The 72,089-nt window shown below is 45.1% G+C and overlaps 3 protein-coding genes across 5 annotated transcripts in view; 1 reads left to right on the top strand and 2 right to left on the bottom strand.

Annotated features, from left to right (window-relative positions):
* LOC125526485 (uncharacterized) overlaps positions 1 to 1,234 on the top strand; it is a 2,675-nt gene extending 1,441 nt beyond the window's left edge. For both annotated transcript variants that reach the window (XM_087539868.1, XM_048691174.2), the window contains one exon: positions 1 to 1,234. This exon is cut by the window's left edge. In XM_087539868.1, coding sequence (XP_087395994.1) covers positions 1 to 1,109 — 1,109 coding nt within the window. In that variant the 3' untranslated portion in view covers positions 1,110 to 1,234.
* Positions 1,235 to 51,150: 49,916 nt separating this feature from the next.
* On the bottom strand, positions 51,151 to 52,990 carry LOC125537509 (uncharacterized). The gene has a single exon (XM_087544016.1). The coding sequence runs from the start codon at positions 52,704 to 52,706 to the stop codon at positions 51,303 to 51,305; it is 1,404 nt and encodes a 467-aa protein (XP_087400142.1). The 5' UTR covers positions 52,707 to 52,990; the 3' UTR covers positions 51,151 to 51,302.
* A 147-nt stretch (positions 52,991 to 53,137) lies between these two features.
* On the bottom strand, positions 53,138 to 61,418 carry LOC125537508 (uncharacterized). 2 transcript variants are annotated; one of them, XM_048700832.2, is made up of 16 exons: positions 61,252 to 61,418; positions 59,869 to 60,276; positions 59,501 to 59,726; positions 59,173 to 59,421; positions 58,961 to 59,076; positions 58,761 to 58,856; positions 58,588 to 58,675; positions 57,900 to 58,129; positions 57,224 to 57,408; positions 56,873 to 57,072; positions 56,165 to 56,497; positions 55,955 to 56,056; positions 55,147 to 55,444; positions 54,505 to 54,653; positions 53,923 to 54,207; positions 53,138 to 53,758 (listed from the first exon to the last, which is right to left on the bottom strand). In XM_048700832.2, the coding sequence occupies exons 2-16, from the start codon at positions 60,165 to 60,167 to the stop codon at positions 53,567 to 53,569; spliced, it is 3,048 nt and encodes a 1,015-aa protein (XP_048556789.2). In that variant the 5' UTR covers positions 60,168 to 60,276; positions 61,252 to 61,418; the 3' UTR covers positions 53,138 to 53,566. The 2 variants fall into 2 exon arrangements, with proteins under 2 accessions (XP_048556789.2, XP_048556792.2); XM_048700835.2 differs by lacking the exon at positions 61,252 to 61,418 and adding an exon at positions 60,399 to 60,422.
* Between the last annotated feature and the right edge of the window lie 10,671 nt (positions 61,419 to 72,089).

Here is a 72,089-nt window from a genome sequence, read left to right as displayed (position 1 = left end):
AGCTGAACCTGGTGAGCTACTGCCTGGGCAAGCCGGACCCTTCCAGCAGCGGCCTCCGCAGCTGCTTGGGCGGCCCGCGGATGGCCCGGGCGCTCGCCAAGGTCGCGGCGGCGCTGCACGTCCGGGAGATCTTTGACGATTTCTTCTTCATCCGGCGCGAGCGCCTCTGCTGCAGACAGGGTGAGGAGAAGGGGAAGGGACCCCTACTTGATTTTGTGTTTGGTACGCTCAAGGAGAGGGCCACCGAAGCCAAGACCGTCAAAGACACAACGGCGGCGTGCAGCTGCCGTGGCGAGGGAGTCCTTGAGAAGCATCGTCAGAAGATCATGGAGAAGCTCAAGATAGCAACACCAGAAGCCCAAGGTGCGAAAGAGGGGAAGAAGGACCAGGACAAGGGGGAAGAGAAGGTAGCAACGACACCAGAAGCCGCCGCAGTTGCGAAAGAGGAGGAGACCATGAGTAACAAGGACAAGGACAAGGTACTTGCGACCAGCGTGAGCAGCGACAGAGAGTTCGACGAGTCACTGCTGCTGTGGCACATCGCCACGGACCTGTGCTGCTACCCGCTCGAACCTACAGTGCAGACCAAGGATGCGAGCAACATGCAGAAGATCGGCCAGACCTTGTCGGAGTACATGCTTTACCTTCTGATCAAGCAGCCGGAGATGCTGTCCGCGACGGCGGGCATCGGGCTGCTCCGGTACCGTGACACGTGCGCCGAGGCCAAGCGCTTCTTCGAGTCGGCGGCGGCGTGGGACCCGGACCATATGGACGCGCGGAGGATGCTGCTGAGCGTGAACACGACCCAGATGCCGTCGGTGGTGAAGGGCGACAGGTGCAAGTCAGTGCTGTTCGACGCCGTCATCCTGGCCAAGGTGCTGAGGGAGCTGGGAGATGAGCTCATGTGGGAGGTGGTGGCGGGGGTGTGGGGGGAGATGCTCACGTACGCGGCCGGCAAGTGCCGCGGGAGCACGCACGTCCGGCAGCTCAGCCGCGGCGGCGAGCTCATCACCATGGTCTGGTTCCTCATGGCGCACATGGGCCTCGGCGACATGTACCGGATCCACGAGGGAGACGCCAAGGCCAAGCTCATCGTCCGTGGCCAGTAGCAATTATATTACTCTCTTTTTTCCATCGCATTTCTTCTACTCAAACGTACTGTACTGCTTGGGTATTACCATCTCTCATGATTACTGTGTGTACTCTTGTTAATTTGTATTGAAATGTTTCACTAGCTTCCAGCAATTTGCAAGGAGTAAAAGAATTCAGTTTTTCTTGAAGGATGTGTCTAGGTCTCACCTACTGTAGATTTTTTTAGTGGTTCACCTACTGTAGATGTAGTTGATCTAAGTATGGCATCAGGGTCACCTTATCTCAGAACAAGCCCACCTCCTCTCTTGCATCTGTTCGATCATTTATTTGTTCTTTTGAAACAAGTCAATTTTCATTTTCATCTATTAAGCCTTTAGAGAGGAATTAGCAAATATTTTTTTGTGAAATAAAAAATTGTTTGCAACTAAAAAAAGTTCCTGCATTATAAAGGAATTAGCAAATTCAAAAATTGTTCATGAATTCCAAAAAGTTAGCAAATATTAAAAAATGTTCATGAAACTAAAAAATGTCCACTTTGAAAAAAGTTCATATTTAAAAAAATGTGAGTTTGAAAAAAATCATAATTTTTGAAAAAGTTCACAATTTTAAGAAAATGTTCATGATTTTTATTAAAAAATGCGGACATACAACTGGCCAGCAACCCTCCTCCCGCCCCCAAATTGATGTCTCATCGCGTGCATGCACTTGAGTGACAAAATGAACTTGTAACAGGGACAAAAATGAGTGAGGCCTAGTTGCGTGTCGAGGGTAGACTTTCAGCTGGGAAAAATGTGTCGGGCTCTTAGTTGTGTATTGAGTGTGGAGTTGGAAGGGTGGACTTGCAACTAGGATGTATCGAGGGTGGAATGCAACTGTGACAAAAAAGATGCGGCCTTTCTGTCGGTGTCAAAACCGGCGGATCTCGGGTAGGGGATCCCGAACTGTGCGTCTAAGGTCGATGGTAACAGGGGACACAATGTTTTACCCAGGTTCGGGCCCTCTTTATGGAGGTAATACCCTATGTCCTGCTTGATTGATCTTGATGAATATGAGTATTACAAGAGTTGATCTACTACGAGATCGTAATGGCTAAACCCTAGAGGCCTAGCTTGTGTGGTTATGATAATGTATGTCCTCCGGACTAAGTCCTCCGGTTTATATAGACACCGGGATGATCTAGAGTTACACAAGGTCGGTTACAAAGAAAGGAATCTACATATTTAGTCGCCAAGCTTGTCTTCCACGCCAAGGAGAGTCTCATCCGGACACGGGTGTAGTCTTCGGTCTTCGTATCTTCACATCCCATCAGTCCGGCCCATGGCTAACAGGCCGGACGCCCGAGGACCCCTTAGTCCAGGACTCCCTCAGTAGCCCCTGAACCTGGCTTCAATGACAAGGTATCCAGCGCGTAGGCCTGTCTTCGGCATTGCAAGGCGGGTTCCTCCTTCTGAACTCCACAACAGTCTTTGGACATATCGACGTGTCCGGACCTGTAACACACATCACACACAACCGCAGAGAGAATATAATTTTACACGCGTCCAATCTGCTGACAACTTTTCATAACATGACATCACATCTGTCCGGTCATAATTTCGAACCATTTTTTGTCTGTCGCTCCACGTTTCGAGATGCGTTTGCCATTGGCACGTCTTGTCAAAGTAGAGACCGTGTCCCCTTATTACGGGATTCTCATTAATACGGGTGTGGGTAACCCAACCATGCCGTTTACACAGCCCTTGGGAATAGGCGAGTGGGAAGGCATTTGACATTTGTGACCTTTACAAGGGGATAAGGATTCACCCTCACTTGCCCTTGCCTTCTCCTTCCTCTGCTCATCCATTCCTAAGCTCCAGCGCCTAAGCCCTAGCTTCCCCCGCCGGAGAGAGCACTCCAACCATGTCCGGATCCGGAGCTGGTGGCAAGTGGATGGCCTCCTCTGTTAAGAAGAAAGACATCAAGGAGCTCCGAGAGGCCTTGATAGATATTGTGATATCCCAAACATATCCATGTTCCAACATGGAACAAACTTCATCTCCACCTTCAACTAACAACGCTATAAGAGGGGCTAAGCAAAGCGGTAACATAGACAAACAACGGTTTGCTAGGAAAGGTGGGGTTAGAAGCTTGACATGGCAATATGAGAGGCATGACATAGCAAGTGGTAGCTATCGCGGCATAGCAATAGAGCGAACAACTAGCAAGCAAAGATAGAAGTGATTTCGAGGGTATGGTCATCTTGCCTGAGATCCCGCAAGGAAGAAGAACGAGTCCATGAAGAAGACAAACGGACGTAGTCGAATGGATCCTCACAAACGCGACGTTATCGCAACTAACCCGAAGAAGCAACACTGGAAGGAAGCAAACAACATAGTAAAACAACCACCACATAAACATGGCATGATGCACAACCAAGTATGATGCATGTCTGGTTTAATGATTCATGGCATGGCAAAGTGCACAAGCAAAACTACAAGTTAAGTGGAGCTCAATATGCAACGAGTTGCATATTGACGAAACACCATATGGCTTATTTAGTTCTCTCCCATTTATGTACCCAACAATATTAAATGTTGGTTAGCATGGCAAGGGGTGAAGCATATGAAAACTACCTATCTAGGCAAGTTTAAATGAGGCCGGAACAACAAACAACAAGTCCAGAAACTCCTCATGTGCATATTTTAGGTTTGGTACTGTTCTGCCCTACACACAATTTTAGAGTTGTTAAACATGCAAAGAAATGCCACCATGTTAAACTAGGCAATTTTCTACCCCATTTACATATAAAGTTTGTTAGGTTTGGAGCTACGGTTATTTAGTTATGAATTAAAGCATTTTAACATGGCATATGAGCAAAACAATGCAAACAACAAGTTTAAACATCTCAAACAAGCATGAAAGTTGGATATTGTGAAACTAGATGAAATTCTAGTCATTTTACATATATGGTTTATTTAGTTCCGATGCATGGTTTGTGAGTAATTATATACATGAAGTTAGAGGGTCTTTCCATAAAACTGCCAAACACTGGAATATAGCAAAATTCACAGATCTATAATAAAACATAAGTGGGCCGAAATTGCTGGGCGCAGGATAGTATGCAGCGCACAGGGCGGGGGAAAAATGGTGGCTTCTCACATTGGGCCAACGGGCCGAAGGGGAAGCAGAGCGGTGGGCCGGCAGTTCTGGCGAAGAGGAGCTGGGCCTTGGAGACCGAGCGGGGAGCTGGGCCAGGCCAGGGCGTGCGGTGGCCCACGCGGGCGAGAGGGGGCGAGCGTCGGCATCGTCCTTCTCCCGTGCGCCTCACGGGCAGAAGAACAAGGCAGCGGCGCGACAAAACTCCGGCGACGGCGGGGTTCGACGAAGCTGGAGAGGCCGGGAACGGGTCGCAGGGCCCCGGATCCGGTGGATCCCGGCCGGATCTGGCGAAGACGGGGCCAACGGCGAGCTCCCTGGGCGGCGGCAGCGGGCACCTGCGAGAGAGAGGGAGAATTTAGAGCGGGAGGCCGAAGGAGGGAGGACAAGGAAGTAGAGAGGCGGGGCTGGCCTTCCGGAGGTCTCCCGCGATGGGCGGCGCTCATCGCCGGCGAGCGCGGACGGCGGGGCAGCGGGGCGCTGTTGGCAGCGGAGTCCCGATCGGGATCGCTAGGGCAAGCGGGTACGGGCGGCGGCGCGGTCGGGCCTGCTTGGGCCCGGCGGGCCAGATCTGGACCCCGCGGGCCACACGGTGGAGTGGGGAGCTACGGGGCGACGTAGCTGGAGGCCAATGGCTAGAGGGGCGGGTGGCTGGCGGCGCGGCCAGTCAGGGAGCGCCAAGTGGCGGCGGAGGGTGCGGCCGACGCGGAAATGGAGGTGGGCGGTGGCTGGTTGATGATTGGGTCATGGATTTCGAGGGGGGAGGAGAAGGCCAAAAATGGCAAGGGGGGCTGCTATATATAGCAGGAGGAGCTAGGGTTGGGGGGTTTTGTCCGTTTTCGGACCGTTCGATCGCCATCGGACGGTCCTGGAGCGGAGAGGGATAGGTAGATGGACTAGGTGGGCTGTGTAGGAAGGTTTGGCTGAGACGAGAGGGTAGAGATGCAGTCCGGCACGGTTTCCGGAGACCGAAAACGTCCGACGAAAAGACCGGCTACTATTGCCGCTATATTTATCCGTTGGGGTATCAAACGATCTCCGAATGCGATGAAATTTGGCAGGCGGTCTATCTACACTATAATAAGACCGCACGCCAACTTTCAACTCATTCCGAGAACATTTTCTGGCCACATAAAATAATATTTCGGACGTGCCACGGGCGCATGCAAGTGTGTATGGGCTCAGAACGGATAACGGGGAGAACTAGGATAACCCGGACGACTGCAAGTTTTGAAAACATGATGATGCGATGCACATGATGACATGACAAGATGCAACACGCAAGCGAATGACATGGCAAAGACAGCGAATAACTGGAAGACACCTGGCGCAACGGTCTCGGGGCGTCACAACACTCCACCACTACGAGAGGATCTCGTCCCGAGATCTAGGATGGCACCGGAGAGAAAACGGAAGACGAAGAAGAGAAGAGGTAAAACTAAGTTGCTTCTTTGACAAATGAGTGAAACCACGAACCTTGGGAGGTTGAACAAATTGAAAGAAAGAATGCAACGAAGATGAATAAAGTTGAAAACACTCTGTTGGAACAGAGGAACAAGGAACATTACTAGAACCTAGTAGGTAGAAAGACATAAGAAAAGGGTTGCAATGGACAAAAAATACATGCAAGCACTCCGGTAGAAACGAGAAGTACAAGGAACGATAAGGATCAATTACGACCACACTCCAGTTAAAACAAGATAGAGAGGGAAAAAAGAAGGATATAATTTGGGCAGCACTCCGATTGAGAATGGAAGGAATTAACAAGAACTTGACAAGATGAGAAGATACTTGATGAAATCAACAACACACTGCCTCCGGAACTATTGAAAGAATGGAACGAGGGGTAAGAAAGATCTCAGACAGCACTCCGGTTGAGAAGGAAGGAAAAACTTGATAAGACGAGAGAACTTGAAAAGAGGGCACGACACTCTGGTTAAATGGATAAGCACGAAAAGAACATGATCTTTGACAAAACGAGATGATGGGTGAATATAGCAACAATACAATGCCCCCGGAATGAATGTAAGAATGGAATCAAAAGAACGGAGGAGAAAACCACATCTTCTGCCTCAAATGAGCTTGAAAAAACATCTTTAGGGGAAGAGTCGAACGGAGTTGTTGGAAAACCAACAACGAAAAGAGTAAGCCTGTTGTGGGCTTATGGAAAACATCTCGAAATCTTGAGGTGAAATTCTGCCACTAACGAAAACAATTGCTTGCTTGAGATCAACGAAGAGATGAAAACTTGTTACACCAAGAGGATAAAGAGCAAGCTTGGGTCATTGAGAAGCACCACAATAGCAACATTCCTTAGGGAAGGCTTTAGGTGAAATATAACCCAAGATAACTCCAATGAAGAGATTGGTGGTTGCAAAGGATCTCATGAACGAATTGAAAATGATGGGTTTAAATATCTCATTCCTGAACTTGTGGATCATGAAACGCATAGAAATTGTCAAAAATGACATAATACCACCGCAAAAGATAAGGTAGAAAGAATTGCACTTTGGGATGCAAGATGAAGAAATCTAGAACTCCTCTGAAAAGAGTCTCGACGAACACTTCGAGAAGGAATTAAATCCTTAAAGAACCATCATGTAGAGCCTCCATAAAGAACTCTGGTAACAAAATGATGATAAAAAGAAAGAGAAGTTGAAAACACAAGGTGAAGCCTTGTAATGATTCAAGATGGATCTTCGCGACGAGATAATGCAGAAAAAAAACTTGGAACTCCGGAAAAGAAAGATGAACAAATGAAATCAAGAATTTTGATGAACCTCCGAAATAAGGAATTAATCACTTGGATGAAACAAGAGTAAGAATTATGTTATGCGCATCCTTCACCAATTTAGATTGATGGCAAGCAACGGATTTGGCATACTACTTATTGTCGTTGAAAGAATTAAGAGAGATATAGTGCAAGCTTGGGAAACTCTTCAACGAACCACCGGTAGGATTGAAACAACGAATGAATTGATAAGATAATGAAGGAAGATAAATCTTGAACGAACCACCGTAAGAATTCAAAACGAACGAAGAAAAGATAAAGAAACATCGGGAAGAATTAGAAAAATGAATTAAGATACATGAGAGAGTTTAGATGCAAGAGAACAAATAGATCACGAGATGATTAGAGAATACTTCAATAATTCATTGGTAAGATCTGGAGAACGATAGCTGAAAGCTGGAATGAAAAATTATGAGATGATGGGCTCCGGAGAATCAAACTGAAAAGACTCCTGAATTGCTCCGGATGGTTGAAAAGAATTCTCACAATCGGAAATAAATATGAGAGGATGGCATCAAGCTTGAACCATGAATCTTTGGAAGAACGGGTAAGGATTTAAGAGTAACTCTTCTTTGGTCTTCAAAATCCGAGACTGACGACGAGAAACAACACCATGAATTGTTGAGACACTCCGGAATAAAGAAGAATATAAAGGTTGAATCAACAATGAAATGAATTTGAAAGATCTTGGAGAAAGACATATGACTGATGATAATTCATTCATACGTCAAACTTTGAAATGAATTTGAGAATAACTCCGGGAAAATAAGAAGGGTGAGGTAAGATCCTGGGAAAAGACCTGTGGGTTAGGGCCCACTCAAAAGATACACCGTTGAACAATTTAAAAGAGAGATTGCGCCGGTTGAATTATATGGCTTGAATGAGATAACAACCTCGAGATAGTTGAACGGATTGAATGAGATAACATCTTCTGAGATATCTTCGCACTCCGGAACAAATGAATAGAGAGAGGTGAACAATTAAGAGGTGCACGGGCATGAGAAAACATTTCAAATGAGGAAAAGGATAGGAATGACAAAGCTTGAATTGAATCCACCGGAGAAGAAATAGAACGAAGAATAATAAACTCGAAGTTTCGTTAGTATCTTCCTGAGAATCACCGGATAAGAACATTGAAAGGGAAGAAAGAAGAGACTTCACATCAATAAGATGGATACTTGACTAAGAAATCCGAGTCCTTGAAGAAACAAGGGGTGGGTGGGCGGGAAAACAAAGGCAACTTGGGCAGATGGAATGAATACCATCGAGAAAACCTAGAGTTAATCTTGCGAATCTCGAAATGATCGAATCCACTTGAAGAGGAACACGCCGATTGAAAAGGATTGACATGACAATCTCGATGATCATGACGAATTAACATCCACATAGAAATATGAGAACACCGCTTAGGAAAGGTATGGAATCAACACTTGACATTGAAGCAACTCGAATACCACAACTCAAAACAAAACAAAGGATTGGCTTGCAGAATAAACCGGAAAAAACATATGATAGAGATTTCGTCTAAAGTTTTTGTTGTGGGGCCCACACGGGCTCGATCGTACAGCACCATTATGTACAAGGAAGTGCACATGACATACGAAGCGTCCCTGAGTCAGCATAGCCAAGGACTCTTTAAGACACAACGAGACCACTTTAAACCAACCATGGATAGGCGGACCACTAGACGTCGAACCCCAATCTCATATCATGCATCTGTCGGAAAGGTATCCTAGGAGCTACTTGAATTCCCACTTAAAAACTCCCAAAACTTTCTGGTTATGCAATCAGGTGTTGGGGATACAGGGGAAGCATAATATCTCACCCAAAACTAACAAATCCTACATCCAGCTGTATCCATCCTTCAACACATAACCAAGAAACCTTCGGAAATCGTTTACCTCAATCTTCGAAAAGCACCCGTTATACGAATTATGGCAATACTCCCAAACTCCCGCCCCAGGACTGGGTGGCGTCGAGGTTATCTCACCAACAACTACATAAAAGAGATTTTCGATGTCGACGAACTCAGGTATTTCAGAACTGCAATGATAAAATTATGACGACAACACCTCGGAGCTCAACTCCCCGGGACACTGCCACAACCCCTAAATGTCAGGAGGCACCAAGAACAATGTTCTCGTCACAAAACCATCGAAACGATTCCAAGATACCCGCATGATCCTAAAAAAATTTAGTGAAATTTGAGAAGAGAAGAGTCAAAACTCTACGTCAGGAGGCCTCACCAGAGCGATCAAGGGACTGAGGAGTAAAAAGAATCCTACTCTCCGATATATATATATATAATCCTATAAGACTCAAAATATTTTTCTAGACTCAACAACGCCAACGATTCGATCAAGCAGGGGGCTCCTAAGTCGGGGAAGGCTCTGATTACCAACTTGTAACACCCACGATGCAGCTATATCTCCCACGTGTCGGAGCACGACTTAGAGGCATAACTGCATAGTAGGCATGTCGCAAGAGGGGTAATCTTTACACATCCCATGTACTAAATAAGAAAGGGATAAAGAGTTGGCTTACAATCGCCACTTCACACAATACATAAATATAGCATTACATCATCCAGAATACAATCAAGGTTCGACTACGGAACCAAATAAAGAAAGACGACCCCTAATGTAGTAGATCCCCGAACGCCCCGACTGGGCTCCACTACTGATCAACTGAAAACGAAACACCACAATGAACACGATCTTCATCGAGCTCCCACTTGAGCTGGGTTGCGTCACCTGCACTGGTATCATCGGCACCTGCAACTGTTTGGAAGTATCTGTGAGTCACGAGGACTCAGCAATCTCACACCCGCGAGATCAAGACTATTTAAGCTTATGGGTAGGAAAGGGTAGTGAGGTGGAGCTGCAGCAAGCACTAGCATATATGGTGGCTAACTTACGCAAATGAGAGCGAGAAGAGGAGCAAAGCACGGTCGTGAACTAGAAATGATCAAGAAGTGATCCTGAAACTACTTACGTCCAAGCATAACACAAGAACCGTGTTCACTTCCCGGACTCCCCCGAGAAGAGACCATCACGGCTACACACGCGGTTGATGCATTTCAATTAACTTAAGTGTCAAGTTCTCTACAACCGGATATTAACAAATTCCCATCTGCCCATAACCACGGGCACGGCTTTCGAAAGTTCAAAACCCTGCAGGGGTGTCCCAACTTAGCCCATCACAAGCTCTCACGGTCAACGAAGGATATTCCTTCTCCCGGGAAGACCCGATCAGTCTCAGAATCCCAGTTACAAGACATTTCGACAACGGTAAAACAAGACCAGCAAGACCGCCCAATGCGACGACATCCCGATAGGAGCTGCACATATCTCGTTCTCAGGGCAACACCGGATGAGACAAGCTACGAGTAAAACCAGATCTCGAGTTTCCCCAAGGTGGCCCCGCAGGCGGCTCGGTTCGGACCAACACTTAGACAAGCACTGGCCCAGGGGGGCTAAAATAAAGATGACCCTCGGGTTGGCCGACCCGAGGGAAGGGTAGGTGGTGGTGAGGCAAATGGTAAAACCAAGGTTGGGCCTTGCTGGAGGAGTTTTATTCAACGCGAACTGTTAAGGGGGTCCCCATAACACCCAACCGTGCAAGGAACGCAAAATCAAGGAACAAAACACCGGTATGACAAAAACTAGGGCGGCAAGAGTGGAACAAAACACCAGGCATAAGGTCGAGCTTTCCACCCTTTACCAAGTATATAGATGCATTAATTAAATAAGATAGATATTGTGATATCCCAAACATATCCATGTTCCAACATGGAACAAACTTCATCTTCACCTGCAACTAACAACACTATAAGAGGGGTTGAGCAAAGCGGTAACATAGCCAAACAACGGTTTGCTAGGAAAGGTGGGTTAGAGGCTTGACATGGCAATATGGGAGGCATGACATAGCAAGTGGTAGGTATCGCGGCATAGCAATAGAGTGAACAACTAGCAAGCAAAGATAGAAGTGATTTTGATGGTATGGTCATCTTGCCTAAGATCTCGCAAGGAAGAAGAACGAGTCCATGAAGAAGACAAACGGACGTAGTCAAACGGATCCTCACAAACGCGACGTTATCGGAACTAATCCGAAGAAGCAACACCAGAAAGAAGCAAACAACATAGTAAAACAACCACCACATAAACATGGCATGATGCACAACCAAGTATGATGCATGTCTGGTTTAATGATTCATGGCACGGCAAAGTGCACAAGCAAAACTACAAGTTAAGTGGAGCTCAATATGCAACGAGTTGCATATTGACGAAACACCACATGGCTTATTTAGTTCTCTCCCGTTTATGTACCCAACAATATTAAATGTTGGTTAGCATGGCAAGGGGTGAAGCATATGAAAACTACCTATCTAGGCAAGTTTAAATGAGGCTGGAACAACAAACAACAAGTCCAGAAACTCCTCATGTGCATATTTTAGGTTTGATACTGTTCTGCCCTAAACACAAATTTAGAGTTGTTAAACATGCAAAGAAATGCCACCATGTTAAACTAGGCAATTTTCTACCCCATTTACATATAAAGTTTGTTAGGTTTGGAGCTATGGTTATTTAGTTATGAATTAAAGCATTTTAACATGGCATATGAGCAAAACAATGCAAACAACAAGTTTAAACATCTCAAACAAGCATGAAAGTTGGATATTGTGAAACTAGATGAAATTCTAGTCATTTTACATATATAGTTTATTTAATTCCGATGCATGGTTTGTGAGTAATCATATGCATGAAGTTAGAGGGTCTTTCTGTAAAACTGCCAAACACTGGAATATAGCAAAATTCACAGATCTGTAAAAACATAAGTGGGCCGAAATTGCTGGGTGCAGGATAGTATGCAGCGCATAGGGCGGGGGAAAAATGGTGGCTTCTCACATTGGGCCACCGGGCCGAAGGGGAAGCAGAGCGGTGGGCCGGCGGATCTGGCAAAGACGAGCTGGGCCTTGGAGACCGAGCAGGGAGCTGGGCCAGGCCAGGGCGTGCGGTGGCCCACGCGGGCAAGAGGGGCGAGTGTCGGCATCGTCCTTTTCCCGTGTGCCTCACGGGCAGAAGAACAAGGCGGCGGCGCGACAAAATTCCAGCGACGGCGGGGTTCGGTGAAGCTGGAGAGGCCGAGAATGGGTCGCAGGGCCCCGGATCCGGTGGATCCCGGCCGGATCTGGCGAAGACGGGGCCAACGGCGAGTTCCCTGGGCGGCAGCGGCGGGCACCTGCGAGAGAGAGGGAGAATTGAGAGGGAGAGGCCGAAGGAGGGAGGAGAAGGAAGTAGAGAGGCGGGGCTGGCCTTCCAGAGGTCTCCGGCGATGGGCGGTGCTCATCGCCGGCGAGCGCGGACGGCGGGGCAGCGGGGCGTTGTTGGCAGCGGAGTCCCGATCGGGATTGCTAGGGCAAGCGGGTACGGGCGGCGGCGCGGTCGGGCCTGCTTGGGCCTGGCGGGCCAGATCTGGACCCCGGCGGGCCGCGCAGTGGATAGGGGAGCTGCGGGGCGATGTGGCTTGAGGCCAATGGCTAGAGGGGCGGGTGGCTGGCGGCGCGGCCAGTCAGAGAACACCAAGTGGTGGCGGAGGGTGCGGCCAACGCGGAAATGGAGGTGGGCAGCGGCTGGTTGATGATTGGGGCACGAATTTCGAGGAGGGAAGGAGAAGGCCAAAAATGGCAAGGGGGTCTGCTATATATAGCAGGAGGAGCTGGGGTTGGGGGTTTCTGTCCGTTTTCGGACCGTTCGATCGCCATCGGACGGTCCTGGAGCGGAGAGGGATAGGTAGATGGACTAGGTGGGCAGTGTAGGAAGGTTGGGCTAAGAGGAGAGGGTAGAGATGCAGTCAGGCGCTGTTTCCGGAGACCGAAAACGTCCGACGAAAAGACCGGCTACTATTGCCGCTATATTTATCCGTTGGGGCATCAAACGATATCCGAATGTGATGAAATTTGGCAGGCGGCCTATCTACACTATAATAAGACCGCACGCCAACTTTCAACTCATTCCGAGAACATTTTCTGGCCACTTATAAAATAATATTTCGGACGTGCCACGGGCGCATGCAAGTGTGTATGGGCTCAGAACGGATAACGGGGAGAACTAGGATAACCCGAACGACTGCAAGTTTTGAAAACATGATGATGCGATGCACATGATGACATGACAAGATGCAACACGCAAGCGAATGACATGGCAAAGACAGCGAATAACTAGAAGACACCTGGTGCAACGGTCTCGGGGCGTCACAAGAAGGGCCTGACCTGGGGTTCTTTGAGCGAGCTAACTGGGATCCAGACGTGCGTCCAGAACATGATAACCAAGAAAATAAAACTTGTCAACATGATCCAGGTTATGCTCATTCGCCGGATCCTTCCGTGCCAACGCCGGACTTGCTATTTGTGGGAGTTCGATCCGGCCAAGCACCAGACGCTGCTAGTGAAGGAAATATGCCCTAGAGGCAATAATAAAGTTATTATTTATTTCCTTATATCATGATAAATGTTTATTATTCATGCTAGAATTGTATTAACTGGAAACATAATACATGTGTGAATACATAGACAAACATAGTGTCACTAGTATGCCTCTACTTGACTAGCTCGTTGATCAAAGATGGTTATGTTTCCTAGCCATAGACATGAGTTGTCATTTGATTAATGGGATCACATCATTAAGAGAATGATGTGATTGACTTGACCCATTCTGTTAGCTTAGCACTTGATCATTTAGTATGTTGCTATTGCTTTCTTCATGACTTATACATGTTCCTATGACTATGAGATTATGCAACTCTTGTTTACCGGAGGAATACTTTGTGTGCTACCAAATGTCACAAGTAACTGGGTGATTATAAAGGTGCTCTACAGGTGTCTCCCAATGTACTTGTTGAGTTGGCATATTTCGAGATTAGGATTTGTCACTCCGATTGTTGGAGAGGTATCTCTGGGCGCTCTCGGTAATGCACATCACTATAAGCCTTGCAAGCAATGTGACTAATGAGTTAGTTGCGGGATGATGCATTACGGAACAAGTAAAGAGACTTTCCGGTAACGAGATTGAACTAGGTATTGAGATACCGACGATCGAATCTCGGGCAAGTAACATACCGATGACAAAGGGAACAACGTATGTTGTTATGCGGTTTGACCGATAAAGATCTTCGTAGAATATGTAGGATCCAATATGAGCATCCAGGTTTCGCTATTGGTTATTGACCGGAGACCTGTCTCGGCCATTTCTACATAGTTCTCGAACCCTTAGGGTCCGCACACTTAAAGTTTGGTGACGATCGGTATTATGAGTTTTTGCGTTTTGATGTACCGAAGGTAGTTCAGAGTCCCGAGTATGATAACGGACATGACGAGGAGTCTCGAAATGGTCGATACATAAAGATCGATATATTGGATGACTATATTCAGACATCGGAAGTGTTTCGAATGGTTTCGGATAAAAACGGAGTACCGGGGGGTTACCGGAACCCCCCGGGGAGTTAATTGGGCCTCATGGGCCTTAGTGGGAGAAGAGGAGGGGCAGCCAGGGCAGCCGTGCGCCCCCTCCCCCTCTAGTCCGAATTGGACAAGGAGGGGGGGCTTTTTCCTTCTCCTCCTCTCTCCCTTCCTTCCCTCTCCTACTCCAACAAGGAAAAGGAGGAGTCCTACTCTCGGTGGGAGTAGGACTCCCCCCCTTGGCGCGCCCTCCTCCTGGCCAGCTGCCTCCCCCTTGCTCCTTTATATACGGGGGCAGGGGGCACCCTAGAACACACAAGTTGATCTGTTGATCTATTTCAGCCGTGTGTGGTGCCCCCTCCACCATATTCCACCTCGGTTATATCGTAGCGGTGCTTAGGCAAAGCCCTGCGTCGGTAGCAACATCATCACCGTCATCATGCCGGCGTGCTGACAGAACTGTCTCGTGAAGCTCTGCTGGATCGGAGTTCGCGGGACGTCATCGAGCTGAACGTGTGCTGAACTCGGAGGTGTCGTACGTTCGGTACTTGGATCGGTCGGATCATGAAGACATACGACTACTAACGCTTCCGATTTCGATCTACGAGGGTACGTGGACACACTCTCCCCTCTCGTTGATATGCATCACCATGATCCTGAGTGTGCGTAGGATTTTTTTAAATTACTACATTCCCCAACAGTGGCATCCGAGCCAGGTTTTATGCGTAGATGTTATATGCACGAGTAGAACACAAGTGAGGTGTGGGCGTTACAAGTCATACTGCTTACCAGCATGTCACACTTTGGTTCGGCGGTATTGTTGGATGAAGCGGCCCGGACCGACATTACGTGTACGCTTACGCGAGACTGGTTCTACCGACGTGCATTGCACATAGGTGGCTGGCGGGTGTCAGTTTCTCCAACTTTAGTTGAACCGAGTGTGGCTACGCCCGGTCCTTGAGAAGGTTAAAACATCACTAACTTGATGAACTATCATTGTGATTTTGATGCGTAGGTAAGAGCGGTTCTTGCTAAGCCAGTAGCAGCCACGTAAAACTTGCAACAACAAAGTAGAAGACATCTAACTTGTTTTTGCAGGGCATGTTGTGATGTGATATGGTCAAGGCATGATGCTATATTGTATGAGATGATCATGTTTTGTAACCGAGTTATTGGCAACTGGCAGGAGCCATATGGTTGTCGCTTTATTGTATGCAATGCAATCGCCTTGTAATTGCTTTACTTTATCACTAAGCGGTAGCGATAGTCGTAGAAGCAATAGTTGGCGAGACGACAACGATGCTACGATGGAGATCAAGGTGTCGCGCCGGTGACAATGGTGATCATGACAGTGCTTTAGAGGTGGAGATCACAAGCACAAGATGATGATGGCCATATCATATCACTTATATTGATTGCATGGGATGTTTATATTTTATGCATCTTATTTTGCTTTGATTGACGGTAGCATTATAAGATGATCTCTCACTAAATTTCAAGATAAAAGTGTTCTCCCTAAGTATGCACCATTGCCAAAGTTCGTCGTGCCGAGACACCACGTGATGATCGGGTGTGATAAGCTCTACGTTCATCAAAAACGGGTGCAAGCCAATTTTGCACACGCAGAATACTCGGGTTAAACTTGACGAGCCTAGCATATGTAGATATGGCCTCGAAACACTGAGACCGAAAGGTCGAGCATGAATCATATAGTAGATATGATCAACATAGTGATGTTCACCATTGAAAACTACTCCATCTCACGTGATGATCAGACATGGTTTAGTTGATTTGGATCACGTGATCACTTAGATGATTAGAGGGATGTCTATCTAAGTAGGAGTTCTTAAGTAATATGATTAATTGAACTTAAATTTATCATGAACTTAGTACCTGATAGTATTTTGCTTGTCTATGTTGATTCTAGATAGATGGCCCGTGTTGTTGTTCCATTGAATTTTAATGCGTTCCTTGAGAAAGCAAAGTTGAAAGATGATGGTAGCAATTACACGGACTGGGTCTATAACTTGAGGATTATCCTCATTGTTACACAGAAAAATTACGTCCTGAAAGCACCGCTGGGTGCCAGGCCTGCTGCAGATGCTGCTGATGACGTTAAGAATGTATGGCAGAGTAAAGCTGATGACTACTCGATAGTTCAGTGTACCATGCTTTACGGCTTAGAACCGGGACTTCAACGACGTTTTGAACGTCATGGAGCATATGAGATGTTCCAGGAGTTGAAGTTAATATTTCAAGCAAATGCCCGGATTGAGAGATATGAAGTCTCCAATAAGTTCTATAGCTGCAAGATGGAGGAGAATAGTTCTGTCAGTGAACATATACTCAAAATGTCTGGGTATCATAATCACTTGACTCAACTGGGAGTTAATCTTCCTGTTGATAGTGTCATTGACAGAGTTCTTCAATCACTGCCACCAAGCTACAAGAGCTTCGTGATGAACTATAATATGCAAGGTATGAATAAGACAATTCCCGAGATCTTCGCATTGCTAAAGGCAGCGGAGGTAGAAATCAAGAAGGAGCATCAAGTGTTGATGGTCAACAAGACCACCAGTTTCAAGAAAAAGGGTAAATGGAAGAAGAAGGGGAACTTCAAGAAGGACAGCAAACAAGTTGTTGCTCAGGAGAAGAAACCCAAGTCTGGACATAAGCCTAAGACTGAGTGCTTCTACTGCAAACAGTCTGGTCACTGGAAGCGGAACTGCCCCAAGTATTTGGCGGGTAAGAAGGATGGCAAGGTGAACAAAGGTATGTGTGATATACATGTTATTGATGTGTACCTCACCAGAGCTCGCAGTAGCACCTGGGTATTTGATACTGGTTCTGTTGCTAATATTTGCAACTCGAAACAGGGACTACGAATTAAGCGAAGACTGGCTAAGGACGAGGTAACGATGCGCGTGGGAAATGGTTCCAAAGTCGATGTGATCGTCGTCGGCACGCTACCTATACATCTACCTTCGGGATTAGTTTTAGACCTAAATAATTGTTATTTGGTGCCAGCGTTAAGCGTGAACATTATATCTAGATCTTGTTTGATGCGAGACGGTTATTCATTTAAATCTGAGAATAATGGTTGTTCTATTTATATGAGTAATATCTTTTATGGTCATGCACCCTTGAAGAGTGGTCTATTTTTGTTGAATCTCGATAGTAGTGATACACATATTCATAATGTTGAAGCCAAAAGATGCAGAGTTGATAATGATAGTGCAACTTATTTGTGGCACTGCCGTTTGGGTCATATTGGTGTAAAGCGCATGAAGAAACTCCATACTGATGGACTTTTGGAATCACTTGATTATGAATCACTTGGTACTTGCGAACCATGCCTTATGGGCAAGATGACTAAGACGCCATTCTCCGGAACAATGGAGCGAGCAATAGATTTGTTGAAGATCATACATACTGATGTATGTGGTCCGATGAATGTTGAGGCTCGCGGCGGGTATCGTTATTTTCTCACCTTCACAGATGATTTGAGCAGATATGGGTATATCTACTTAATGAAACATAAGTCTGAAACATTTGAAAAGTTCAAAGAATTTCAGAGTGAAGTGGAAAATCATCTTAACAAGAAAGTAAAGTTTCTACGATCTGATCGTGGAGGAGAATATTTGAGTTAAGAGTTTGGTCTACATTTGAAACAATGCGGAATAGTTTTGCAACTCACGCCACCCGGAACACCACAACATAATGGTGTGTCCGAACGTCGTAATCGTACTTTACTAGATATGGTGCAATCTATGATGTCTCTTACTGATTTACCGCTATCATTTTGGGGTTATGCTTTAGAGACGGCCGCATTCACGTTAAATAGGGCACCATCAAAATCCGTTGAGACGACGCCTTATGAACTATGGTTTGGCAAGAAACTAAAGTTGTCGTTTCTTCAAGTTTGGGGCTGCGATGCTTATGTGAAAAAGCTTCAACCTGATAAGCTCGAACCCAAATGGGAGAAACGTGTCTTCATAGGATACCCAAAGGAAACTGTTGGGTACACCTTCTATCACAGATCTGAAGGCAAGACATTCGTTGCTAAGAATGGATCCTTTCTAGAGAAGGAGTTTCTCTCAAAAGAAGTGAGTGGGAGGAAAGTAGAACTTGATGAGGTAACTGTACCTACTCCCTTATTGGAAAGTAGTTCATCATAGAAACTGGTTCCTGTGACACCTACACTAGTTAGTGAGGAAGCTAATGATAATGATCATGAAACTTCATATCAAGTTACTACCGAACCTCGTAGGTCAACCGGAGTAAGATCCACACTAGAGTGGTACGGTAATCCTGTTCTGGAGGTCATGTTGCTAGACCATGACAAACCTACGAACTATGAGGAAGCGATGATGAGCCCAGATTCCACAAAATGGCTTGAGGCCATGAAATCTGAGATGGGATCCATGTATGAGAACAAAGTGTGGACTTTGGTTTACTTACCCGATGATCGGCAAGCCATCGAGAATAAATGGATCTTCAAGAAGAAGACAGACGCTGATGGTAATGTTACTGTCTACAAAGCTCGACTTGTTGCGAAAGGTTTTCGACAAGTTCAAGGAGTTGACTATGATGAGACCTTCTCACCTGTAGCGATGCTTAAGTCCGTCCGAATCATGTTAGCTATTGTCGCATTTTATGATTATGAAATTTGGCAAATGGATGTAAAGACCGCATTCCTGAATGGATTTCTGGAAGAAGAGTTTTATATGATGCAACCTGAAGGTTTTATCGATCCAAAAGGTACTAACAAAGTATGCAAGCTCCAGCGATCCATTTATGGACTGGTGCAAGCTTCTCGGAGTTGGAATAAACGCTTTGATAGTATGATCAAAGCATATGGTTTTATACAAACTTTTGGAGAAGCATGTATTTACAAGAAAGTGAGTGGGAGCTCTGTAGCATTTCTAATATTATATGTGGATGACATATTGTTGATTGGAAATGATATAGAATTTCTGTATAGCACAAAAGGATACTTGAATAAAAGTTTTCAATGAAGGACCTCGGTGAAGCTGCTTACATATTGGGCATCAAGATCTATAGGGATAGACCAAGACGCTTAATTGGACTTTCACAAAGCACATACCTTGAAAAAGTTTTGAAGAAGTTCAAAATGGATCAGGCAAAGAAAGGGTTCTTACTTGTATTACAAGGTGTGAAGTTGAGTAAGACTCAATGCCCGACCACTGCAGAAGATAGAGAGAAAATGAAAGATGTTCCCTATGCTTCAGCCATAGGCTCTATCATGTATGCAATGCTGTGTACCAGACCTGATGTGTGCCTTGCTATTAGTTTAGTAGGGAGGTACCAAAGTAATCCAGGAGTGGATCACTGGACAGCGGTCAAGAACATCCTGAAGTACCTGAAAAGGACTAAGGATATGTTTCTCGTTTATGGAGGTGACAAAGAGCTCATCGTAAATGGTTACGTTGATGCAAGCTTTGACACTGATCCGGACGATTCTAAATCACAAACCGGATACGTGTTTGTATTAAACGGTGGAGCTGTCAGTTGGAGCAGTTCTAAACAGAGCGTCGCAGCGGGATCTACATGTGAAGCGGAGTACATTGATACTTCGGAAGCAGCAAATGAAGGAGTCTGGATGAAGGAGTTCATATCTGATCTATGTGTCATACCTAGTGCATCAGGTCCAATGAAAATCTATTGTGACAATACTGGTGCAATTGCCTTGGCAAAGGAATCCAGATTTCACAAGAGAACCAAGCACATCAAGAGACGCTTCAACTCCATCCGGGATCAAGTCCAGGTGGGAGACATAGAGATTTGCAAGATACATACGGATCTAAATGTTGCAGACCCATTGACTAAGCCTCTTCCACGAGCAAAACATGATCAGCACCAAGGCTCCATGGGTGTTAGAATCATTACTGTGTAATCTAGATTATTGACTCTAGTGCAAGTGGGAGACTGAAGGAAATATGCCCTAGAGGCAATAATAAAGTTATTATTTATTTCCTTATATCATGATAAATGTTTATTATTCATGCCAGAATTGTATTAACCGGAAACATAATACATGTGTGAATACATAGACAAACAGAGTGTCACTAGTATGCCTCTACTTGACTAGCTTGTTGATCAAAGATGGTTATGTTTCCTAGACATAGACATGAGTTGTCATTTGATTAATGGGATCACATCATTAGGAGAATGATGTGATTGACTTGACCCATTCCGTTAGCTTAGCACTTGATCGTTTAGTATGTTGCTATTACTTTCTTCATGACTTATACATGTTCCTATGACTATGAGATTATGCAACTCCCGTTTACCGGAGGAACACTTTGTGTGCTACCAAACGTCACAACGTAACTGGGTGATTATAAAGGTGCTCTACACGTGTCTCCGAAGGTACTTGTTGAGTTAGCGTATTTCAAGATTGGGATTAGTCACTCCGATTGTCGGAGAGGTATCTCTGGGCCCTCTCGGTAATGCACATCACTATAAGCCATGCAAGCAATGTGACTAATGAGTTAGTTGCAGGATGAAGCATTACGAAACGAGTAAATAGACTTGCCGGTAACGAGATTGAACTAGGTATTGAGATACCGACGATCGAATCTCGGGCAAGTAACATACCGATGACAAAGGGAACAACGTATGTTGTTATGCGGTTTGACCGATAAAGATCTTCATAGAATATGTAGGAGCCAATATGAGCATCCAGGTTCCGCTATTGGTTATTGACCGGAGACGTGTCTCGGCCATGTCTACATAGTTCTCGAACCTGTAGGGTCCGCGCGCTTAAAGTTTGGAGACGATCGGTATTATGAGTTTTTGTGTTTTGATGTACCGAAGGTAGTTCAGAGTCCAGGATATGATCATGGACATGATGAGGAGTCTCGAAATGGTCGAGACGTCAAGATCGATATATTGGACGACTATATTCGGACACAGGAAGTGTTCCGAGTGGTTTCAGATAAAAACCGAAGTACCGGGGTGTTACCGGACCCCCCCCCCCCCCCCCGGGGAGTTAATTGGGCCTCATGGGCTGTAGTGGGAGAAGAGGAGGGGCGGCCAGGGCAGCCACGCGCCCCCTCCCCCTCTAGTCCGAATTGGACAAGGAGGGGGGGCTTTTTCCTTCTCCTCCTCTCTCCCTTCCTTCCCTCTCCTACTCCAACAAGGAAAAGGAGGAGTCCTACTCCCGGTGGGAGTAGGACTCCCCCCCTTGGCATGCCCTCCTCCTGGCCGGCCGCCTTCCCCCTTGCTCCTTTATGTATGGGGGCAGGGGCACCCTAGAACACACAAGTTGATCTGTTGATCTATTCCAGCCGTGTGCGGTGCCCCCCTCCACCATATTCCACCTTGGTTATATCGTAGCGGTGCTTAAGCGAAGCCCTGCGTCGGTAGCAACATCATCACCGTCATCACGCCGTCATGCTGACGGAACTCTCCCGTGAAGCTCTGCTGGATCGGAGTTCGTGGGACATCATCGAGCTAAACGTGTGCTGAACTCGGAGGTGCCGTACGTTCGGTACTTGGATTGGTCGGATCATGAAGACATACGACTACATCAACCGCGTTGTGCTAACACTTCCGCTTTCGGTCTACGAGGGTACGTGGACACACTCTCCCCTCTCGTTGATATGCATCACCATGATCCTAAGTGTGCGTAGGAAATTTTTTGAAATTACTACGTTCCCCAACAACTAGAGCTCTTCGGCACGACGCACGAAGACATATGGAGAGTGCTCTTCAAGGCCGGTGAGACACCACCGCCTACGACTGAGGATCGCGGGCTCAGCTTAAAACGCCAGGCTAATTTGGTAAGTTCTTTCATGTTTTCAAGGTATAGCCTTTACTGACATATTCTGAGAAGGAGTCTAAGCCTTCCTATCAATTTTTTTAGGCCTGGATCGACATAGCGAGGCAGATTAACTGTCCGGCTCCGTTGCCCGAAGACCAAGAGACCCCGCTTCTGATGAAGATGCCGTTTTCGGCGCCTTATGACGTGCCGGAGAAGAAGGCCAAGAAAACGGCCAAGGGGGGCCGGAGTGGCCTTTGCCGAAAAGGTGCTTCGGACGTGACGTCCGAAGACGGGACTCGCTCTTCGGCCGCCGAAGATGACGACGAGGAGGAGGAAGAAAGCGAATCCCCCCCTAGAGGGGGAAGGAAGAGAAGGGGGGCCTCCCCAAATTTGGAGGCGAAGGTGCACAAGAGGGGGAAGGGTTCCCTTGCGGATGACTCCGCGTGGGATGTCGATAGCAGTCCGGAGCGGATGCCCCGGACCAAGCCTCGAGCCACCTCGTAAGTACAAAAAACCTTATGGACATCCAAATGCCTGGCCTTTCCATTTTGTAGTATTAATATGTTTAAATTATTCCATCACAGTCCAGCTCGCGATAGCTCCCTGCGATCCTCGACAAAGGGTTCGCTAGATTCAAAGGAGATGGCCAGCGTGTCACCGCCGCCCGCTGACTCCCCCAAGACCAAGGACGACACGGAGGTGTTGTCCCGAAGGACTTTCTTGGGCCGGGGAGAGGCTCAGGAGGCGCCAGAAGGCGATGCCTCCGTCGCCGGACACCAGCGGGAGCCGATCCCCAGGGAGACTGGTGGCGAGGAGGGTTGTGTTCGGTCCGGCCCTCAGCCCGACTCGATTCCGGAGACCGATGCGGCTCCCGAATCTGGCACGCAACCTCCTTCAAAAGAAGGGGGTATGCGTATTCCGCCGGTGACCCCTGTCCAACCCGGGGCACCGGATAATCTGCTGGAAGCGCTGCGAGGCGCTTCCATTATGGATGAGCACCCTGTCCTTATGGGCACAGTAATCGAGAAGGTTCAGTCCGCTAAAAGCGGACTGACTAAAGCCTGCGCTAGCCTTTTAACAGGTTTTGAGGTAAGTAGTGTAATTGTAGAAAGGATGTCATAGTGTAGACAGTAGCCCCTGATGCTTTGTTCGGTGTTCGGAAAGAAAAAGCCGAACAGAGGATCAAAATAACTTTCGCAGGAGTCTAACATAAGATGTCTATGTGAATAAGCAGGCATCGCTGCTGGCTGCTGCCGCTCATACTGCGGAGGTCTCTGGCCTAAAGCAGAGCCTGGAGCGGGCCGAACAAGAGCTCAGCCTCATAAAGAAGCAGCTGGAGGACAGCCAAGGTATGCAGTGACCTGCGCATAGGAAGGATGAATGTTTCATGATGACTAAAGGGTCATGAGTTTTATTAGGGGCCATGACCGAGGTGGTGGCCCTCAAGAAGGCGTCAGCCGAGACCGAGGACAAAGTGGCCAAGGAGCGCGCCGCGTGCGAAAAACACGAGGCTCGGGTCAGCGAGGTCCAGCAAGAGCTCTAGGATGCCGCCAAGAAGTATGAGTCCTTGGAGAGTGATTCTAAGACGCAAGCGTCCGAACTTGCGAAGGCCCGCCAGAGCGCAGAAGAGGCTAGAGCCGAGGCCCAGAGCACCCTTCAAGAAATCCAGGCGGCCAAGAAGATCGCGGCGGGTAAGGCTTTCATTATGCAAAGCAAGTCTGTGAAGGAAACGTTCCTTTTACTTACCCGAATTTGGAGCTCTCCAGGGGCGTTTACGAATTTGCCGCGCAGCGTATCAGATGCTGCTGAGTTCTATCGAGCCGAATAAGGGAGTTCTACGGAGAAGCTGTTCTGGTCTCAATATCTTGGACCAGAACATTCGGTGCCCTTCAGCGACCAGATGAAACAGCTGGTCGAGCTGCACAAGGCGGCTGAGCTAGCCATGAAGGACCTGATAGTCCGACTATGGCCTGCCGTGCCGATACCCAGCAGCTACTTCGGATTTGTGAAGCGGCTTGTTAGTGCCTGCCCATGGCTTGAGGTCATAAAGCGATCGGTCTGTATTTTAAGGTGCCCGGATGGCCTTTGCCCGTGTCAAGATGCACTTGGCGAAGATGGATGCCAAGAAGCTGATGACCGAGGGGCCGCTTAAGGGCAAGGAGCACCGCCATCCCGAGTTATATTTTGATGGTGTCCTGGAGGGATCCTGCCTTGTGGCGGAGCAATGTGCGAAGGATGTTATATTCCCATGAAAATATTCGTATTATCCTGTCTTGTAACATGAATCAACGATGTTGTGTAATATAATGCTTGTTATGTTTTAATTTTTTCCTCCTGTGAGGTCGTGTTGTTTGAAATCTGAGGGTTGGCCAGTCATCGGCTTCTGCCCCCATGTAGGTAGTACGGGGGTGTTCGGGATGGAATCTAAACAATCTTGATCCAATTATATGGTCCTTGTAGGAGTTGTTTAGCGCAACGAACTAGGCAACCAGACTATCTTAGCTGATATAGCAGAACGTAAGGTAGCAAGCACATGAGCCGGGCAACCCAACTATTGACCAAAGACATGATTCGGAGCCAATGCATATAATGCTAAATTCGGGGTGCCGAACTATACTTATAAAAAGTGTTCATACTTTTGTTGCCGTAATGTGGTGTGCTATGAAGCCCCTGGCGAACATCAAACATACCAAAGTGTAAGGGTACTACCTGATAGGGTTATCCATAGGGGAGCTGAAAAAAGAGAAAGAAAATAGAAAAGGTACAAAGGTAAAAGGCTGGGGTCCTAAAGCTCCAGCCGCAAACTGTTCTCATTGTATTTTAATTAGTACGTCAAGGCACATTGATATAGGTAGTGCAATAAGACACAGGCTATTTGACATGCCGAAACCAAGGGAGAGCTCCATGTGGGTCCTGAAAAACAGGTAGAGTTATCGTTAACGGAATCACCTGAAAAATCCCCATATGTCTGTGTTTCTCGCCGTCTGGTGTGTTTATCCTTCAAGAGGGCCGATGACCAGTCCACCAGATGGGGCCTGTGGGATTGAGACCTACAAAGGAAACAAGTAAAAGTGAAAGTATATGTGTATCCGATGTCGGTTGAGCCGTACTATGGACCACAATCTAGCTATGCCTCCGTCGATGCCCATGAGATTTTAAGTGCGTAGTTATGTACGCGCGACACGAATGCCGCCACCTTATCAGGACTGAGACGGAGGCCGGATTGCTATTCGAGCTCCTGACGAGCCGAGCTCTCCTGCTGCAGAGTAGTTCGGACCCTCTTAACGGTGTCCGTGGGCTCGGCAGCCGAATTAAGGTTCTGCTTGAGAAGGCCACTATGTAGTTCTGCTGCTAAGGCAGCTGTGTGCTCTTCTGTACGGAGGGAGCGTTCCATATTTCCGTTGACCGTTATGACGCCGCGCAGACCGGGCATCTTGAGCTTGAGGTAAGCATAGTGTGGTACTGCGTTGAATCGAGCAAACGCAGTTCGTCCGAGCAGTGCGTGATAGCCGTTGCAGAAGGGGACAATATCAAAGATTAACTCCTCGCTTCGGAAGTTGTCCGGAGATCCGAAGACAACCTCTAGTGTGATTGAGCCCGTACAGTGGGCTTCTACACCTGGTATGACTCCTTTGAAGGTAGTCCTGGTGGGATTGATCCGTGATGGGTTAATGCCCATTTTTCGCATTGTATCCTGACAGAGCAGATTGAGGCTGCTGCCTCCATCCATAAGGACGTGAGTCAGGTGGAACCCATGAATTATTGGGTCTAGGACCAGTGCGGCTGAACCACCATGACGGATACTGGTCAGATGATCCCGGCGATCAAAAGTGATCGGGCATGACGACCATGGATTAAATTTTGGGGCGACTAGCTCTATCGCGTAGACGTCCCTGAGCGCGCGCTTGCGCTCCCTCTTGGGGATGTGGGTAGCGTATATCATGTTCACCGTTTTGACCTGAGGGGGAAACTTCTTTTGTCCCCCTGTGTTCGGTTGCCGGGGCTCTTCGTCATCATCCTCGCTTTGCGTTCCCTGTTCTCGACGTTTAATTTGCCCACCTGTTTAAAAACCCAGCAATCTCTATTTGTATGATTGGGTGGTTTGTCCGGGGTGCCATGAATCTAGCACGGATGATCAAGTATGCGGTCCAAGCTGGATGAACCCGAATTGTTCTTTTGGAACGGCTTCTTCCACTGACCAGACTTAGAGCCACTGAATCCGGCATTGACCGTCGTATCCTCGGTGTTATCACTGTTGTTTCGATGCTTGTATCTGATGCGTCGAGACTTGTCCTTGTTATCTTTAACTTCAGGGGTGCCGGCGTCGCTTGCATTGTTTTTGCTACGGGCCAACCAACTATCCTCACCCGCACAAAAGCGGGTCATGAGTGCCGCGAGGGCCGCCATGGATTTTGGCTTTTCTTGGCCGATGTGGCGAGCGAGCCATTGGTCACGGATGCTGTGTTTGAAGGCTGCTAGGGCTTTGGCATCCGGACAATCGACGATTTGGTTCTTTTTAGTTAAGAACCTAGTCCAGAATTTCCTGGCGGACTCTCCAGGTTGTTGAACTATGTGGCTTAAGTCATCGGCGTTTGGTGGCCGGACATATGTACCTTGGAAGTTGTCGAGGAAGGCTTCTTCCAAGTCCTACCAGCTGTCGATAGAATTTTCAGGTAGGCTATTTAACCAGTGACAAGTTGGCCCCTTGAGTTTTAAAGGGAGGTATTTGATGGCGTGGAGGTCATCACTGCGGGCCATATGAATGTGGAGAATGAAATCTTTGATCCACACCGCGGGGTCCGTGGTTCCATCGTATGATTCTATATTCACGGGTTTTAACCCTTCTGGGAATTGATGATCCATGACCTCATCAGTGAAGCAATGAGGGTGTGTCGCGCCTCTATATCGGGTCGTATCGCGACGTAGCTCTGATGGAGTCCATCTGCGGTTTTCAGCCCGTGCATGACTAAGTTTGCCACGTCCGAATAGGTGGCCATCATCGCGTGTCGAGGCACGTCCTTGAGATCCGTAGATTGATCTGGTATGTCCTGATTTATTGTTCAGGTTTTGCCGGAGGTCATATGTATGGCCGTGGGCTAATTTACCCCTGCATGTGCGATGAGGCGGGGCGGGCTGGTGTTCGGCGTGAGTTGCCGTGGTCGGTCAGCCGCATTGTACTATGGTGGTATGTATTCCGGTGCCTCCCCGTCAAACTAAGGTAGCAATTTGTGATTTGTGTAAATTTTGTTTGGGCGCTTGAGACCATATTCTTCGGCTGCTAGGAAATCGGTCCATTTATCATTGAGCAGATCTTGATCAGCTTGAAGCTACTGTCTCTTCTTTTTTAGGATCCTTGCAGTGGCTATGAGTTGGCGCTTGAAGTGCTCCTGCTCCAGAGGTTCCTCAGGCACGATGAAATCGTCGGTGCCGAGGCTCACCTCATCCTCGGAGAGCGGAAGATAACTTCCGTCCTCTGAGTCTTCATGCGTGGCCTGTTTACCAAGGCTAACCTACCCATCTTCCTGTTCATCTTTTTCATTAGCTGTTTCAACGGGGTCTTCGTTGTCTTCGGCACCTTCTGGAGTATTATCTTCTCCTGTGCCGGTGTTGCTGTCTTTACTGCGGCGTGACTTAGAGCGGCGCCGCTGACGCCGGCGCTTGGATTGTATTTCGGAAGGTTTATCCTCAGCTGGATCTTCCTTGTCATCGTCGTTGTTCTCCTTTGGTGCATCCACCATGTAAACATCATACGACGAAGTGGCCGTCCAGTGTCCGATGAACGGTGGGTTCTGGGCCTCTTCTTCTCCGGCATCGTTTTCCATACCATTGATGTCCTCGGAGTCATAATCAAGTGTGTCGGTTAAATCTTCGACCGTGGCTATAAAGTGGGTGGCGGGTGGGGAGCAAAATTCTCCATCGTTAGCCCCTAGTTCGAACCGGATATAGTTCGGCTGTGAGTCCTCCGCCAAGGACAGATTCTTTAACAAGTTTAGCATGTTGCCCAAAGGCGAGTTCTGGAAGATGTCTGCGGTGTTGAATTCAAAGATCGATAAATTATCAAGTTCGGCGCCCATGAGCTCACGTGATTCGGAACTTACGTACGGAAACAAGTCCGGAGTTTCGGTGGCACAGGTATCGTGTGAGATCAAGTCTATGTGCGGGTCCAACGCCAGGGAATCTGTGGCCTCCATGGCAGGGTTAAGCTTCCCGTCCTTGGATGGCGCAGCCTGCTCCGGATCTAAGGCCAGAGCGGTTACGGGAGCTGTCTCCTGGATGCAGTCCGATGACAGATTTAGGTCATGTTCCTCGGGGTGTCCAGGAGTGGTGGCCGTGGTCTCGAATCTGGCGAGGATCAAGTCCCCGCGGATGTCCGCGACGTAGTTCAAGCTCCCAAATCTGACTTGATGGCCAGGGGCATAGCTTTCAATCTCCTCCAGATGGCCAAGCGAGTTGGCCCGCAGAGCGAAACCGCCGAACTCGAAGATCTGTCCGGGGAGGAAAACTTCCCCTTGGACAGCATCGTTGTAGATGGTTGAAGGAGCCATCAAACCTCTTGATGACGGCACGGTGGAACTCTCAATGAAAGCACCAATGTCGGTGTCAAAACCGGCGGATCTCGGGTTAGGGGTCCCGAACTATGCGTCTAAGGTCGATGGTAATAGAAGACAGGGGACACAATGTTTTACCCAGGTTCGGGCCCTCTTAATGGAGGTAATACCCTACATCCTGCTTGATTGATCTTGATGAATATGAGTATTACAAGAGTTGATCTACCGCGAGATCGTAATGGCTAAACCCTAGAGGCCTAGCTTGTGTGGTTATGATAATGTATGTCCTCCGGAATAAGTACTCCGGTTTATATAGACACCGGGAGGATCTAGGGTTACACAAGGTCGGTTACAAAGAAAGGAATCTACATATTTAGTCGCCAAGCTTTCCTTCCACGCCAAGGAGAGTCCCATCCGGACACGGGTGTAGTCTTCGGTCTTTGTATCTTCACAGCCTATCAGTCCGGCCCATGGCTAACAGGTCGGACACTCGAGGACCCCTTAGTCCAGGACTCCCTCACCTCCAACTGCATGTAAGGGGTGTAGTTGGACTTGTAACTCAGACAGAAATGAGTTGGTCCCAGTTGTGTGTTGAATGTGGACTTGCAAGTGGAACAATAAAAAGGCAGGCCCTCAATTGCATGTCAGGGGTGGAGTTGCAATAGGGATAAAAGCCCCCCCCCTGGACTTGTAGGTGACACAAAAATGGATCAGGCCCAGTTACATATCAAGGATGGACTTGCAGCTACGAAAAAATGAGGCGAGGTCATTTACCTGTTACGGTGAACTTGCAACTCGAACAAGATGGGCCCCCCTTCCCAGTTGCGTGTAAGGGTGGATTTGTAACTAGGCCAAAAAGTGTGTCGGGTCCAATTGCATGGCACAGATGGACATGCAACTAGGACAAAAAAATCGGCCCTCAAAAGTTGTGTGTTGGGGTTAGAGTAGAAGACATGCAATTACCTCAACAAACACTTCTTTTTCTCAAGATGTAGTCACATTGAAAACATGAAGTGATAGAAATGACACTTTTGCAGTTGTGTGTTTAATGATAAATATATAAGTGACATAGAAAAAAATCATGATTAAAACAAGGAAAAAATAAAACAAATGAAAAACAAATTATTTTTTCGAAACGGAATGGTAAACGAATTATTACCTACACTGTCAAAGAGACAAAGCAGAAACACGGATCAATTAACCTGCCTCACCCTCCAGCCAAATGTGATCCTCGTGCTCGCATGGAGGAAGTTTTTTTTTTGAGAAATCGTATGGAGGAAGTAAAGAAGCAACAGCAGCCGTGCGGAAAAATAGCACGGGCCTGAGACAACTAGCGCGCTCGAGAAAATCAGCGCCAACAATGGGATCAACGTGCAACTGGATCGGACGAGTTGCATGATGAGGACGGACATGCAACTGAGTTGAGGTGGGTTAAACATGTAAGGCTGGACATGCAACTGAGTTGAGGCTGGACATGCAACTGAGTTCAGGCCAAATAAAGTTGTACTCCCTCCGTTCTTAAATGTAAGTCTTATTAGAGATTTCAAATGGACTATCATATACGGATGTATGTAGACATATTTTAGAGTGTAGGTTCACTCATTTTGCTCCGTATATAGTCACTTGTTGAAATATCTAGAAAGACCTATATTTAAGAACGAAGGGAGTACAACTGAATCGAGGTTAGGCAAATTGCTTGTCTAGAATGAACATGTAACTGGATCGGGATGAATTGCATCTGGAGAGTGGACATGCAACTGTTACATGAGTTGGATCAAGCAAGTTGTGTGTTCGAGACAGAACACATTATGTCTCAAAAATAAACGCGCAACTGGATCAGGCATTGTTTTAACACAACAATCAAATTCGTTCGTATACACTCATCTTATGAATGCACACACGAACATCCTACCCCTATAAACACCTCCGAGAGGCTGAGCGACATAGCATATTGAGAGTATACAAATTCATCATAGGCGCCTCGCAGTCAACGGTAACATCTCCTCCTATTGAACAAACATTGCCGGCAACCTGAAATAAATTCAGGAATGTCAAGTGTAGGACTTGAACCCTGATGGGCTGGAGATACCACTGTCCTCCTAACCATCCAAACACAGGTTGGTTCGCGGATCGGACGAATTTGTATGTAATACATTGATATACAACTCTTGTTCATTCCCTAAAAAAACACTCTCATTCGCGAAATAATTAGGCGCAAATAACAAATCACATTTAGAAAAATGTTGCCATATTTTTATAATACACAATGAACTTTCTTAAAAAATGCATATGTACATTTTTAAAATACATTCAAGATACACGAAAAATATACTTTTTAAAATACACAATAACCTCTCAAAAATACATGGCGAACAATATTTAGGACAAGGGGAATATGTTTTTTAAATAGATGATGGAAGTTTTATAAATACATGATGAACATTTCACAATATGTGGTGTACTTTTTAAAAAATTGGCGAACATTTTGGGGATAACAAACCGCACGGTGGAGATAAAATCAAAATGGGGAAAATAAAGTAATCAAACACAATTGGATCAGGGTGAGGGTGGACACACAACTAGGCTGGTTGAGTTTTGGATCAAGGGTGAAATGCAACTGGGCCAGGGTGAGTTGTGTGTCGAGGATGGACATACAACTAGGTTTGTTGAGTTTTCGAGTCAAGGGTGAACAGGAAACTAGGTCAGACGAGTTGCGTGTTGGGCGTGGACATGCAACTTGATCAAGTCAGGGCAAGTTGTGTGTCGATGGTGGACATGCAACTGGGTCAAGCGAGTGGCATGTCAAGGTGAACATGCAACATGATCAGAATCGGGCAAGTTGCATGTCTAGGGTGAACATGCAACTAGGTCGGTGTGGGGCAAGTTGCATGTTGAGGGTGAACATGCAACTAGATCAGTGCTATGGGCAAGTTGCGTGTCAAGGGTGGACATGCAAGTAGGCCGGGAGAGTTACAAGTGGAGGGTGGATGACAACTGGGTCGGGCGAGTTGCAAGTCGAGGGTGGACATGCAACTAGGTCCGGGTCGGGCAAATTATGTGTCTAGGGCGGGCATGCAACTGGGTCGGGTGAGTTCCAAGTCGAGAGTGGACATGCTACTAAGTCGGGTTTGAACAAATTGTGTGTTTAGGGTGGACATGCAACCGGATCAGATGAGTTGCAACTCAAGGATGGACATGCAACTGGTACGGGGTGATACGTCTCCAACGTATCTATAATTTTTGATTGCTCCATGCTATATTATCTACTGTTTTGGACATTATTGGGCTTTATTATCCACTTTTATATTATTTTTGGGACTAACCTATTAACCGGAGGCCCAACCCAGAATTGTTGTTTTTTGCCTATTTTAGGGTTTCGAAGAAAAGGAATATCAAACGGAGTCCAAACGGAATGAAACCTTCGGGAACATGATTTTCTCAACGAACAAGACCCGGGAGACTTGGACCCTACGTCAAGAAAGGAAACAGGAGGCCACGAGGTAGGGGGGCGCGCCCACCCCCACCAGGCACGCCCTCCACCCTCGTGGGCCCCCTGTTGCTCCACCGACGTACTCCTTCCTCCTATATATATCCACATACCCCCAAACGATCAGAGACAGAGCCAAAACCCTAATTCCACCGCCGTAACTTTCTGTATCCATGAGATCCCATCTTGGGGCCTGTTCCGGAGCTCCGCCGGAGGGGACATCGATCACGGAGGGCTTCTACATCAACACCATAGCCTCTCTGATGAAGTGTGAGTAGTTTACCTCAGACCTTCGGGTCCATAGTTTGTAGCTAGATGGCTTCTTCTCTCTTTTTGGATCTCAATACAATGTTCTCCCCCTCTCTTGTGGAGAACTATTCAATGTAATCTTCTTTTTACGGTGTGTTTGTTGAGACTGATGAATTGTGGGATTATGATCAAGTCTATCTATGAATAATATTTGAATCTTCTCTGAATTCTTTTATGTATGATTGGTTATCTTTGCAAGTCTCTTTGAATTATCAGTTTGGTTTGGCCTACTAGATTGATCTTTCTTGCAATGGGAGAAGTGCTTAGCTTTGGGTTCAATCTTGCGGTGTCCTTTCCCAGTGACAGTAGGGGCATCAAGGCACGTATTGTATTGTTGCCATCGAGGATAACAAGATGGGTTTTTCTTCATATTGCATGAGTCTATCCCTCTACATCATGTCATCTTGCTTAAGGCGTTACTCTGTTTTTAACTTAATACTCTAGATGCATGCCGGATAGCGGTCGATGAGTGGAGTAATAGTAGTAGATGCAGGCAGGAGTCGGTCTACTTGTCTCGGATGTGATGCCTATATACATGATCATACCTAGATATTCTCATAACTATGCTCAATTCTGTCAATTGCTCAACAGTAATTTGTTCACCCACCATAGAATACTTATGCTCTCGAGAGAAGCCACCAGTGAAACCTATGGCCCCCGGGTCTATCTTTATCATATTGCTCTCCTACTACTTAGTTATTTCCTTTGCTATTTAATTTGCCTTTATTTTACTTTGCATCTTTATCATAAAAAATACCAAAAATATTATCTTATCATATCTATCAGATCTCACTCTCGTAAGTGGCCTTATAGGGATTGACAACCCCTATTTGCATTGGTTGCGAGGATTTATTTGTTTTGTGCAGGTACGAGGGACTCGCGCGTAGCCTCCTACTGGATTGATACCTTGGTTCTCAAAAACTGAGGGAAATACTTACGCTACTTTGCTGCATCATCCCTTCCTCTTCGGGGAAAACCAACGCAGTGCTCAAGAGGTAGCAAGAAGGATTTCTGGCGCCGTTGCGGGGAGGTCTACGCAAAAGTCAACATACCAAGTACCCATCACATACCCTTATCTCCCGCATTATATTATTTTCCATTTGTCCCTCGTTTTCCTCTCCCCCACTTCACCCTTGCCGTTTTATTCGCCCTCTCTCTCTATCCTCCCTCTCTTTCTCTATTTGCCTCTTTTTGCCCGCTTGCTTTTTGTTTGCTTGTGTGTTAGTTTGCTTGCTTGTCACGATGACTCAAGATAATACTAAATTGTGTGACTTCACCAATACCAACAACAATGATTTTATTAGCACTCCGATTGCTCCTCTTACCGATGTTGAATCTTGTGAAATTAATACTACTTTGCTGAATCTTGTCATGAAAGATCCGTTTTCCGGCCTTCCTAGTGAAGATGCCGCTACCCATCTAAATAGCTTCGTTGATTTGTGTGACATGCAAAAGAATAAAGATGTGAATAATGATATTGTTAAATTGAAGCTATTTCCCTTTTCGCTTAGAGATCGTGCTAAAGCTTGGTTTCCTCTTTGCCTAAAAATAGTATTGATTCATGGAACAAATGCAAAGATGCTTTTATCTCTAAGTATTTTCCTCCCGTTAAGATCATCTCTCTTACAAACGATATTATGAATTTTAAGCAACTTGATCATGAACATGTTGCACAAGCTTGGGAGAGAATGAAACTAATGATACGTAATTACCCTACTCATGGTTTAAATTTGTGGATGATTATACAAAATTGTTATGCCGGATTGAATTTTGCTTCTAGAAATATTTTAGATTCGGCCGCGAGAGGCACTTTTATGGAAATCACTTTAGGAGAAGCTACTAAACTCCTAGATAATATTATGGTTAATTATTCTCAATGGCATACTGAAAGATCTACTAATGAAAAGGTGCACGCAATAGAAGAAATTAATGTTTTGAGTGGAAAGATGGATGAACTTATGAAATTATTTGCTAATAAGAGTGTTTCTTCTGATCCTAATGATATGCCCTTGTCTACTTTTATTGAGAATAATAATGAATCTATGGATGTGAATTTTGTTGGTAGGAACAATTTTGGTAACAACGTGTATATAGGAAATTTCAATCCTAGGCCTTATCCTAGTAATCCCTCTAATAATTATGGTAATTCCTACAACAATTCTTATGGAAATTATAATAAGATGCCCTTTGATTTTGAATCTAATATTAAATAATTTATTACTTTGTAAAAGAATTTTAATGCTATGATTGAAGAAAAATTGCTTAAGATTGATGATTTGGCTAGGAACGTTGATAGAATTGCTCTTGATGTTGATTATTTGAAACTTAGATCTATTCCACCTAAGCATGATATCAATGAGTCTCTCAAAGTCATGAGAATTTCCATTGATGAGTGCAAAGAAAGAACCGCTAGGATGCGTGCTAAGAAAGATGCCTTTATAAGAGCATGTTCTTCTAGTTCCTATGAAAATAAAGATGAAGATCTAAAAGTTATTGATGTGTCCCCTATTAAATCTTTGTTTTGCAATATGAATCTTGATAATGATGGGACTGAATATGATCCACCTTTACCTAGAAGACGTTCCAAGAATTCGGAATTTGTTGATCTTGATGCTAAATTTGATAAAAGTGGGATTGAAGAAATTAAAACCCTAGATGTTGCTAAACCCACTATTATGGATTTCAAGGAATTTAACTATGAAAATTGCTCTTTGATTGATTGTATTTCCTTGTTGCAATCCGTGCTAAATTCTCCTCATGCTTATAGTCAAAATAAAGCATTTACTAAACATATCGTTGATGCCTTGATGCAATCTTATGAACAAAAACTTGAATTGGAAGTTTCTATCCCTAGAAAACTTTATGATGAGTGGGAACCAACTATTAAAATTAAAGATCATGAATGTTATGCTTTATGTGATTTGGGTGCTAGTGTTTCCACGATTCCAAAGACTTTGTGTGATTTGTTAGGTTTCCGTGATTTTAATGATTTCTCTAAACTTGCACCTTGCGGATTCCACTATTAAGAAACCTATGGGAAGAATTAATGATGTTCTTATTGTTGCAAATAGGAATTATGTGCCCGTAGATTTTATTGTTCTTGACATAGATTGCAATCCTTCATGTCCTATTATTCTTGGTAGACCTTTCCTTAGAATGATTGGTGCAATTATTGATATGAAGGAAGGAAATATTAGATTCCAATTTCCATTAAGGAAAGGCATGGAACACTTTCCTAGAAAGAAAATTAAATTACCTTATGAATCTATTATGAGAGCCACTTATGGATTGCCTACCAAAGATGGCAATACCTAAATCTATTCTTACTTGTTATGCCTAGCTAGGGGCGTTAAACGATAGCGCTTGTTGGGAGGCAACCCAATTTTATTTTTATTCCTTGCTTTTTGCTCCTGTTTAGTAATAAATAATTTATCTAGCCTCTGTTTTGGTTGTGTTTTTTGTGTTTAATTAGTGTTTGTGCCAACTAGAACCGTTGGGAAGACTTGGGGAAAGTCTTGTTGAACTTGCTGTAAAAAACAGAAATTTTAGCGCTCATGAGAACTGCTGCCATTTTTATTTGGAAAGTGTTATTTAGTTAATTATTTTTGCAGATGATTAATAGATAAATTCCTCACGTCCAGAAATTTATTTTAGAATTTTTGGGATTCCAGATCTTGCTCTAGCTACAGATTACTACAGACTATTCTGTTTTTGACAGATTCTGTTTTCCGTGTGTTGTTTGCTTATTTTGATGAATCTATGGCTAGTAAAATAGTTTATAAACCATAGAGAAGTTGGAATACAGTAGGTATAACACCAATATAAATAAATAATGAGTTCATTACAGTACCTTGATGTGGTCTTTTATTTTCTTTCGCTAACGGAGCTCACGAGATTTTCTACTTTAAGTTTTGTGTTGTGAAGTTTTCAAGTTTTGGGTAAAGATTTGATGGATTATGGAACAAGGAGTGGCAAGAGCTTAAGCTTGGGGATGCCCATGGAACCCCCAAGATAATCTAAGGACACCTAAAAGCCAAAGCTTGGGGATGCCCCGGAAGGCATCCCCTCTTTCGTCTACTTCTATCGATAACTTTACTTGGAGCTATATTTTTATTCGCCACATAATATTTGTTTTGCTTGGAGCGTCTTGTATTATTTGAGTCTTTGTTTGTTAGTTTACCACAATCATCCTTGTTGTACACACCTTTTGAGAGAGCCATACATTATTTAGAATTTGTTAGAATACTCCATGTGCTTCGCTTATATCTTTTGAGTTATATAGTTTTTCTCTAGTACTTCACTTATATCTTTTAGAGCACGGTGGTGGATTTGTTTTATAGAAACTGTTGATCTCTCATGCTTCACTTGTTGGGGAACGTAGTAATTTCAAAAATTTCCTATGCACACGCAAGATCATGGTGATGCATAGCAACGAGAGGGGAGAGTGTGTCCACATACCCTCGTAGACCGAAAGCGGAAGCGTTAGCACAACGCGGTTGATGTAGTCGTACGTCTTCACGATTCGACCGATCAAGTATTGAACGCACGGCACCTCCGAGTTCTGCACACGTTCAACTCGATGACGTCCCTCGAACTCCAATCCAGCCGAGTGTTGAGGGAGAGTTTCGTCAGCACGACGGCGTGGTGACAATGATGATGTTCTACCGACGCAGGGCATCGCCTAAGCACCGCTATGATATGATCGAGGTGAATTATGGTGGAGGGGGGCACCGCACACAGCTAAGAGATCAAGAGATCAATTTTTGTGTCTATGGGGTGCCCCCTGGCCACGTATATAAAGGAGTGGAGGAGGGGAGGGGCCGGCCCTCTCTATGGCGCGCCCGAGGAGTCCTACTCCCACCGGGAGTAGGATTCCCCCTTTCCTAGTAGAACTAGGATCCCTTCCAGGTAGAAGGAGTAGGAGAGAGGGAAAGGGAAGGGAAAAGGAGAAGGAAGGAAGGGCCCCCCCCCTCCCTAGTCTAATTCGGACCAACCCATGGGGAGGGGTGCGGCCACCCTTTGAGGCCTTTCTCTCCTTTCCCGTATGGCCCATTAAGGCCCAATACGAATTCCCGTAACTCCCCGGTACTCCCGAAAATACCCGAATCACTCGGAACCTTTCCGATGTCCAAATATAGTCGTCCAATATATCAATCTTTACATCTCGACCATTTCGAGACTCCTCGTCATGTCCCCGATCTCATCCGGGACTCCGAACTCCTTCGGTACATCAAAACTAATAAACTCATAATATAACTGTCATCGAACTTTAAGCGTGCGGACCCTACGGGTTCAAGAACTATGTAGACATGACCGAGACACATCTCCGGCCAATAACCAATAGCGGAACCTGGATGCTCATATTGGTTCCCACATATTCTACAAAAATCTTTATCGGTCAGACCGCATAACAACATATGTTGTTCCCTTTGTCATCGGTATGTTACTTGCCCGAGATTCGATCGTTGGTATCTCAATACCTAGTTCAATCTCGTTACCGGCAAGTCTCTTTACTCGTTCCGTAATACATCATCCCGCAACTAAATCATTAGTTGCAATGCTTGCAAGGCTTAAGTGATGTGCATTACCGAGAGGGCCCAGAGATACCTCTCCGACAATCGGAGTGAAAAATCCTAATCTCGAAATACGCCAACCCAACAAGTACCTTCAGAGACACCTGTAGAGCACCTTTATAATCACCCAGTTACGTTGCGACGTTTGGTAGCACGCAAAGTGTTCCTCCGGTAAACGGTAGTTGCATAATCTCATAGTCATAGGAACATGTATAAGTCATGAAGAAAGCAATAGCAACAAACTAAACGATCAAGTGCTATGCTAACGAAATGGGTCAAGTCAATCACATCATTCTCCTAATGATGTGATCTCATTAATCAAATGACAACTCATGTTTATGGTTAGGAAACATAACCATCTTTGGTCAACGAGCTAGTCAAGTAGAGGCATACTAGTGACACTCTGTTTGTCTATGTATTCACACATGTACTAAGTTTTTGGTTAATACAATTCTAGCATGAATAATAAACATTTATCATGATATAAGGAAATAAATAATAACTTTATTATTGCCTCTAGGGCATATTTCCTTCGGTCTCCCACTTGCACTAGAGTCAATAATCTAGTTCACATCGCCATGTGATTTAATACCAATAGTTCACATCACCATGTGATTAACACCCATAGTTCACATCGACATGTGACCAACACCCAAAGGGTTTACTAGAGTCAATAATCTAGTTCACATCGCTATGTGATTAACACCCAAAGAGTACTAAGGTGTGGTCATGTTTTGCTTGTGAGAGAAGTTTAGTCAATGGGCCTGCCACATTCAGATCCGTAAGTATTTTGCAAATTTCTATGTCAACAATGCTCTGCACAGAGCTACTCTAGCTAATTGCTCCCACTTTCAATATGTATCCAGATTGAGATTTAGAGTCATCTGGATCAGTGTCAAAATTTGCATCGACGTAACCCTTTACGACGAACCTTTTGTCACTTCCATAATCGAGAAACATATCCTTATTCCACTAAGGATAATTTTGACCAATGTCCAGTGATCTACTCCTAGATCACTATTGTACTCCTTTGCCAAACTCAGGGCAGGGTATACAATAGGTCTGGTACACAGCATGGCATACTTTATAGAACCTATGGCTGAGGCATAGGGAATGACTTTCATTCTCTCTCTATCTTCTGTCGTGGTCGGGTTTTGAGTCTTACTCAAATTCACACCTTGTAACACAGGCAAGAACTCCTTCTTTGACTGTTCCATTTTGAACTACTTCAAAATCTTGTCAAGGTATGTACTCATTGAAAAACTTATCAAGCGTCTTGATCTATCTCTATAGATCTTGATGCTCAATATGTAAGCAGCTTCACCGAGGTATTTCTTTGAAAAACTCCTTTCAAACATTTCTTTATGCTTTGCAGAATAATTCTACATTATCTCCGATCAACAATATGTCATTCACATATACTTATCAGAAATGCTGTAGTGCTCCCACTCACTTTCTTGTAAATACAGGCTTCACCGCAAGTCTGTATAAAACTATATGCTTTGATCAACTTATCAAATCGTATATTCCAACTCCGAGATGCTTGCACCAGTCCATAGATGGATCGCTGGAGCTTGCATATTTTGTTAGTACCTTTAGGATTGACAAAACCTTCTGGTTGCATCATATACAACTCTTCTTTAATAAATCCATTAAGGAATGCAGTTTTGTTTATCCATTTGCCAGATTTCATAAAATGCGGCAATTGCTAACATGATTCGGACAGACTTAAGCATAGATACGAGTGAGAAACTCTCATCGTAGTCAACACCTTGAACTTGTCGAAAACCTTTTTGCGACAATTCTAGCTTTGTAGATAGTAACACTACTATCAGCGTCCGTCTTCCTCTTGAAGATCCATTTAATCTCAATGGCTCGCCGATCATTGGGCAAGTCAATCAAAGTCCATACTTTGTTCTCATACATGGATCTCATCTCAGATTTTATGGCCTTAAGCCATTTCGCGGAATCTGGGCTCATCATTGCTTCCTCATAGTTCGTAGGCTCGTCATGGTCAAGTAACATGACCTCCAGAACAGGATTACCGTAACACTCTGGTGCGGATCTCACTCTAGTTTACCTACGAGGTTCAGTAGTAACTTGATCTGAAGTTACATGATCATCATCATTAGCTTCCTCACTAATTGGTGTAGTAGTCACAGGAACAGATTTCTGTGATGAACTACTTTCCAATAAGGGAGCAGGTACAGTTACCTCATCAAGTTCTACTTTCCTCCTACTCACTTCTTTCGAGAGAAATTCCTTCTCTAGAAAGGATCCATTCTCAGCAATGAATATCTTGCCTTCGGATCTGTGATAGAAGGTGTACCCAACATTTTCTTTTAGGTATCCTATGAAGACGCACTTCTCCGATTTGGGTTTGAGCTTATCAGGTTGAAACTTTTTCACATAAGCATTGCAACCTCAAACTTTAAGAAACGACAGCTTAGGTTTCTTGCCAAACCATAGTTCATATGGTGTCGGATTTAGATGGTGCCCTATTTAACGTGAATGTAGCTGTCTCTAATGCATAACCCCAAAACAATAGTGGTAAATTGGTAAGAGACATCATAGATTGCACCATATCTAATAAAGTACGGTTACGACGTTTGGAGACACCATTACACTATGGTGTTCCAGGTGGCGTGAGTAGTGAAACTATTTCACATTGTTTTAATTGAAGGCCAAACTCATAACTCAAATATTTTACTTCTGCGATCATATCGTAGAAACTTTTATTTTTGTTACGATGATTCTCCACTTCACTCTGAAATTCTTTGAACTTTTCAAATGTTTCAGACTTGTGTTTCATCAAGTAGATATACTCATATCTGCTCAAATCATCTGTGAAGATCAGAAAATAATGATACCTGCCGCGAGCCTCAGTATTCATCAGACCACACACATCAATATGTATGATTTCCAACAAATCTTTTGCTCGCTCCATTGTTCCGGAGAACGGAGTCTTAGTCATCTTGCCCATGAGGCATGGTTCGCAAGCATCAACTGATTCATAATCAAGTGATTCCAAAAGCCCATCAACATGGATTTTCTTCATGCGCTTTACACCAATATGACCTAAACGGCATTGCCACAAATAAGTTGCACTATCATTATTAACTTTGCATCTTTTGGCTTCAATATTATGAAAATGTGTATCACCACGATCGAGATCCAATAAACCATTTTCATTGGGTGTATGACCATAGAAGGTTTTATTCATGTAAACAGAACAACAATTATTCTCTAACTTACATGAATAACCGTATTGCAATAAACATGATCCAATCATATTCATGCTCAACGCAAACACTAAATAACATTTATTTTAGGTTTAACACTAATCCCGAAAGTATAGGGACTGTGTGATGATGATCATATCAATCTTGGAACCATTTCCAATACACATCGTCACTTCACCCTTAACTAGTCTCTGTTCATTCTGCAACTCCCGTTTCGAGTTACTATTCTTAGCAACTGAACGAGTATCAAATACTGAGGGTTGCTATAAACACTAGTAAAGTACACATCAATAACATGTATATCAAATATACCTATGTTCACTTTGCCATCCTTCTTATCCGCCAATTACTTGGGGTAGTTCCGCTTCCAGTGACCAGTCCCTTTGCAGTAGAAGCACTCAGTTTCAGGCTTAGGTCCAGACTTGGGTTTTTCACTTGAGCAGCAACTTGCTTGCCGTTCTTCTTCAAGTTCCCCTTTCTTCCCTTTGTCCCTTTACTTGAAACTAGTGGTTTTGTTTACCATCAACACTTGATGCTTTTCTTGATTTCTATCTTCGTCGATTTCAGCATCACGGAGAGCTTGGGAATCGTTTCCGTTATCCCTTGCATATTATAGTTCATCACGAAGTTCTACTAACTTAGTGATGGTGACTAGAGAATTCTGTCAATCACTATTTTATCTGGAAGATTAACTCCCACTTGATTCAAGCGATTGTAGTACCCTAGACAATCTGAGCACATGCTCACTGCTTGAGCTATTCTCCTCCATCTTTTAGCTATAGAACTTGTTGGGGACTTCATATCTCTCAACTCGGGTATTTTCTTGAAATATTAACTTCAACTCCTGGAACATCTCATATGGTCCATGACATTCAAAACATCTTTGAAGTCCCGATTTTAAGCCGTTTAAGCATGGTGCACTAAACTATCAAGTAGTCATCATATTAAGCTAGCCAAACGTTCATAACATCTGCATCTGCTCCTGCAATAGGTTTGTCACCTAGCGGTGCATCAAGGACATAATTCTTCTGTGCAGCAATGAGGATAATCCTCAGATCACGGATCCAATCCGCGTCATTGCTACTAACATTTTTCAACTTAGTTTTCTCTAGGAACATATAAAAATTAAATGGGGAGCAACATCGCGAGCTATTGATCTACAACATAGATATACTAATACTACCAGGACTAAGTTCATGATAAATTAAAGTTCAATTAATCATATTACTTAAGAACTCCCACTTAGATAGACATCCCTCTAATCCTCTAAGTGATCACGTGATCCATATCAACTAAACCATGTCCGATCATCACGTGAGATGGAGTAGTTTCAATGGTGAACATCTCTATGTTGATCATATCTACTATATGATTCACGCTCGACCTTTCGGTCTCAGTGTTCCGAGGCCATATCTGTTATATGCTAGGCTCGTCAAGTTTAACCTGAGTATTCCGCGTGTGCAACTATTTTGCACCCATTGTATTTAAACGTAGAGCCTATCACACCCGATCATCACGTGGTGTCTCAGCACAAAGAACTTTCGCAACGGTGCATACTCAGGGAGAACACTTGTACCTTGATAATTAGTGAGAGATCATCTTATAAAGCTACCATCGAACTAAGCAAAATAAGATGCATAAAAGATAAACATCACATGCAATTAAAATATGTGACGTGATATGGCCATCATCATCTTGTGCCTTTGATCTCCATCTCCAAAGCATCCTCATGATTTCCATTGTCACCGGCATGACACCATGATCTCCATCATCTTGATTTATATCAATGTGTCGTCACATGGTCGTCTCGCCAACTATTGCTATGGCACAGCGATAAAGTAAAGCAATTATTTGGCACTTGCATCTTATGCAATAAAGAGACAACCATAAGGCTTCTGCCAGTTGCCGATAACTTCAACAAAATATGATCATCTTATACAACAACTTATATCTCATCACGTCTTGACCATATCACATCACAACATGCCCTGCAAAAACAAGTTAGATGTCCTCTACTTTGTTGTTGCAAGTTTTACGTGGCTGCTACAGGCTGAGCAAGAACCATTCTTACCTACGCATCGAAAACCACAACGATAGTTTGTCAAGTTAGTGCTGTTTTAACCTTCTCAAGGACCGGGCGTAGCCACACTCGGTTCAACTAAAGTTGGAGAAACTGACACCCGCTAGTCACCTGTGTGCATAGCACGGCAGTAAACCAGTCTCGCGTAAGCGTACGCGTAATGTCGATCCGGACTGCTTCATCCAACAATACCGCCGAACCAAAGTGTGACATGCTGGTAAGCAGTATGACTTATATCGCCCACAACTCACTTGTATACTACTCGTGCATATGACATCTACGCATAAAACCTGGCTCTGATACCACTGTTGGGAACGTAGTAATTTCAAAAATTTCCTACGCACACGCAAGATCATGGTGATGCATAGCAACGAGAGGGGAGAGTGTGTCCACGTACCCTCGTGGACCGAAAGCGGAAGCATTAGCACAACGCGGTTGATGTAGTCGTACGTCTTCACGATTCGACCGATCAAGTACCAAACGCACGGCACCTCCGAGTTCTGCACACGTTCAACTCGATGACGTCCCTCGAACTCCAATCCAGCCGAGTGTTGAGGGAGAGTTTCGTCAGCACGACGGCGTGGTGACAATGATGATGTTCTACCGATGCAGGGCTTCGCCTAAGCACCACTACGATATAATCGAGGTGGATTATGGTGGAGGGGGGCACCACACACGGCTAAGAGATCAAGAGATCAATTGTTGTGTCTATGGGGTGCCCCCTGGCCACGTATATAAAGGAGTGGAGAAGGGGAGGGGCCGGCCCTCACTATGGCGCGCCCTAGGGGAGTCCTACTCCCACCGGGAGTAGAATTCCCCCTTTCCTAGTAGAACTAGGATCCCTTCCAAGTAGTAGGAGTAAGAGAGAAGGAAAGGGAAGGGAAAAGGAGAAGGAAGGAAGGAGGCGCCCCCCCTCCCTAGTCCAATTCGGACCAGCCCATGGGGAGGGGTGCGGCCACCCTTTGAGGCCTTTCGGTCCTTTCCCGTATGGCCCATTAAGGCCCAATACGAATTCCCGTAACTCCCCGGTACTCCCGAAAATACCCGAGTCACTCGGAACCTTTTCGATGTCCGAATATAGTCGTCCAATATATCAATCTTTACGTCTCGACCATTTCGAGACTCCTCGTCATGTCTCCGATCTCATCCGGGACTCCGAACTCCTTCGGTACATCAAAACAAATAAACTCATAATATAACTGTCATCGAACTTTAAGCGTGCGGACCCTACGGGTTCGAGAACTATGTAGACATGACCGAGACACGTCTCCGGTCAATAACCAATAGCGGAACCTGGATGCTCATATTGGTTCCCACATATTCTATGAAGATCTTTATCGGTCAGACCGCATAACAACATACGTTGTTCCCTTTGTCATCAGTATGTTACTTGCCCGAGATTCGATCGTTGGTATCTCAATACCTAGTTCAATCTCGTTACCGGCAAGTCTCTTTACTCATTCCGTAATACATCATCCTGCAACTAACTCACTAGTTGCAATGCTTGCAAGGCTTAAGTGATGTGCATTACTGAGAGGGCCCAGAGATACCTCTCTGACAATCGGAGTGACAAATCCTAATCTCGAAATATGACAACCCAACAAGTACCTTCGGAGACACCTGTAGAGCACCTTTATAATCACCCAGTCATGTTGCGACGTTTGGTAGCACACAAAGTGTTCCTCCAGTAAACGGGAGTTGCATAATCTCATAGTCATAGGAACATGTATAAGTCATGAAGAAAGCAATAGCAACAAACTAAACGATCAAGTGCTATGCTAACGGAATGGCTCAAGTCAATCACATCATTCTCCTAATGATGTGATCCCGTTAATCAAATGACCACTCATGTCTATGGTTAGGAAACATAACCATCTTTGATCAACGAGCTAGTCAAGTAGAGGCATACTAGTGACACTTTGTTTGTCTATGTATTCACACATGTATTATGTTTCCGGTTAATACAATTCTAGCATGAATAATAAACATTTATCATGATATAAGGAAATAAATAATAACTTTATTATTGCCTCTAGGGCATATTTTCTTCATCACTTAGATTATTTTGAGAGTCTTAATAGCATGGTAATTTGCTTTAAATCCTAATACGCTAGGTATTCAAGAATAAAAAAATTCTCTTATGAGTGTGTTGAATATTATGAGAAGTTTGATACTTGATAATTGTTTTTGAGATATAAATATGGTGATATTAAAGTCATGCTAGTTGAGTAGTTGTGAATTTGAGAAATACTTGTGTTGAAGCTTGTGATTCCCGTAGCATGCACGTATGGTGAACCGTTATGTGATGAAGTCGGAGCATGATTTATTTTTTGATTGCCTTCCTTATGAGTGGCGGTCGGGGACGAGCGGTGGTCTTTTCCTACCAATCTATCCCCCTAGGAGCATGCGCGTAATACTTTGCTTTGATAACTTGTAGATTTTTGCAATAAGTATATGAGTTCTTTATGACTAATGTTGAGTCCATGGATTATACGCACTCTCACCCTTCCACCTTTGCTAGCCTCTCTAATACCGCGCACCTTTCGCCGGTATCATACACCCACCATATACCTTCCTCAAAACAGCCACCATACCTACCTATTATGGCATTTCCATAGCCATTCCGAGATATATTGCCATGCAACTTTCCACCGTTTCGTTTATTATGACACACTCCATCATTGTCATATTGCTTAGCATGATCATGTAGTTGACATCGTATTTGTGGCAAAGCCACCATTCATAATTCTTTCATACATGTCACTCATGAGTCATTGCATATCCCGGTATATCACCAGAGGCATTCATATAGAGTCATATCTTGTTCTAACTATCGAGTTGTAATTGTTGAGTTGTAAGAAAAATAAAAGTGTGATGATCATCATTATTAGAGCATTATCCCAGTGAGGAAAGGATGATGGAGACTATGATTCCCCCACAAGTCGGGATGAGACTCCGGACGAAAAATAAATTAAAAAAAAAGAGAGAAAGAAAAGAGGCCATAAAAAAGGCCCAAATAAAAAAAAGAAAAAAATGAGAGAAAAAGAGAGAAGGGACAATGTTTCTATCCTTTACCACACTTGTGCTTCAAAGTAGCACCATGATCTTCATAGTAGAGAGTCTCTCATGTTATCACTTTCATATACTGGTGGGAATCTTTCATTATAGAACTTGGCTTGTATATTCCAATGATGGGCTTCCTCAAAATGCCCTAGGTCTTCATGAGCAAGCAAGTTGGATGCACACCCACTTAGTTTCTTTTTTGAGCTTTCATATACTTATAGCTCTAGTGCATCCGTTGCATGGCAATTCCTACTCACTCACATTTATATCTATTGATGGGCATCTCCATAACCCGTTGATACGCCTAGTTGATGTGAGACTATCTTCTCCATTTTTGTCTTCTCCACAACCACCACTCTATTTCACCTATAGTGCTATATCCATGGCTCACGCTCATGTATTGCGTGAAGATTGAAAAAGTTTTGAGAATGTCAAAAGTATGAAACAATTGCTTGGCTTGTCATCGGGGTTGTGCATGATTTAAATATTTTGTGTGGTGAAGATAGAGTATAGCCAGACTATATGTTTTGTAGGGATAACTTTCTTTAGCCATGTTATTTTGAGAAGACATAATTGCTTTGTTAGTATGCTTGAAGTATTATTATTTTATGTCAATATGAACTTTTGTCTTGAATCTTTCGGATCTGAATTCATATCACAATTAAGAAGAATTACATTAAAATTATGCCGAGTAGCACTCCGCATTAAAAAATTCTGTTTTTATCATTTACCTACTCGAGGACAAGCAGGAATTAAGCTTGGGGATGCTTGATACGTCTCCAACGTATCTATAATTTTTGATTGCTCCATGTTATATTATCTACTATTTTGGACATTATTGGGCTTTATTATCCACTTTTATATTATTTTTCGGACTAACCTATTAACCGGAGGCCCAGCCCAGAATTGTTGTTTTTTGCCTGTTTTAGGGTTTCGAAGAAAAGGAATATCAAACGGAGTCCAAACGGAATGAAACCTTCGGGAACGTGATTTTCTCAACGAACAAGACCCGGGAGACTTGGACCCTACGTCAAGAAAGGAAACAGGAGGCCACGAGGTAGGGGGCGCGCCCACCCCCACCAGGCACGCCCTCCACCCTCGTGAGCCCCCTGTTGCTCCACCGACGTACTCCTTCCTCCTATATATATCCACATACCCCCAAACGATCAGAGACGGAGCCAAAACCCTAATTCCACCGCCGTAACTTTCTGTATCCACGAGATCCCATCTTGGGGCCTGTTCCGGAGCTCCGCCGGAGGGGACATCGATCACGGAGGGCTTCTACATCAACACCATAGCCTCTCTGATGAAGTGTGAGTAGTTTACCTCAGACCTTCGGGTCCATAGTTTGTAGCTAGATGGCTTCTTCTCTCTTTTTGGATCTCAATACAATGTTCTCCCCCTCTCTTGTGGAGAACTATTCAATGTAATCTTCTTTTTACGGTGTGTTTGTTGAGACTGATGAATTGTGGGATTATGATCAAGTCTATCTATGAATAATATTTGAATCTTCTCTGAATTCTTTTATGTATGATTGGTTATCTTTGCAAGTCTCTTCGAATTATCAGTTTGGTTTGGCCTACTAGATTGATCTTTCTTGCAATGGGAGAAGTGCTTAGCTTTGGGTTCAATCTTGCGGTGTCCTTTCCCAGTGACAGTAGGGGCATCAAGGCACGTATTGTATTGTTGCCATCGAGGATAACAAGATGGGTTTTTCTTCATATTGCATGAGTCTATCCCTCTACATCATGTCATCTTGCTTAAGGCGTTACTCTGTTTTTAACTTAATACTCTAGATGCATGCCGGATAGCGGTCGATGAGTGGAGTAATAGTAGTAGATGCAGGCAGGAGTCGGTCTACGTGTCTCGGATGTGATGCCTATATACATGATCATACATAGATATTCTCATAACTATGCTCAATTCTGTCAATTGCTCAACAGTAATTTGTTCACCCACCGTAGAATACTTATGCTCTTGTAAGTGGCCTTATAGGGATTGACAACCCCTATTTGCATTGGTTGCGAGGATTTATTTGTTTTGTGCAGGTACGAGGGACTCACGCGTAGCCTCCTACTGGATTGATACCTTGGTTCTCAAAAACTGAGGGAAATACTTACGCTACTTTGCTGCATCATCCCTTCCTCTTCGGGGAAAACCAACGCAGTGCTCAAGAGGTAGCAAGAAGGATTTCTGGCGCCGTTGCGGGGAGGTCTACGCAAAAGTCAACATACCAAGTACCCAAAGGTATTATCTTATCATATCTATCAGATCTCACTCTCGTAAGTGGCCTTATAGGGATTGACAACCCCTATTTGCATTGGTTGCGAGGATTTATTTGTTTTGTGCAGGTACGAGGGACTCGCGCGTAGCCTCCTACTGGATTGATACCTTGGTTCTTAAAAACTGAGGGAAATACTTACGCTACTTTGCTGCATCATCCCTTCCTCTTCGAGGAAAACGAACGCAGTGCTCAAGAGGTAGCATGGGGTCGGGCAAAATGCGTGTCTAAGACGAACATGTAACTCAATCAAGCTAGTTGCAAGTTTAGAGTTAACATGCAATAACCCTCTTGACGAAAATACACTTCTGACCGGTGGTTCCAATCACGTTGAAGACATGCAGTTGCGAGGCACATGCAACTCTTATGGTTGCGTTTTTTATGGTATATATACATGCAAATGTCACCGACAAAAACTTCCGCCCCATCCTACAGACTTGCGGTTAAGTTAAACATGCAATTGCAACCAAGGATGACACTTGCAGTTGTCTAGTACGAGACATGCAACTGCCCTTCGAACAAAAAAATTAACCTAAGTTTGCAACAGTGTTGAAAATAGGCAGTTGTGGGGCAAAGGTGACACTTGCAGTTGCATGTTGATGATGAACATGCAAGTGACATTGGCAAAAAATACGAATTTAAAAAACCATAAATTTGAAACGAATATATGAAAAAGGAAAATAGAAGAAGAAAACAAAAAAATGACTATGGACGTAGCTGCAGCGGGAAGAAGAGTCATTTAGTGCATCTACAGTCGGTCTCCTCAAATTTGGCTTCTTCAAGGTCCACAGACACACCCGGTCATTGTCGGGGCGTGTCTGTTTAAAGCCCTTATTTGTGCATCCATGCAGCCATGTGCCCCACTTTGTCCCTAAATTGTCCGATCACATGCATGCACATGATTGATGGGGATGGAGATAGGAAGAAAAGAGAATGAATAAAGAAAGAGAAAATATGGTTTTGGGTGGTCCTATGTCGTGGACTGATTGGACAGTCACCGTGCGCGTCCGCGAGTCCTAATATCCTCCCCATATATTGGTGATATAAAGGTTTGTGGACAATCAAAACATACAGGGATAAAGTGAGGGTTCGATTAGGTCTCTTTCCTATTCGAACAATGACCGGGCTGTCTGTCTGAAGGTATAGGGAGGATATGAGGAGCTGCAGATGATCTTACGGGACTGAAGAACTCCAATTCACTCGAAGGAAAAGAGAAGAGTGAGAAGAGAAAACGTTGTATGGCTAGTGTACAAAGTCAAACTCCCCCTTCCTTCCCCATCGCTCTTTCTTCACTGACAGCAGCGCCCATGCATCGTCCTGGAGTGGGAGGTGCACAGGGCTTCCATGTACAGAGCAGTTGAAGGTCCTGTCTTGCCTTCGGGGCGACTAACGTGATGTCGCGTTGGAGCTCTGTTCCGGCGCTCTCGAGCAGCGTCGGCGGCCCGGCTGCTCGAGTAGTGTCGACGGCCCGATTACTCCTTCTTGCTGGCCTCCATGGTGGATGGAGGAACGTGGTCCGGTGGTAGCTTCGTCAATAAGCTCGTAGGTTACCAGGATCTGGCGTTTGTGTTTTCTCCCTTTTTTTTTGCTTTCTTCTAGCCACCATGGGAGAGGAGGAGGAGAGATGGAAGGGGAGGAAGCAAGTTGCCGACGACCTGATGATTTTGCTCCTCCTTGGAGCTTAATCACAATAGTGGTGTGTGTGCGTCAGCAACATGGCGTGAGCAGGAGCACTCTTCCCTTTGGGGAGATCTTAGCTCTTGTGCTCGGCTGCCGGTTTCCGACGATCCGCTGTTGTATCTGCTGGTCGAATGACGACCGTTTGAAGCGCCGACATTCTTCGTAGCCGCCTTCGTATCTGTTGGTCAAAGGGGAGGCGGTTTGGGCGCAGTCCGATGTCCACTTATCTTGTGTCCGATTTACAGCCGATTGTGAACTGGTGGCCAACCCATTATAGTACCAAGTGGTTCCATCCCCGGCGATGATGTGCTCGGGTAGGTGCTACAGCTTTTTGCAAGGACAAGATCAAAAGTTTTGCACGAATATTTCAGCCTTTTGATGTGTGGTTGACAATTTACATGTAACATATTATTAAATTCTTATCTACTTCCTCCGTTTCGCAATACATGACTTCCATTTGTCAAAATATAGATATATCTAGACATGTTTTAGTATATAAGTATATTTATTTTTAAACAAATGAAAGTCAAGTATTTTGGAACGGAGGGAGTAGTAGATAAGAATTAGCAAATCTAAAAAAAGTTCAAATTTGAAGAAGTCTCCACAAGGTCGGTCGAACAAACATTACACACGCCCCGAAACTCCATGGTCAATTGGTTCTCGTAATAAAAAAAAAGGTAAATCAAGGAGACAAGAAAAGAAAAAAAAGGCACACTCGACAGTACGAAACAAACATTTAGCAGAGCACATAAGCACGCGCACAGTGAGTCAGTAGCTCAATTAGCAGACTGATTGGCCTCCGTCGCCTCAGTTGCAGGTCCAGGTTCGGTCTTGCTCGTCGCAGTCTGATCCGCGGCAGCGTTATCCTTGGCGTCAGCTTCCGGCTCGTGCTCGAGCGCGGCGAAGCCCTTGGCCGCCTGGACGATGGCCACCGGAAGGCCGAGGCACTTTCCGATGATCTCCTTCTTCATCTCTTCGAGTTCCTTGTAAAGCTTGTCTTCCTCCTCCTTGTCGCCCTTGTCTTTCTCGCCCTTGTCCTTCCTGTCCTTGTCTTTGGCCTCCTTGTACTCCCGGTGGAAGAGCTTCCACCCTTCTTCGCCCTCGAGCTTGGGAGGGTGAAACACGCCGCCGGTGCGCACCATCACCCTGGCGCCGTCCTCGCTGCGGCTGGTGACGAGCACGGCGCTCTTCCTGGCCTTGGGCAGGCCGTAGGCGAGCCGCTCGTACCACTCGCCGTCCTTGGGTGGCTGCAGCGTCAGGTTGCTGTACCAGTCGCTGTACGCCCTCATGTCGTCGAACACGATAAGGTACCCCGTCTTGTACAGCGTCACGTAGAGGATGAAGAGCAGCACGCCGATCCTGGACTTGATCTTGTCCTCGTCGGTGGCTGCCTTGACGACCACGTCGGCCTTGTCGACGATGTCCTCCACCTTGGCGGTGTCGAGGCCGAGGTTGTCGAGCATCCGGTAGAGGAGGTTGAACCTGTCCTCGTGGTCCGGCGGGCCCACGCAAACCCAGAGCCGGAGAGGGAAGGCGTCCTTGATCCTGTCGTGGACGAACACCTTCTGCGCCAGCGCCGTCTTGCCGCTGCCGTGGATCCCGGCGATGCCCGCCGTCCTGAACAGCACCTGATCCTCCTCCTCCCCCTCCTTGCCGACGAGGGCGTCGACCACATCGTTGGCTTCCTTGTCCCAGCCGTATATCCGGCTCTCATCCACGTAGCTCGTTGTCCACTGATAGTACTCCGTCACGGCCTCCTCTCCTGCATCCTGATCAGGGGAAGGAGAAGGAGGAGGAACATCGCCGAGAATGGCGATGGTCTGCTCCAGCAAGGGGTCGACGGACAGCTGCGAGGGTCGAGACTTGAAAGGGTTGCAGTCGCTCACCGACGGCATCGTCATCTTCTTGCTCTTGGCCTTGTCAGACTCAGACTGCTGCTGCTTGGACCGTGCCTTGCATTGCTGCAGGGCATCGCCGATACTGCGCAGCAGCTCGGGCAGCTTCTCCTTCTTCCCCACCTCCGGTGGCTCCGAGATGATCTTCTCCTTGTTTGCCTTGAGGATGCGGAAGATGTGGTCCAGCTCCGCCCTGTGAGGCAGCTCACTGTCCACTTCGTCCTCGAACGCCTGGAGCAGCTTCTCCATTACAGCCTTCAGATCATTGCCGCTTTGCTGCGCCATGATTATCTCTCTCACTGTATCTACCTTGGCCTCGAATAGGGAGCTTACGCCATTAGCACGCAGATCGAGCCTTTATATAGCTGAGTGTTGAGATGCTTACTCCTTCCGTGAGCAAACCAAGATGCTACACATGATTATCATCTCCAGACTTCAGGATTGGAGAAGCTACCGATTTGCAAACTTTGGAATTTTCGTCGAATAATTTCTTTTTTAAAGGTGTAGGAATCATCAGTGCGCTGCAGTGACACCCAAGCAATGAATCGTTGCTGCTTTGTGGCGCCATTGTGTCCATCGTTTTATAGCTGAATGTTAAGATGCTTTGCTGAATGAGGATTATATTCTCCAGGCAATGAGAAGCCACATATTTGCAAACTCTGAAATTTATAACATTGCAGATGTATGTACTAAGAATCAATGGCACCAGAGTAACGAAGCGAATTCCAGAAATAATTAACTCGGTTCCTTCTACAGAAAATAGTGAAATTTACACTCCGTGTTTCAGTGAGATCTACATCCAGGATATGTGTTTCCATATGACAAAAAATGGCCGTGTTCCACTATCTTTCGGTATAAACTATAAAGAGCATCCACTCAGAATACAATCTATCTGATGAATCGAACTTTTTCTATGTTTCCTCCATCCATTCTTCTTTGTTACCAGTTAACTAGTGCACAAGTAAATCTCTGCTATATGCTGTGCAATGCTGGAGATGAAGTTCGCATAGAGAGCTGAAGGCAACACCGGAGCAGATATGATAGGTCAGCCCAAGTCAAGCTGGATATGGGATGAAAAACTGACAGTCTGCGCAAGCAATCGCTAATGTCTCGAGCAAGTACTTCACCAGCAATGATGTAGGGAATCAGCAGGAGGTCTCGGGATCTGGTGCTACTGTTCTTGTGATGGTGAAATGGTCAACGACCCGCACCGACCTGACGGGGTCTGGAGATGAGGCTGACCTCCATTTGCTAGGGTATCTCCGGTGGTGGCTGAGCTGATGAGGCCCTCTTTCCTCTGCCTCCCACTTGGGATCCAATTTCCAATCCTTTGGGACCTGTTCACCAGATTCAACGTGTTTATAATGGAGCCTACATGCATTTTGTTTTCTACATCTGAAAACCTGTATCCACCTTATATTGAAAATGATAGGAGTACCATTCAATGCAATGCTGATCTGAAAAGATGTGAATGTGAGCATGTTGAATATTTTGATGTTACCTTGTCAACTGCAAGTGTAAATATTTCTAGATCACCATCCTTCTTAATATGGAACCTTGTGAAAGATTTGTAGTTTGCGATGCGCAAAGACGAGAAGGCTTCATCAAAGTGTATGTGGAACCAGTTGATGCATATGTATAGGTAACTACCAAATATGAGGGAAACAACTGGAGTTGAGAAAATCCAGAAATAGATAAATACAGAAGTATAGTACATGATCAGAACACTCCGAGAAAGCGACATCATGCCGTTCTTGCAAATGTTGATCCTTGTAACAGCCATGACCTGTAAAAATATTTATATATTAAATTTTGTCTGATAAAGTAAATCTACATAAAGTGGACAGAAGAGGAAATTTTGATTTTGTGAGGTCAGATGATAATTCATAGGTACTCCTTCCATCCCACAATATAAGAGCGTTTTTGACACTAGTGTCAAAAACACTCTTATATTATGGGACGGAGTACTTCATACACAAAAGTCGAAAAATGAATTGATATACAAGTACAAATCCATTTGTTCAAAACTGCAATGCATCTATACTGGAATAGTAAAAAATGTTTCCAGAAAGAGTCTTATCACCTCTGGGACGTCAAAGGCTGACATAAGGTATTTTATACATGCTGGATATAGTCCAAGCGTCCATTGTTCCAATCGAGTACGAAGACCAGTTGGATCTGGGAAATGCTCACTTTCCATTGACCGATACCAATCATATAGAGGGTGATAACCTATGACAGAAAACGGATTTGTCAAAAAAATGTCTTTCTTGAATGAAGAAGCAGGAAATAAGCTAAATCTCTGATGTCAGAAGAAACAACAGGAGACTAGGCACATAAGCTTAGCTAGAACTTTTCTGGAGTGGAACTTAAGCAAAAGTTGGTGATAATTTAGAAAGAACATGCCATCAGAGTTTCATCAAATAAACCCCTAGGACATGTCATCGTAGACATGGTGGCACAGATTATGTTTCTCCAACTGAACTTATCAATTTCGTCTAGCCACTTCAATTTGATTGATGCCCTGAGCGATATAATGTTCAACTTTTACGATCTTATCCAGTTTGAAACCATAAAATGAATATACCCTACGTACAAATGATTGAATAAGGTACTTTTACACTTCAAAAGGGATATAACAGCAAGAATATAAAGTATTATCTGAACCTATGATAAGAATTTAATAGTAGCAGTGTAGTTGGGAGTACAATATGCGATGGCATACCTGACGTTGCCAGTAAATGATTCCGTATGCATATTTCAATGCCCAACTCCATGAGCAACATTAAAACTAGAGCTGCAGTCAGATGGGCCAAAACATGCAGGCTACCGATAATAGCTCTTTTTTTCCTTGTGAGTTTGGATGGTACAAATGAATATGATGCCATCAACAAGGTTAGACTTCCTACTGAGGAGACATAAGAGTGTTCAAAAATAAAAAGCAAAGCACTCCATATTGTACTTGAGAAGCTTTGCAGACGCCCAGACCATGTTTCCTCATTTAAGATGTGAACAAGATTACACTGGAAAAGATGGAAATGTGAACAAGAGTCAGGATTAGATCAAAGATTATAAGCCTGCTATAGTCGCAGAATATGAACTCTTATCGATTGTATCGTCTTGGAGCGACGTTTTGAATCAATAAAAACTCCCTTTGTCAGGAAGATTTGCGAGGAATATAGGTGCTTAGTGTCACCAAACTGAATAGCATATGTAATATTGCTCGGTAACTCAGTATGACCTTCCAAGTAATAAGTCGGGGGTTGAAAGGTTGGCATTTTTCAGAAGTGGAACTTTCTAGTGGCATATGTCGAATTTTCAAATAGTAAGACATCCAAGGTATAGTACTTCACTTAGTCCTTGCTCGGTCAAACCTATTCTGGAGAGGTTTGGAGGGGATTGAGGGGGATTTTGACTTGTAGAGGATTTAATCCTCCACAATCCACTCCAATCCCTTCCAACCAAACAATCCCTTAGGAAAATGAAGATATGCAAGGAAGAAAACTACACCTTATGGAATAAGTATAACTGACCTGTGGGAACATGGAGAATACCAGTATGAAGTAAATAAAACCACCAATTATGTCGAACTGCCAATTCTTCTTGCGGAATTTTAATATATTGCCCAGTGCAATCTGCAAGTGTAGTTAATAAGATCTTCTTGCACAATAACAGACATGCTTGTTAAGCTGATCAATAGGCTAAATATGGTAGAGATTCCATTAACTTTTGAAACTACATACCCCACTAGATTCCTCATAAGAGGGATAAGCAGCCTTGCACTCGTAGGTAGTACCAGAGAACCTTTCAAAGTTTTTGAAAACATGTGTTGGGTGCAGAAAGGCACCACCACATCCATTGACAAGTAAGTGTTCAACAAAAGTTGGTTTATCTGATGGTGTTGCAGAATGCCTCATAAAATGATGCAAATCCCCAGCCATACGAAGTTTGCACCTTCCATTCAGGTAGTCCTGAATCAAATGTGAGACATTCTTGCCTGTAGTCTCCTTCCAATACCAATCGAGGAGCCAGTTTGGCTCGTGTGTAACAATGATCACAGAGTCGTTCTCTCCAACCTGCATAACTTTAGAAATGTAGCGGATCAATTAAATCTGGAAATGAAAATTTATCTCCAATTCCCAATATATTCAAATGTTAAGGAAACATTTAACACAGAATGATCAATGAATCACTCATCAGGAACCAACCAAATAAAATGATAACAAAGAAATCAACATGGAAACTTTTCCACCTATACTGGAGAAGGGGTTATATCTACAAAAGAAGATATTTGTCAGCATATATTGCTTTCGGTGTTCACTAGACATCTTAGTATTAGTCAGCTACATGGTAGAAGTAATTAAACAACTGTGTGTTGAAAAACAGGAAACAGAAGTAATGGAAAAATCCAGTTCAAAACAGAAGGATAAACAGGGGACGGAATAATGCACCTTATTCCGACAAAGTTCTGCAAAGAACTTGAATTGGTATACATCAATGTCACCATGAAGAGCTAGATCAAGACCAAATATCCACCAACCTTTCGGAAGCTGCAATGCAAAGTAACTCTTCCTCTGAGGCAGAAACCATCCACCTAACCAGCTTTTGTGACATATATATCTCATGAAGGTGTTAAGCCCATCGAACCAATCTGTTATAGAAGGCAAGGAAACAAACAAAGGAAAACCTTAAGAAAAATCATGAATTTTCTTCCTTACATACTTGACATCGAGTCCATAGAAAGGAGGTAAAATGAGACGTATTTTGACAAACAAAGTTTAATATAAATGGACAGAACAAACCGTGGTTCCCGGGAATTATGAAACATTGGGGTCCATCATATTTTTTCATCTTTGATACTCCCGGAGGAACCTCAGGCTTATCCACAGCTATATGTTCAGCCTTATACCAACGCGGAGGTTGCATAGCATACTCAAAAGGACCAAAGAAGCGTCTCTCATATGTAAAGGACGAAGGGTTTGGATACCTACATATTTGAAATGATAGAACATAAATAAATGGAGATATATCTGTCTAATTTATTGAGTGAACCACTAGGGATGGACAATAAAGTCACAGCTAATGTGCAAATGATAACCAAATATACATACATGGCATAAAAGTATATAACATATGGAATTTTTACAAGAGAAGAAATTATACTCAACGGCAAAAACTCATAATTTACTAGAGGAAACCAAAAATATATATTAACACTTCATTCCAAAAATTATTAAAGAAACTCAACCAAGCGGTTAACAGCCTAGATAGATTGTCCGGCGTACAACTAGAACATTGGTGGCTATATAAGTTTTATAGAATTACTTCTTTTTAGGAGAGTTCCATAGTATTATGATACAATCAATTGTGTGACCGTACTGGTTAAATACAGTCAAGAGCTAGATGATTTGCACATATGGAGAGAGATAAATTTACTGAAGAAAAGAGTCAAAACTGATTAACATGGTGCAATCTTACGCAAGATCTCCGCCAATAACAAGCAAATTTCCACGTGGAAGAGTATGCATAGAACCACCAATTACAGTCTGAATGGATGGCTGAGCCAGCAGCCGGGCAACTGTATATGATGAATTTCCACCATCACCAGTGTCTGCGACAAAGTCAAACCAAAGGTCTTCTCTTTCATTAAAATAGTCATAGAGCACATCGTCATTCCGAGTTTCATCTGTAGTACTTTTCATTGCAGCCTACAGTAAAATATAGAAAAGGATGAAGAAAAATAGTGCACTAATCATGTACATAGAGGCAGACAAAAGCTTGACTTTAAAGTGTTATGATTACATACATGATGTCATCATAGACATGATGTGACATCCTAGTATCTTACCTTAAAAGCATAAATAGTAATACACATGCTAAGAAGGTGCATCTTCTCTTCTAGAAGCTCATCTCCTAATAACCCCTTGGTTAAGCGTGCATGGCTAGGAGCAATGTGGGAAAGGGTGATCGACCGGGATGTTTTCCCGGGTGCGCACGAGTGAGGACAACGTGTGCATCAAGATTAAAAAATTTAAAAGGATGGGCGCAATATTTTTAGGTGAAAGCAACTACAGCGATGATCTAACATAGAAATTTAGATCAACTTAGGTCCATGGTGGAAATTTTATATTGAATGGTAGTTAATTCCTCGCCAAACACCACTTACCTGCATCATGCGCATGTCAAATCGCCCAACAAAAAGAGTTACAGAGACCATAAGATCAAACGCCGTCTTGAATAAATCAGCCGATGTCCTACATAATGAAGTTGAAGAAGTCAGGCATTTTCTTCCGTTGCTCTCATCTGGAACCTAAATTGCTGGAGCTTAGAGGGCTCTACCCTGAGTACCAAGGTACCATATCCAAGAAATCTGGTTTCATATGTTTTCTGAGCTTCTCTTCTTCTGATACTGGTGACAAGTGAGTAAGAGCCCATCTGAAGTATTTGCAGTGGATAATAAGAAATACTCAGACAGAGTATTGAAGAGAGAGATAAATTTTGGAATAAAACATGCACTGCGTAAAACAATAAGCACACACCCAGTTGATCTCTCCACAACAAAGTTGGCAATATAAAGGCCAACGAATGTAGCCCACAGTGAGTACAGAGGAGATATTTCATCTGATGGGCCAGCACAGGATCCACTGCAAACTAACTGGAGAATAACATGATCAAAGAAGTGGAGCATGGATGTTGCCAAACAAAAATATGAGAGCAAAGAGTAGACGAATCAAAGAGATGCAAGTGTTACCTCCCCATATATAACCCACTTTGACAGAAGAGGATAGTCACTTGCGGATCCAACAGGTGCAAACCAAGATGAACATATCTGATCTTTTAGTTCATTCATAAAGAGAAAATTTGATATCCATGTGGTTCCATTTTCGTTTTTAAGAAAAGCAAGCAAACTTGGATCAGAACTCTTGTCAAAAGATTCGCTTTTGGGCACAGCAAGATTCCCGCAATGACTGTAGAATACACAGCACGCAATACTGATGACCTGGAAGAGATTCGAAATTAATCTTCCCAGGAGCAATTTGAAGAAAATAAAAATAAAAAAATATTTTTAGTAAACGTACAGTACAGTTTTGTACTATGGTCCATATTCCTGGTCTTGTGCCTGCCATGCGAGCAACCAGTCCAATGTACCAGAGACCAATAAATATGATGTGAAAGGCAGTGATGAAGAGGACAGAAGAGAAATATATAGTCAAAAAAAGTGAAAGGTTCATGCGCATATCAACGCCCATTGATTGGAAGCTAGGGAGATGATACAGGGATGCAAAGCAAATCCAAGCGACATACCTGCAATTATGCAATATATTTGATGATTCAGTTCTCCTAACAACTTAATTTGGTACATGCATAAAGATTCTATGGTGTAATAAGGACGACAAATATATTTGCAATTGAGTTCTAGGAAGTCTAAATATGAATGAATGCATACCATCGGTTGAAATTTGAGTAACTCGGCTGAATTGTTCTTCCAAGGAAGGGAGATGAAAAGAAGTAGAAGAAACCAATCAAGCAAACATACATGGACCACCATTTGATATTGCTGTCCAGTTTATGTATCAGAGTATGCATATTGTCGGACGAGATGAAAAAGAGGCACCCAATTATCACTGCCGTCATGATATGCCTCGAGTGTTCATGAGGATATGGCGTATGTGTCAGGATCGTCCGAACCCTCTCCATCTTGAGGGTTCCCAATAGTGGGCTACCACTCTGCTTGTCTGAACCCATCCAAGAAATGTTGCTTTAAGTACTATGGCTACTTTTCTCAGAGAAATGATATGCACAATGCACGACAAGTGTTCCTTCGAGTCTGCAAGCTTGAAGATAAATTGATGCTCTGCGTGCATTAGATGTTGTCAGAATTCAGCAAAACAAAAGGAGTTGATGCATGAATTTAGGAACGCCAAAGTACATGATTGCTCATCGTATGGTTGTAGTAGTTATGAAGAGAAACAGTACCACAGTGATGATGATAAATTCCTTTTTTTTTCCTCTTGAAATTCTGTGACCAAGACGGAAGTATCAAGTATGGGTGTTATAATTATACCAACAACTATTTACATCCAATCCCAGTACCACATATACTTCGTACTATGATATAAGCAAGAACTTAGCATGGCACAATGAGCGAGCCCAGATAGTTTGCCAGAGCAAGAAACCATGCCTGTAGTCAAGAACCAATACTAGTGGTCGATATTATGCCTTTGTGTAACTCGTTTAACAGCTAGATTAACAAGTAGTGGGTGAAACAATTCAGAGTCAATTCACAGTGGAAGGGAACAGATTATCCTGAAAGGTCGAAACGCGAAGGGCCGACATAATCCCATTCGCTGCATAAATAAACTGAGGAGGACTACTTGATGCAGATTCAGTCGGATTAAAGGATTCTTAAATTGTATGACAGCCTCTCCCTTTTTTTAAAAAGAAAAAAGAACGTTAGCAGCATGCTATTAATCAACACATTAAACTAGTAACCATGGCATTCGACAGGAAAGTGCAAGCACGCAGGCGGGTGTATCTCCCCTATTTCAACTAATCTGGCCGGCAGGGGTGCCGGGGACAGGTTGAGCACCAAAAGAGAAGCGAAGAGCGCCAATCTTTGGGCCGTCGCACCCATCAGCGACCGATAAATTTACCGGCGTGCCGCGCGTGTGCATGGGCATGGAGGAGGAGCGAGTGAAGCCGGAGCAAGATTGCGTGAAGGAGTAACGCAATGCAAGATGGAACGACGATGCGTTCGTGAGGAGCAGGCAATGGGATTGGCATCCGGGCATAGGACGGGGGGAGGAGAAAAAAGGGGGTGGAGGTGCACCTGGGTGACCGGCGGCGCGCGGGAATGGCCTTGCCGGTGGGCGGAAGGGGGGAGAGGCGGGTGGTGTGGTGTGGCAACTGCCTCCCTGATCCGGTGGAGGTGGACGGGAGTGAGGGGGGGAGTGCGTGCATTTGGTTCGCGTTGCGTTTGATTTGGGCAAGGGATGGACCAAGAAATGCCAAGAATATCCCGGAGGCGGCAGCCCAGATGCCGTCGTGCCTACAGGTTTCCTCCCATTTTCTATTTTCTCTCTCTGTCTCGTTGTTTTCTATGGCTTTGCAGCAGCGATCCAACCCAACACAAACATGTGTTTGTTCGTTTGTTGGCCTGCACATTGTCTAAATCATTTTTTTAGGGAGTATCCAATACAGAATGAAAATTCAAACACTAAACGCAAAAATATTTGTTTCCGTTTATGCACAGAACCTAACAAACATGCATCGCAACCTCCTAAAGGTTTAGCTTGGCATAAAAGAAAAGAAAAAAAATAAATAAAAGATAGTACTACGGTACGAATTTTTAGCATCTACAGCAGGACGCCCCAAACCCATCTTAAACGCTCGAGCGGGCAACCCGGTCACTGACCGGTCACGAAATTTCGACACAGACGGGCGCCTCAAACGGGCCTCGTTGACCAGCACTCCTCTGAAAGGATCGATATAATTGACTAGACGGGGGGTGAATAGGCAACTAACAATTTTTAGCTTTTTTATCAATTTAAACTTTGAATCAAAGTAGGTTGTCTAGATATGCAACTAGGTGAGCAACATATATCATGCAATAAGAACAAGTACACAGGCAAGCAAGGGATATAACACAAATAAGCTTGCACAAGTAAAGGCACGAGATAACCAAGAGTGGAGCCGGTGAAGACGAGGATGTGTTACCGAAGTTCCTTCCTTTTGAGGGGAAGTACGCCTTCGTTGGAGCGGTGTGGAGGCACAATGCTCTCCAAGAAGCCACTAGGGCCACCGTATTCTCCTCACGCCCTCACACAATGCGAGATGCCGTGATTCCACTATTGGTGCCCTTGGAGGCGGCGACCGGACCTTTACAAACAAGATTGGGGCTATCTCCACAACTTAATTGGAGGCTCCCAACGATACCACAAAGTTTCACCACAATGGAATATGGCTCTGTGGTGACCTCAACCGTCTAGGATGCTCAAACACCCAAGAGTAACAAGATCCGCAAGGGATGAGTGGGAGAATCAAATTTCTCTTAGTGGAAGTGTAGATCTAGGCCTTCTCAACCAATCCCTAGAGAATCAACAAGTTTGATTGGCTAGGGAGAGAGATCGGGCGAACATGGAGCTTGAAGCAATAATGAAGCTTGGGGATAAAAGAGAGTCAACTCGGAGAAGAAGACACCCCTTATATAGTGGAAGAACAAATCCAACCGTTATCCACCAACTCAGCATGCATAGCATGGTACTACCGCGCCGGGGACACGGTACTACCGCAAGGGCACACGGTACTACTGCAGGGCCCCGCGGTACTACCGCCCTAGCAGTAGAAACTAGAACAACCCAGATGCAATGAAGCAGAGGGCGGTAGAACCGCTGGCGTGGTACTACCGCTCCCCCTTGCGATACTACCGCAAGGTAGGGATGGTCCAGATTTTGGGAAGGCACGGACATATAAAAATACATCTGTGGCAACTTCCGCTGAGTTGGGACCTATGCAAAAATCCGACACGGTAGTACTGCAAGCCAGGAGCGGTACTACCACGCGGGGTGCGGATGTAAAAATTACATCCACTCCTACTGCCGCGCAAGCTGCTGAGCCTGGCCAGAGCGCACGGTATTACCACGCACCTAGCACGGTACTACCGCGTAGGGCGCGGATGTAAAAAATTACATCCGCCCATACTACCGCAAAAGCAGCAGCGCCTGGCCTGAGGCCACAGTACTACCGCTCCAAGGAAGCGGTACTACCGTGGGCACTTGCGGTACTACCGCGCCAGAGGCTGGTACTACCGCAAGGGCCTGCGGTACTACCGCTCCTAGGAGCTGTACTACCAAATGCCCCAGATCAGCAACCACGACATTTTGCATAGACAAGAAAAGACGGAGGATGCTCCAAAGTGCCAAAGAAAAGGTGGTGCAAAGAAGTAGATGTGTACGTGATGATTCCACCCAAGCCTTTTCAAAACAGACCCCCTCTTAATAGTGACTCAAATCCACCGAAAAGAAACGTAGATAAACGATGTCTTCAATAGTCTTCGAGGGGCACCAAGTCGTCTTGTGCCTAGTGATGAAAATGTCTGAAATACTCAATGCACACGATTAGTCCGCAAAAGTATCGTCATCAATCACCAAAACAACTAAGGGATAAATATGCCCTTACAATCTCTTTTTTTGGTGGATTGATGACAATACGGGATTTGCATAAAGTGAGATAACATAGAACATGAGCAAACCCCATACCTCTAAAATATAGACGGGCTCCCCTTAGATGTGTGCTATCTAGATGAGTGCTTTGGACTGCACAGCACACATACTAGGATCAACACTCCCCCTATATTTTATAGACAAGGCATATCTTGCAACAAAAAGGCTAACACTAAGCAAGATAGTACATACGAGCATAATGTAAATAGCACACGATAGCATAAGCTCAAAAAAATATGATAGAGTGCATATGTCTTACACCACATGATAGAAAGGTCTCACAAGCGCAAACCAGACCAAAGCAAACGAGGTCCAACGACAAAGCAAACGAAAACACGACTCACAACTCGCAAATCCTACACTCTTTGGTATCGAGACACCAAAAAGGCAGAGAGGACACCTACAACACAAGTGGTGGCTCAAGCGGAGTAATCACTCGCACGCTCCTCATTGTTGGGGAACGTGGCAGAATTTTAAAAAAAAAATTACGCATCACCAAGATCTATCTATGGAGTCATCTAGCAATGAGGGAGAGAAGAGTGCATCTACATACCCTTGTAGATCACGAGCGGAAGCGTTCAAGAGAATGATGTTGATGGAGTCGTACTCGTCGTGATCCAAATCACCGAAGATTCTAGCGCCGAACGGACGGCACCTCCGCGTTCAACACACGTACGGAGCGAGGACGTCTCCCGCGCCTTGATCCAGCAAGGAGGAGGGAGAGGTTGAGGAAGAGGGCTCCAACAGCAGCACGACGACGTGGTGGTGGTGAAGCTGCAGTACTCCGGCAGGGCTTCGCCAAGCTCTTACGGAGGAGGAGAGGTGTTGGGAAGGGGAGGGGCTGCGCCTTGGATGTTGTGTGCAACCCTCCCCTTGCCCCTCTATTTATAGGGGAAGGAGGAAGGGGGCCGGCCCCCTCTAGATGAGATCTAGATAGGGGTGGCGGCCAAGGGGAGCAGGCTTGCCCCCCAAGCAAGGGGGGCGCCCCCTTTAGGGTTTCCCCCCAACCCTAGGCGCATGGGCCCAAGGGGGGGATGCGGCCAGCCCATGTAGGGCTGGTTCCCCTTTCCTCTACAGCCCATTAGGCCCTCCGAGAGAGGTGGCCCCTCCCGGTGGACCTCCGGAACCCCTCCGGTAGCCCCGGTACAATACCGATATGCGCCCGAACCTTTCCGGTGACCGTATGACAACTTCCTACATATAAATCTTCACCTCCGGACCATTCCGGAACTCCTCGTGATGTCCGGGATCTCATCCAGGACTCCGAATAACATTCGGTAATCACATACAAGTCTTCCTAACAACCCTAGCGTCACCGAACCTTAAGTGTGTAGACCCTACGGGTTCGGGAGACATGCAGACATGACCGAGACGACTCTCCGGTCAATAACCAACAGCAGGATCTGGATACCCATGTTGGCTCCCACATGCTCCTCGATGATCTCATCAGATGAACCACGATGTCGAGGATTCAATCAATCCGTATACAATTCCCTTTGTCAATCGGTACGTTACTTGCCCGAGACTCGATCGTCGGTATCCCAATACCTTGTTCAGTCTCGTTACCGGCAAGTCACTTTACTCGTACCGTAATGCATGATCCCGTGATCAACCACTTGATCACATTGAGCTCATTATGATGATGCATTACCGAGTGGGCCCAGAGATACCTCTCCGTCATATAGAGTGATAAATCCCAGTCTCGATTCGTACCAACCCAACAGACACTTTCGGAGATACCTGTAATGTACCTTTATAGTCACCCAGTTACGTTGTGCCGTTTGGCACACCCAAGGCACTCCTACGGTATCCGGGAGTTGCACAATCTCATGGTCTAAGGAAATGATACTTGACATTCAGAAAAGCTACAGCAAACGAACTACACGATCTTTGAGCTATGCTTTAGGATTGGGTCTTGTCCATCACATCATTCTCCTAATGATGTGATCCCGTTATCAATGACATCCAATGTCCATAGTCAGGAAACCATGACTATCTTTTGATCAACGAGCTAGTCAACTAGAGGCTCACTAGGGACGTGTTGTGGTATATGTATTCACACATGTATTACTATTTCCGGATAACACAATTATAGCATGAACAATAGATAATTATCATGAACAAAGAAATATAATAATAACCATTTTATTATTGCCTCTAGGGCATATTTCCAACACTCGTCAGACTCGGCAGCTGGGACGGTCTCCTCCTTGTCCTCCTCAGAATCAGTCCACTCGTAGCCCTGCTTCGCCATCCAGGCTGCCTCTGGCGTGATGACCCTCTCAGATCCGCTGGATATCTGCTCGCCAAACGTCCTCAAGATCCGCTTGTCGCGGCGGTGACTCTCCTTCTGAGCAACATGAGACAGGTACTGCCCCTTGGCCTGCATGCAGAACAGAGCCTTCATCTTGTTCTTCAGCTTCTTAGCCCAAGAGGGCTCAGAAGATGAAGGCGAGTAGCCAGCAGAGCTGTCCTCATCAGCGTCCTCCTCCTCAATCTCATTTGCATCCACATCCATCTGAGCAGCCGCTGCCTCAGCACGAGTAGTAGTGTTGGCCCACTGAGGCTTGACACAGAGCTTGATGGGCTCATGACGAATCCAGTCAAGGGCAAGAAACTCATCATTGGTATAGAGCTTCTCCCAAGTCCTCGTGATCAACAGAAATAGGTAAGGTCCATAGATGGGTACCTTACGGGTGAACACCGCAAACCGAAGCTCGCACCACATGATATGTGAGACATCAAGTGGTTGAGTCTGAGAGAGACGTGCCTCCTCACAGATGAGCATCATATCCACAAGATAGGCATGCACTTTGTCCTTGTCACCAATGCGGGGAAAAGAGAGTTGCGGAAGACGCGATACATGATGTCGAGGAAGGGGTTCAGCACCCACGCCTTTTGCCACTGGGAAGCAACTTCTCAACATAGTAGGGCTGAAGCTTGTTCTTGTTGGCTGACTCGGGATTGGCATGAGGGCGTACACCAACGGGTGTGTTGAGCCCCTCATTAGGAACCTGAAGCAAATCCATGAAGTCCTTCCATGTAGCAGTCATCCGCTGTCCGTTGGTCATCTTCCGTTCCTCATCAGTATTGAAGTGGACCGAGGCAAAGAACTGGGCCACACTCTTAGGGTCATAATCCAAATGGAATGAGATCACGTTCTCAATGCCAAACTACTCCACGAGGTCCAGAGCCTCACCAAAGTAAGCACGGTGCCTATCATCCCTCATGTGATGCATGTCAATCCAGTCCACGTCCACATAGATGCTCTGCTTGGCCTTGATCACATCCACATAAGTGAGATACTGCTGCTTGGTCCAGAACAGATCATTCCCGCTGAAGTTGGAACGAGGATTCACATAGGGATTGATCTTCCTTTGAGAGGCAAACTTAGCAAGTGGTATCTCATCCATGCCCTTGGTGGGATCCTTGAGCTTGGTGGTAGTGGTCTTGGTCCTACGTTGAGGGGCATTGGAGCCCTCTGGAGCTTCGTCTTGGTTGCGCAGACACTTGGAGCCCGTGTCACGACTGGGATTGGAACGGCGAGTAGGAGCACCGGAGCCACCACGTAAGACATAGAACACAAAAACACGCACGAGAAGCGAGAAGGATCAATGCAAAGACCACAGCAAAACAGGTGAAACAAGTAGAACTCGCACTTGGTAATTGCCACTTGGGAGATTTGACTACAACGGTAGTACCACATGGCTACGCAGTACTAAAATTTTAGTGCTGCTCCTAGCCACGGTAGTACCGCGCCGGGATGGCACGGTAGTACCGTGTCTCGGAGCGGCAGTAAAATTTTAGTTCCGCGCCTCACGCGGTAGTACCGCTCCTGAGGAGCGGTAGTACCGTACGCGTGATAGTACCGCGCCGGAGATGCGGTAGTACCGCACAGTGTCAGATCCGAAACCTCAACTGGATCCGAGCACAACCATGACAACAAAGCAGTACTACTGTTGATCAAATCTACCACGGGACAACATATCAAGTACCATCTCTACGCATTGCTACTCTCCTACATCCTACTCTTGCATAGATTTAGCCTAAAATCTCAAGAACAACATGCATCTCCCCAAAAACCTAGAAACGAAAGAACGAAGCGAAGAGAGAGGGATTTGGGAAGAAACCATGTTCCATGGCAAGAGGAAGTGGTGGGGAATGATCCCACCGGACGGAATGCGAGGAGAGCGGCCGGAGAATAAGATCCGACAAGGGTCTACGGCGCCGTTCTTGGGCAGGAGAGAGAGAAATTGCGTGGGGAGAAAGAGTGAATGGGTATGGGGGAGTTGGAACTCCCCTGCCCGCTCTTAACCCCCACGCGCTCTTGATTGTGCGGTAGTACCGCCTGGGCGGAAGTACCGCACCGAGGGCGGTAGTACCGCTCCCCCAGGCGGCAGTAAAAAATTACTGCCGTGCTGGGTGCGGTAGTACAGTGCGCAGCTCCTGCGGTAATACCGTGGCATGCCGCGGTAGTACCGTGTGCCCAAGAAAATGCAGGTTTCAAAATAGAAAAGACCAAAGGGCCTTTCCAAAGCAACCTTCAAGCGAACGGACGCACCAAAATGCAGAAACATGAGACAACACACACAAGCAAGACATGAAGAAAGAGAGACAAGAGACAACAATGACTAAACAAGCAAACCAACCTCTCCAAAGAGAGGGCGGTGGCCGGAGCCACCTATGTTTGAGTCAATTGGTATGGCACCGCGAAGAATTATCCTTGGGCCCATGATCAAAACTCGTCTTTGAAGCACAAGTACCATCAACAATGGCTAATGTGAAAGAGCTGATCAATTTATGCATAATGGGGGGAGGAAGAGTTCATTGAGAGAACAACACTCCCCCTATGTCCATGCCTACACCTAAACAAGATAACAAGTTGAGTATGGTGGGGTGCACAAGGGTTCAAGCAACATTGCTCGAATCAATGATATTTAGCTCATGCCTTAACTCGCGAAATCTTGCTTCATCCAAGGGCTTCGTGAAGATATCTGCAAGGTTATCAAGAGTGTTGACATAGTTGAGCTCGATCTCCCCTCGCCTAATATGATCCCAGATGAAGTGATACCGAATCTTAATATGCTTCATCTTGAAGTGTTGCACCGGGCTGAGAGAAATATTGATGGCACTTTCATTGTCACACCAAAGAGGCACTTTTGTCACAAATGACACCGTAATCCTTTAAAGTTTGCCTCATCATAGAAGTGCACAACAACTACCGGCAGCCACATACTCTGCTTCCGTGGACGAGAGAGACACGCAACTTTGCTTCTTGGAAGACCAACTCACCAAAGAGCAACCAAGAAATTGGCACCCTCCAGAAGTTGACTTCCTATCCACTTTGTCTCCCGCCCAATCGGAGTCCGAATAGCCCACTAGGTTGAAGTTAGATCCTCTTGGATACCATAAGCCAAAGTTTGGGGCATGAGCCAAATATCGAAAGATTCGCTTGACCTCCATATAGTGGCTTTCCTTAGGTGCGGCTTGAAACCGTGCACAAATTCACACACTCAACATGATATCTGGTCTAGATGCACAAAGGTAAAGCACGGAACCAATTATGGAGCGATATACCTTTTGATCCACCGCTTTACCATTGGGATCTATGTCAAGTTGGCATTTGACGGGCATTGGAGTGGAAGCCGGCTTGACATCACTTAGCTTGAATCTCTTGAGCATGTCTTGAGTGTATTTGGCTTGGTTGATGAAGGTTCCTTCTCTTTGTTGCTTGACTTCGAACCCGAGGAAGAACTTCAACTCTTCCATCATGGACATTTTGAACTTGGAGGTCATGAGTGCGGCAAATTCCTCATTGAAAGCTTTGTCAGGGGAACCAAAGATAATATCATCAACACATAGTTGGCACACAAACAACTCCCCTTTGACCTTCTTAGTAAAACGAGTGGGGTCGATTTTCCCAATTTCGAAACCATGACCTTAACTCGGTAAGGTGGTCATAGCACGCACGTGGGGCTTGCTTAAGGCCATAGAGTGCCTTATCGAGTTGGTACACATGATCGGGAAAATAAGGGTCCTCGAACTCGGGGGGTTGCTTGACATATACCAACTCATTATAGGACCATCAAGAAATGCACTCTTCACATCCATTTGTTGTAACTTAAAGTTATGATGAGAAGCATAAGCAATCAACATGCGAATGGACTCAAGGCGAGCAACGGGAGCAAAGGTCTCACCGTAGTCGATACCCTCGACTTGGGAGTAGCCTTGAGCTACCAAACAAGCCTTGTTGCGAATGATAATCCCATAAGCATCTTGCATGTTCTTGAATATCCACTTGGTTCCAATAACATTATGGTTCCCCGTTGGCCTTGGCACCAATCTCCACACCTTGTTGTGCTCGAAGTTGTTGAGTTCTTCATGCATGGCATTAAGCCAATCCGAATCCTCGAGCGCCTCATAGACCTTTCGGGGTTCAACACAAGAGACAAACGTGTGATGTTCACAATAGTTTGCTAATTGTCTACGAGTTCTTACCCCCTTTCTTAAGCTTCCAAGCACATTTGTCATGAGATGATCTTTGATGGATAGCTTGGATGCTATCTTGGCGGCACGACGCTCTAATTCCTCCTCTAGAGAGAGTTGAGAAGCGGTTACTTGATCATCTTGAGCGTCGTCTTGAGCTCGTTCTTGATCTTGAACTTGCTTGGATGAGAGAACTTGACCTTGGGCATCACTTGGTGATTCAACACCATCTTGAGGTTGATATTGCCCTTGGTCTTTGTTCATGAGGTTGAGGGCCTTCACTTTGTTCTTCGGAAGCGTGTGGGCCTTGGGTTGGTGATGGCTCCACGTGAGTGGAACATTGTCCTTCTACTTCGACCATAAGGGGATCCTCAATGGGTAGGATAAAACCAACACCCATTCTTCTTATGGCTTGGGGAGGAATTTCATCACCTACATCACAAGTGCCGCTTTGCTCCACTTGGGAGCCGTTATTCTCATCAAACTTCACGTTACATGTCTCCTCAATAAGTCTCGTGGACTTATTGAGGACACGGTAAGCATGTGAGTTTGTAGCATAACCAACAAATATGCCCTCATGAGCTCTAGCCTCAAATTTAGACAAATGAACACCTTTCTTGAGAATGAAACACTTACACTCGAACACCCGGAAGTACTTGAGGTTGGGCTTGTTACCGGTGAGTATCTCATATGGAGTCTTGTTCAGGCCCTTGCGGAGGTAGAGCCGATTGGATGCATGACACGCGGTGTTGATGGCTTCGGCCCAAAAGTTGTATGGAGACTTGAACTCCGCCATCATGGTCCTTGCCATATCCATCAACGTCCGGTTCTTCCTCCCCGCTACACCATTTTGTTGAGGGGTGTAAGGTGCGGAATATTGATGCTTGATCCCCTTATCACTAAGAAACTCATCCAAGGTGTAGTTCTTGAACTCGGTGCCATTGTCACTTCTTATTGTCAAGATCTTTGCATTGTGTTGACGTTGAGCTTCATTTGCAAAGTCAATGATGGTTTGTTGGGTCTCGCTCTTCCTCTTGAAGAAATATACCCAAGTGTATCTTGAATAATCATCCACAATCACCAAGCAATACTTTCTACCCCCAAGACTATCAAAGGATGGAGGCCCAAAGAGATCCATGTGAAGGAGCTCCAACGGCCTCTTCGAGTAAATGATAGTCATGGGAGGGTGAGCTTTTTCATGTAGCTTTCCTTCGATACAAGCACTACAAGCATGATATTTAGCAAAACTAACATTTGTTAGTCCACGGACATGGTCCCCCTTGAGAAGACTTTGCAAAGATCTCATATTTACATGGGCTAAACGGCGATGCCAAAGCCATCCCACGACAACTTTAGCCATTAGGCATGTCGCGGTCTTAGTGGGTCACTCCGAAAAGTTAATCACATAGAGACCGTTCTCGACATGCCCAACGAAGGCTACTTTAAGAGTCTTGCTCCACAAGAGGGCCACGGTATCAACATCAAAGAAAGTGGCAAAGCCCATGAGTGCAAGTTGACGAAAGGAAAGTAAGTTGTATGCAAGGGACTCAACAAGCATGACCTTCTCGATCGTGAGATCATGAGAAATGACAACCTTGCCAAGTCCCAATACCTTAGAGGACGAGGCATCACCCCACTCGACATTGGTGGGCATAGATGGAATCTTGTGAACGTCCACCACCAAGTCCTTGCTTCCGGTCATATGATTAGTGGCTCCACTGTCGAGCAACCATGATCCCCCACCGGAAGCAAACACCTACAAGAGATCAATGCTTGGTTTTAGGTACCCATTTTGTAATGGGTCCTTTGATGTTAGTAACAAGGGTCTTAGGATCCCAAATAGACCATTCAATGTACTCATAAGAAGAACCAACAAATTTGGCATAAAGATGTCCATCACTAGCACGGCATAACACATAAGAAGGGTTAAAGTCGCCAGCTTTGTTGAGAGGGGTAGCAT

This window comes from Triticum urartu, chromosome 2A (assembly GCF_056163025.1).
Source record: "Triticum urartu cultivar PI428250 chromosome 2A, HENAU_Tu73, whole genome shotgun sequence".
In the NCBI taxonomy this organism is placed as follows: domain Eukaryota; kingdom Viridiplantae; phylum Streptophyta; class Magnoliopsida; order Poales; family Poaceae; genus Triticum; species Triticum urartu.
The sequence above is the reverse complement of the archived record's forward strand: the minus strand, read 5'-3'. Positions and strand labels throughout refer to the sequence as shown.

What these genes read in the sequence shown, in the direction of transcription:
- LOC125537509 (XM_087544016.1), bottom strand. Translation starts at nt 52,706, where the DNA reads ATGGCGCAGCAAAGCGGCAATGATCTGAAGGCTGTAATGGAGAAGCTG.
- LOC125537508 (XM_048700832.2), bottom strand. Translation starts at nt 60,167, where the DNA reads ATGGGTTCAGACAAGCAGAGTGGTAGCCCACTATTGGGAACCCTCAAG. An exon ending in TACTCAAATTTCAACCGATG is followed by an intron (nt 59,727 to 59,868) that starts GTATGCATTCAT and finishes GCATAATTGCAG; the next exon opens with GTATGTCGCTTGGATTTGCT. An exon ending in TTACACTTGCAGTTGACAAG is followed by an intron (nt 53,759 to 53,922) that starts GTAACATCAAAA and finishes TCTGGTGAACAG; the next exon opens with GTCCCAAAGGATTGGAAATT.